Raw genomic sequence first — 72089 nt, 5'->3', positions numbered from 1 at the left:
ATATAAATGACAAACACACAAAAAGATGCTCAACATCATTAGTCATTAGTGAAATGCAAATCAAAAACATAATATAGGCTGGGCGTAGTGGCTCACACCTGTAATCCTAGCACTCTGGGAGGCCAAGACAGGAGGATTGCTTGAGCTCAGGAGTTTGATACTAGCTTCAGCAAGAGCAAGACCCTGTCTCTACTAAAAATAAAAAGAAATTGGCCAGGTAACTAAAAATAGAAAAAAATTAGTCAGGCATGGTGGCACATGCCTGTAGTCCCAGTCACTCGGGAGGTTGAGGCAGGGGGATCACTTGAGCCCAGGAGTTTGAGGTTGCTGTTGGCTAGGCTGACATTATGGCACTCTAGCCTGGGCAACATAGACTCTATCTCAAAAAACAATAAAAGAAAAAGAAAAAGAAAAAAATACACCAAGAAAAACCCACCATAATATAATACCACTTCACACCCACTGGGATGCTATCCCCCCACCTCTTCCTTGCCCCCAAAACAAGGAAGACAAGTTTGGAGAGGATGTGGAGAAATCTGAACTCTTGCACATTGCTGGTAAAATTGTGAAATGCTGCAGTTCACTGTATAAAATAGTTTGCGACTTTCTCAAAAAGTTGAAAATGGAATGACCATATGACTCTGCAGTTATACTATAAGTCATATCCCAAGACAATTGAAAGCATATGTTCACACGGAAAATGTGTACACAAATGTTTATAGCAGCATGTTTTATATGGCCAGAAAGTGTGAACAACACACATGTCCATCAAAACATGAAAGGATTAACAAATAGTGATACATCCATATGTTGCCATATTATTACACTATAAAAAGGTATGAGGTACTGATACATGCTAAAATATGTATGAACTTTGAAAACATTATGCTAATTGAAGGAGGTGAGATACAAAATACCACACATTGTACTGTATGATTTAATTTATATAAAGTATCTAGGATAGGCAAATACATAAAGACAGAAAATAGGTGAATGCTTGCCAGAAGATAAGGGGAGGGGTAAACTGGGAGTAAGTGTTCACAGGTGTGTGGTTTGCAAATGCATAAATACCAGAAATTTAACTGGGGCCCTGCCGGTGAATTTTTAACAGCTGACTCATTGAGGAAAACAGCTCTGGTTTCTAGTGTCCACTGAGTTTTATGGTGCAAACACTTCAACCATGGTCACATTCAAACTACCCACTGTGACACTGTTGAAAACTGACTTTACAAGCAAAGCATATGATCAGCTCTCATGTCTTTTTGTAGATTTTCAAAAAATTTTTCTTGAGAGTGATCTAGGATTAGAATCTCTAAAGTTTAGATTTATAGATAACTTAGAGAAAACTACCAGATCTTTTTCCAAAAAGTTACTTTTTGCAAAGTGCCATTTTACATCCTTGCCAACAATGTATGGGATTTCTGCTTGTTAGACGTTTTTGCCAGTATGTGATGTTGTCAGTTTTTAAAGTTTTAGGCATTCTGGTGATTATATAATAGTATTTCATGCTGCTTTTAATTTGCATTTCTTAGACAACTAATAAAGTTGAATATAATTTAAATGCACATTTGCTATTTGAATATCTTAATTTTTGAAAATCTTTTTAAAACTTTGCTCATTTATATAGGGTTATTTATGTTTTAATATGGTTTGTTTAGGAATCCTTCTTATGCCTATGCTATATGTTATAAGCCTTTTATCAAAATGTTTTGCAATATTTTTCTACCAATCTATGTCTTGCCTATTAATTTTTTATTGTGTCTTTTGATGAAGAATAGTTGTGATTTTTATAAAATTTGATTCATCAATTTTTCTTTCCTTAGTGTTTTTCAATTTGAAATAAATATTTCATAATCTGAAACTCAGAAGCATTTTCTGTTGATTTACAAATGCAAATAAGTTAATACTTGATATTTTACAGCTTCTGAATGTAATTTCTTCCTTAATTGATGCAGTAAAGAACAGATAACCTGTTTCTTACCTTTTTGTTTCACTGCTTTTTAAATTTCAAAATATTATGGAGTACAAGTGTTTTTGCTATATGGATGAATTGAATAATCCTGAAGTCAGGGCTTTTAGTGCACCCATCACCAAAATAGTGTACATTGTACATGATAGGCAAGTTTTTATCTCTCACCCTCCCCCTTTTTAATCTCCAATGTCCTTTACACAACCATATGACCATGTATACCCATTGTTTAGCTCCCACTTATTAGTGAGAATCTGTGGTATTTGTTTTTTCATTCCTGAGATACTTCACTTAAGATAATGTACTCCACTTCCATCCAAGTTGCTGCAAAAGGCATTGTTTCATTCCTGTTTATGGCTGTGTAGTACACCATGATATATATGAGGGATGTCTGGAATGTCTGGAAAGTATCCAGCCATCGTTAATGTAATTTTTCATATTACATGGCTGAATACTGTATGGACACCCCTTACATATACCATATTTTCTTTACCCCTTTTTCAATTGATGGATACTTAGATTGGCTATATATCTTTGCAATTGTGAATTGTGCTGTGATAAATATTTGAGTGCAGATGTCTTTTCCTTTGCATGGATAACCAGTAGTGGGATTGCTGAATCAAATAGGTCTACCTATATTTCTTTAAGGAATCTCCATGCTGTTTTCCACAGAGGTTGTACTAATTTACAGTCCCACCAACAATGTATAAGCATTCCTTTTTCACTACATCCATGCCAACATCTATTTTTTTATTTTTTACTAATGGTCATTCTGATAGAGATGAGGTGGTGTCTTATTATGGTTTAATTTGCAGTTCCTTGATGATTGGTGATATTGAGCATTTTTTCATGTGTTTGTTCACCATTTGTCTCTCTTTTGAAAAAAACTCTGTTCATGTCTTTTGCCAACTTTTTATTGGGGCTATTTGTTTTTTTCTTGCTGACTTGTTTGAGTTCTTTGTAGATTCTGGATAATAGTTCTTTACTGGATATATAGTTTGTAAATATTTTCCCTCGTTCTGCAGGTTGTCTATTTACTCTGTTGATTATTCTCCTTGCTGTGCAGAAACTTTTTCATTAACTCCCATTTATTTATTTTTGTTATTGTTGTATTTGTCATTTGGATGTTAGTTATGAATTCTATGCCTAGGCCAATATCTAGAAGAGTTTTTCTTATATTTTCTTCTAGAATTTTTATTGTTTCAAGTCTTACAGTTACATTTGCCTACTTTAAGTTATCAAAGAAGATATTTTCTTACATATTCCTCTAAAAGTATTATGGTTTTAGCTTTTATGTTTGGATCTTTAGTAGTTTTATATTTATGTCTACGATTTATTCTGAATTAATAGTTTTTTTCCCAATGATACTGAAGTATAATAGCAAATAAAAATTGTACACAATTAAGATGTATAGCTTGATGATTTGATAAACATATACATTGTGAAATCATTACCATAATCAAGCTAATTAGCACATCCATCACCTACCTTACTTAGTTAACATTTCTGTGTGTGTGTGTGTGTGTGTGTGTGTGTGTGTGTGTGTGGTGAAAACATGAGATATAATCTTTTAGCAAATTTCAGCTATACCATATAGTATTATTAACTATAGTCACCATGTTGTACATTAAATCCCCAATACATATTCATCTTATAATTGAAAGTTTGTACCCTTTGGCCAACAATTCCCCATTTACCCCTGACCCAGGCCCTGGAAACCCCCATCCTACTGTATGTTTTTATGAGTTCAACTTTTTTGCATTTCACATATAAGTGAGATCGTGTATGACTGGCTTACTTCACTTAGCATAGTGTCCTCCAGATTCATCTATATTATCGGAAATGACAGAATTTCCTTCCCTTCAAAGGCTGAATAGCATTCCAATGGGTGCATATATACATATATGTGTGAGTGATATATATATCATATATACATGTATATCACACATTATCTTTATCCATTCATCTGTGGATGAGCACTTAGGTTATTGCCATACTTGGCTATTGTGAATAATGCCACAGTGAACTTGGGAGTGCAAATGTCTCTTCCAAGTACTAGGTTTATTTCCTTTGGATATATACTCAGCAGTGGGATTCTTGATTATATGGTAGTTCTATTTTTAATATTTTAAGGAACTTCTGTACTGATTAATGCAATGGTTATACCAATTTGCATTCCTAACAACAGTGTATAAGGTATTCCTTTTCTCTATGCCCCCATCAACATTTGTTATCTCTTGTCTTTTTGATAATAGCCACCCTAACAAGTATGAGATGATACCTTATTGTGGTTTAAATAGGCATTTCTTTTATGATTATCAATATTGAGTACCTTTTATATACCCATTGGCCCTTTGTATGTCTTTTTTGAAACAATGTTTTTTCACATCCTTTGCTCATTTTTTAATTAGGTTATTTGTTCTCTTGTTATGGAGTTATGCAAGTTGAAAACAACCCAATAAACAGGTTTCAAATATTTTCTCCTATTCCATAGGTTGCCTTTTCTTTTTGTTGATTGTTTCTTTTGCTGTACAGAGCTTTTTAGTCTGATGTAATCCCACTGTTTACTTTTGCCTTTATTGCCTGTGCTTTTGGAGTCACATGCAAAGAAAGCAGTGCCAAGACCAATGTCAAGGGGATTTTCCCCTATGTATTATTCAAGGAATTTTACAGTTTCAGATTGTACATTCAATCTTTAATCCATTTTGAGTTACTTTTTATGAATAGTGGAAGATAAGCCCACTTTCATTCTTCTGCATATGGATATCCAGTTTTTCTAACATCATACTGAAGAGGCTATACCTTCCCCATTGTGTATTCTTGGTGCCATTGTCAAAAACTAGTTGGACATATAGTGTGATAGTGTGGGGTTTTTTTTCTGGGCTCTCTATTCTGTTCTATTGGTCTATATGTCTGGTTGTATAACAGACCATACATACTGCTTTGATTAGTATCCTGCAGTGGATTTTGAGATCAGGTAATGTGGTAACTCCAGCTTTCTTCTTTCTCAAGATTGCTTTGGCTATTCAAGGTCCTTTGGGATTGCATACATATTTAAGTACTGTTTTTTTCAGATTTCTGTGAAAAATACCATTAGAATTTTTAACAGGACAGTGAGCCTCGCTCTGGGAGAAGGGACAGCTGTGACTCCCACTGGATCCCTCTGGTGTCAGGATTGCTCCTGGACCTCAGCTGGGAGTGGCTAGAGCCATGTTATAGAGATGCTTAACTTATTAGTTCTAGTACTTGTTTTATATGTTTGTTAGGATTCTCTCCATAAACAACCATTTAATCTGAAAAGAGAGACAATATTACTTCTTCTTTTCAGTTTTGTATTTTATTTCTAAATTTTACCTTATTGCAATGGCTAAGATATCCAATACAATTTTGAATAGATTTGCTGAAAGTAGAAAAATTTGCCTTTTCTCCCATGTTATACAAATAGTGTGATATTAACAGGTTTTCCATAGATCTCCTTTATTATATTGAGGAATTTCCTTATAATCTGGGCTTTCTGACATATTAAAATGGATGTTACCTTTGTCAATTTTTATCTGCATCTATTGTAAAGATCATATGGTTTTTCTTCTATTCTGTTGGTTTGGTAAATTATATTGATTGATTTTCAAGTATTAAGGCAACCTTGCATCATTAAGGTACACTACTTGGTTAAAATGTCTTAATTTTTGATATGTTGATGATTTGATTTGCTAGTATTTTACAGTTCTTTTTTGTTCTTTTTGGAAGTGTCTGGTAGGTAGTTTTATTTTATTTATTTATTTTAAAAATTTATTTTAATAGGGGGGGGCGGAGCAAGATGGCGGACGAATAACACTGCCAGACAGAGGGTCTCTGCAGAAAAGACCGATTCTAGCAGAAACTAGAGGAAAGAAGCAAGAAGACGAGCATACAGCGGACAAGGGCCGGAAGGAGGGGTACCTGAGACCCCGGGAGACTCCACGGGAGGAGGCTGCGGAGGAGAACTGGAGGCTGAGACCACCGGAGCAGCCCGGAGACCAGCGGCAAGGGTAGGTGGATCTGTTGTTTCCCCTCCCCTGCATTCGGGACTGCTGGTGGGCTCCCCAGCAGGTGGAGAGACCTGCGGACACCAGCCCAGAGACTGCCGCCGCCTGCCAACGGTGAGCCTGTAGCAGACGTGGCACCAGGTTCCCAACTTCCTCCAGGCACCTCCGTGTGCACGGACCCGAGCCGCGCGGCAGGCGCCATATTGCCTCCTCCCCCCCTCCGCCGACCCTACCCGCGGCTGCCCAGAGAGACAATACAGCCACCAGCCGGAGGCACCTCCAGGGAACGGGACCTTCCCGTTTGGGACCCCGCCCGCCCTCCCAGGTGCTGCTGGCACCGTGTTCCCAGGAAAACGGTGCCGACTCAGAGGCTGAGAGACATAGACCCAGCTTGGGCTCCCTGTGGGTGAATTAGGACCGGAAACCCTCTCCCTGGTGGGAATACAGTTTGAACTCTGGGACCCAGAGGTCGGACCTGCAGACCAGATCCCCTGCACCGAGGGCTAGCATTGCCCGGGGCACAGAAGGGTTATACGTGAACAGCCTACTGAGGTCTGTGTGCCTCCAGGGGCGGATCGGCATCCTAGAGGGCAACCCTCCCCCCAGGAGGAGGCCGTGCGCCCAACCCAGGTGGCGTTCCTGTGCAGGGAACCTCCCCGCCGGCATCACAGTCCGGGGAGGCCTGGTAGCTTGTGGTCTGGCCTGCTGGCAGAGGCCCAGGAGTAGCTGCGGAGTTGGGGAGGGTGGAAAGAAGCGAGGCCTGCTGCAGACTGCGGGTCTCAGACAGCCCCACCCCCACACCCAGACTTTCTGGCTGAGTGGGACCATTCCAGCCCCGCCCTGACAGCAGAGAACAGAACTTTGACCCCTGCTAACGGCCTGAGGGCAGGCTTACCCAACCCAGCTCCGCCCAGAACGAGAGCTGATAACAGGACTCAAAATCAACACCATAGCCTGTTCCTCCAAGCAAACGCCACCTACTGACAGGGACGGCATCTTGCACAGCCTTTCCACGGCACCCACTGACTCAATATACAGGGAGTGGTCCAATTTCACCCACAGGCACCACCTAACGCCTCAGAAACTAAACAAGGTGTGTGAATACCCAACAATAACCTAAAGGAAAGAAACAACAACTGATCGACATGGGAAGAAATCAGCGAAAGAACTCAGGAAATATGAAGAACCAAACGGAAAACACACCCCCAAAGAGGAGCACCAGCCCCCTAGAAACGGACACCGACCAAAATCAGGCAACCAATATGACAGAAGAGGAATTTCGTATGTGGAACGTAAGAACACTCACCCAGCTGCAACAACAACTCAACAACCAGCACCAAGAAACCACAAAAAATCTCCAGGATATGAGAAAAGAAATAGACACATTGAAGAAAAGTGTAACCGAACTCCTGGAAATGAAGAATCAATTCAAGGAACTACAAAATACAGTGGAAAGTCTCAAGAACAGGGTAGATGAAGCAGAAGAAAGAATCTCAGAGCTTGAAGATAACACCCTCCAATTAAATAAATCAGTCTCAGAAATAGAGCAGAGAAACAAGAGAAAAGAGCAAAGCCTACAAGAGCTGTGGGATTATGTGAAGAAACCTAATGTGAGGGTCATAGGGTTACAGGAAGGGGAAGAAGACAACACTCAAGGGTTGGACAAGCTGTTTGAAGATATAATAGAGGAAAATTTCCCAGGCCTTGCTCAAAATCTTGATATACAAGTTCAAGAAGCTCAGAGGACCCCTGGGAGATTCAACGCAAACAGGAAGACGTCACGACATGCAGTCATCAGACTGACCAAAGTATCAACTAAAGAGGCCCTTCTAAGAGCTGTAAGACAAAAGAAGCAAGTAACATACAAGGGAAAGCCAATTCGAATAACATCAGACTTCTCTAATGAGACTTTACAAGCAAGGAGAGACTGGGGCCCCATCTCACTCTTTTGAAACAAAACAATGCCCAGCCTAGAATATTATTCCCTGCAAAACTAAGCTTCATATATGAAGGAGAAATAAAAACATTCTCAGACAAGCAAAGGCTCAGAGAATTCACCAAGACAAGACCAGCCCTACAAGAAGTACTTAAAACAGCGTTATGCACGGAACATCATAAAAATAACCCACGAATATAAAAACAACCAAAACCCAAAGATATTAAAGGCCAGATATTACAATGGATCAAGACAGAAATCATAGCAACAACATCCAACCCAACAGAATGATCAGTAATCTACCTTACCTATCAGTTCTCTCAATAAATGTGAATGGCTTAAACTCTCCACTCAAGAGACATAGGCTGGCTGAATGGATAAGAAAATACAGGCCAAGTATATGCTGTCTTCAGGAAACACATCTAACCTGCAAGGATGCATATAGACTAAAAATAAAAGGGTGGAGATCAATATTCCAAGCAAATAGACGCCAAAAGAAGGCTGGTGTGGCAGTTCTAATTTCAGACGATTTAGTTTTTAAACCAACAAAAGTAGTAAAAGACAAAGAGGGTCATTATATAATGGTGAAGGGCACAGTCCAACAAGAAGAGATAACAATTTTAAATATATATGCACCCAACTTAGGTGCACCCAGATTCATAAAGCAAACCTTACTGGATCTAAGCAAATGGATTAATAGCAACTCCATAATCGCCGGAGATTTCAACACCCCACTGACGGCACGAGACAGATCCTCCAAACAGAAAATTAATAAAGAAATAATGGACTTAAACAAAACTCTAGAACAATTGGGTCTGACAGACATCTACAGAACATTCTACCCAAAATCCACTGAATATACGTTCTTCTCATCAGCTCATGGGACATTCTCTAAGATTGACCATATCCTAGGACACAAAGAAAATCTCAAGAAATTTAAAAAAATAGAAATCATACCATGTACCTTCTCAGATCACAGTGGAATAAAACTAGAAATCAACCCTAACAGAAACTCACATTTCTACACAAAAACGTGGAAATTAAACAACCTCCTACTAAATGATTACTTCGTAAATGAAGAAATCAAGACAGAAATAAAAAACTTCTATGAAGAAAACGACAATGGAGAGACAAGTTATCAACTCCTCTGGGACACAGCTAAAGCAGTTCTGAGAGGAAAGTTTATCTCCATAAATGCCTATAACCAAAAGACAAGAAGATCACAAATAGACAATTTAATGAAACAACTCAAAGAGCTGGAAAAAGAAGAACAGACCAACCCCAAACCCAGCAGAAGAAGTGAAATCAACAAGATCAAATAAGAACTAAATGAAATTGAAAACAGGAAAGCTATTCAGGAGATTAATAAAACAAAAAGTTGGTTCTTTGAAAAAATAAACAAAATTGACACACCATTGGCTAAGCTAACGAAAAGCAGAAAAGAGAAATCTCTAATAAGCTCCATCAGGAATAAAAAAGGAGATATCACAACTGATCCCAAAGAGATACAAGATACAATTTATGAATACTACAAAAATCTTTATGCACACAAACTGGAAAATGTGGAGGAAATGGACAAATTTCTAGAAACACACAGCCTCCCTAGGCTCAACCAGGAAGAAATAGATTCCCTGAACAGACCAATCTCAACAGCTGAAATAGAAACAGCAATTTAAAATCTCCCTAAAAAGAAAAGTCCCGGTCCAGATGGCTTCACACCTGAATTTTACCATACTTACAAAGAAGAACTAGTACCTATCTTGCAGAAACTATTCCACAACATCGAGAAGAACGGAAACCTCCCCGACACCTTTTATGAAGCGAATATTACTCTGATACCAAAACCAGGAAAGGATGCAACAAAAAAAGAAAACTACAGACCAATATCCCTAATGAATATAGATGCAAAAATTTTCAACAAAATCTTAGCTAACCGAATCCAGACACTTATCAAAAAAATAATCCACCACGACCAAGTGGGCTTCATCCCAGGGATGCAGGGATCGTTCAACATACGTAAATCTATAAATGCAATTCACCACATCAACAGAAGCAAAAACAAAGACCACATGATTCTTTCAATAGATGCAGAAAAAGCTTTTGACAAAATTCAACACCCTTTCATGATACGAACACTTAAGAAAATAGGCATAGAAGGGACATACCTAAAAATGATACAAGCCATATATGACAGACCCATAGCCAACATCATACTGAATGGGGAAAAATTGAAATCATTCCCACTTAGAACTGGAACCAGACAAGGCTGCCCACTATCTCCACTTCTGTTCAACATAGTGCTGGAAGTCTTGGCTACAGCAATCACACAGGAAAATGGAATCAAAGGTATCCAAATAGGGGCAGAAGAGATCAAACTTTCACTGTTTGCTGATGATATGATATTGTATCTAGAAAACCCCAAGGATTCAACCAAGAAACTCCTGGAACTGATCAATGAATTTAGTAAAGTCTCAGGATACAAAATCAATACACAGAAATCAGAGGCATTCATATACGCCAACAACAATCTAATTGAGAACCAAATCAAAGACTCAATTCCCTTCACAATAGCAACAAAGAAATTAAAGTACCTAGGAATATATTTAACCAAAGAGGTAAAAGACCTCTACAGGGAGAACTATGAAACACTGAGGAAGGAAATAGCAGAGGATGTAAACAGATGGAAATCCATACCATGCTCATGGATCGGCAGACTCAATATCATCAAAATGTCTATACTACCCAAACTGATCTACAGATTCAATGCAATATCTATTAAAATCCCATCAGCATTCTTCACAGATATAGAAAAAATAATTTTACGCTTCGTATGGAACCAAAGAAGACCCCGAATATCAAGAGCAATTCTAGGCAACAAAAACAAAATGGGAGGCATTAATATGCCAGATATCAAACTATACTACAAAGCTGTAGTAATTAAAACAATATGGTATTGGCACAAAAACAGGAATATTGACCAGTGGAACAGATGTGAGAATCCTGATATAAAACCATCCTCATATAGCCATCTCATCTTTGACAAAGCAGACAAAAACATACGCTGGGGAAAAGAATCTCTCTTCAATAAATGGTGCTGGGAAAACTGGATAGCCACCTGTAGAAGGCTAAAACAGGACCCATACCTTTCACCTCTCACAAAAACCAACTCACGCTGGATAACAGACTTAAACCTAAGATATGAAACTATTAGAACTCTAGAGGAAAAAGTTGGAAACACTCTCCTAGACATCGGCCTGGGCAAACAGTTTATGAAGAAGTCCCCAAAGGCAATCACAGCAGCAACAAAAATAAATAAATGGGACATGATCAAGCTACAAAGCTTCTGCACAGCCAAAGAAATAGTCATGAAAGTAAACAGACAACCTACAGAATGGGAGAAAATTTTTGCATCCTATGCATCCGATAAGGGACTGATAACCAGAATATACTTAGAACTCACGAAAATTAGGAAGAAAAAATCAAATAACCCCATTAAAAAGTGGGCAAAAGACTTGAACAGAAATTTTTCTAAAGAAGACAGAAGAATGGCCAACAAACATATGAAGAAATGCTCAACATCTCTAATCATCAGGGAAATGCAAATCAAAACCACAATGAGATATCACTTAACCCCAGTGAGAATGGCCTTTATCAAAAAATCTCCAAACAATAAATGCTGGCGTGGTTGCGGAGAGAGAGGAACACTCCTACACTGCTGGTGGGACTGCAAACTAGTTCAACCTCTGTGGAAAGCAATATGGAGATACCTTAAAGCGATACAAGTGAATCTACCATTTGATCCAGCAATCCCATTGCTGGGCATCTACCCAAATGATCCAGTGACACTCTACAAAAAAGACACCTGCACTCGAATGTTTATAGCAGCACAATTCATAATTGCAAGGCTGTGGAAACAGCCCAAGTGCCCATCAATCCAAGAATGGATTAATAAAATGTGGTATATGTATACCATGGAGTACTATTCAGCTCTAAGAAACAATGGTGATATAGCACATCTTATATTTTCCTGGTTAGAGCTGGAACCCATACTACTAAGTGAAGTATCCCAAGAATGGAAAAACAAGCACCAGATATATTCTCCAGAAAACTGGTATTAACTGACTAGCACCTAAGTGGACACATAGGTACTACAGTAATAGGGTATTGGGCAGGTGGAAGGGGGGAGGGGGGAGGGGGGAGGGGGGTGGGTATATACATACATCATGAGTGAGATGTGCACCATCTGGGGGATGATCATGATGGAGACTCAGACTTTTGGGGGGAGGGGGGAAATGGGCATTTATTGAAACCTTAAAATCTGTACCCCCATAATATGCCAAAATAAAAAAAAATTTATTTTAATAGATTTAGGGGGTACAAATTGTTTGTTTTTTTTTTACAAGGATGAATTGCATAGTACTGAAGTCTGGGCTTTTAGTGTATTTTGTTGAGGATTGTTGTGGCTATACTCATGAGGAATGTTTGTCTATAGTTTTCTTTATTGTACTATTACTTACTACCATGGTCCCAAAAATGCATGGCTATACTGAATCTTAGCAATTTTTCTCTGAAGGTAAAAACTTTTCACTTAATATATGATTTTGTCTCAGTTCAATTATATTAAATATTTGAAGATACAACATTTCTTGCCTCAGAATGAATCCCTACTTTATCTGATACAAGAATCTGGCTGCTATTTCCAGAACACTGCCCATCAAGATATTGTCCTATTTACAGTTTCATAGATAAATCATAGGCACTTGTCCCATTAGAGAGAACTAGTCATTTCCACGTGAGATTTTCCCCAGGCACATGCCAGTTCCCCTTGTTCTACATCTACCCAGGAGCAGAAGTCAATAATGCAAAAAACTTGAGAGGAAGAAGATTAAGGCAGCAAGTTCTTATGGGACTGTTGCTTGTTTCTGCCTCACACCTTTTTCTATCCTTCTGCTAGTTATAGATGCCTTGACCCTAGAATTAGGGTAATGCTGGAAAGCACAACCATGTGCTCTACCCCATGAATGTGACGTATAAGTTGACAATCTAATGGACGGAAAATATTTTGAGTCTTTCGACAACACTTGAGAGAAAATAGAAAATTTATCTCCTTTTCCTTAAAGGTCTCTTCTAATGGAAGAAAGATTGGCCCTCCCTTATGTAATCTGTTGATGGGGCCAAAAACTTGTCCAGAAGGAATATCCTCACAGTGATATTTTACATGAACAGTCACCTAAAGCCCAGAGCAGATTTTGTCTATGCTGCTTGCCTTAATCCTTCCTAGGCAGTGGCAAGAGGAGCCATGCTCTCTTGATATTCGCTACCTTTGCAACTTTATGGAAGGAAGCTTTGAATTTTCCTTACTTCCCCAACCTTGAACACAATTCTCACAGAGGCAGTCCCTAATATTCTTGATTTAGGGCAATTCATAGCATCTCTTATCCAGCTTGAGTGGAATGAGAAATCAGGCAGGGGGCACGGGGTTAGGGAAAGAACTGCAGCCTTCTCCATCACAACCATCAAAAAATATAAAATTAATCCCAAACCCCACTTAGTGAGGATATAAAAATCTTCAAAATTTTAGGCCATCCACTAGTCGTGTGCCAGTTCTCATTGCCTTGCTGAGATACACGTATTCTAAGTGACACAGCACAATGAAGTGCGACATCAAAACCCATTAGGCTACTCAGCTGATTTGAGATATTCGCTTTGCTTCTAGATCAGCAGTTCTCAACTCCAACTGTTAGTCACTTGCAGAGCTTTGCAAAGAGCGCCATTGCCACGGTCCCATCCAGACTAACCAAGTGGAAATCAGCGATGTGCAAAACAGAGCCGCGATTGTCCTGCCCGCCTGGGAAGGCGCCGCACAGGCCGGGGCTGGCAGCCGGGCCTCCCGCACCCAGCAGCTCGCACGGCCTCCAGGGCAGGGGCGGGGCGGCGCGGAGTTCAAGGCCTGTCTTACCGCGTGGCCACCGAGGGAACGACAGGAAATGTTTCCAACTCTGCTCTTCTCGCTATGAGTTTCACTGACAACTAATCGGGTGTTCTTGACCTGCCTCGTTATCTTCCCGGGTATATTGATAATGTGGAACCTCGCCCATAAAGTTTAGTGTATGCCAGTAAAAAGCACGATGGCAGTTAAAATATAATTGGTCTTGGAGTAAAGCTGTGCAGTGCTCTTTGAGCCCATCTTTAATGTGTTATTTCATTTTCCTTATTGTTTAAATACTCTGACTTTGAAGAATACATAAGACAAGAGTGGCCTTTGAAATGAAATTATGAGTAAGAGCTTGCTTGTGAAGGAATTGAAAGTCATTACTCAGTGATTACAACACATAAAATGTATGGGTATTTTATAAATGTATAAAAGACAGTTCAGAGGTCCTTATATCTGTTATATTAACAAGTCAATTTAAAATGTTTTCTGTATTATTTTTTGTTAAAGTTACAGAATTGCGAGCTCTACATGTCATTCTATAAAGCTCTACAGACTACTTCAAGCTAGAAACAAGGTAGCAGGAAAGATTTATGAAAATCAAGTAAGAGAAAAGATTTACAAAAGATTCCTCCAGAATTGATTCATAAACTTATTTGCTAAAATGAATGATTTAATTCCAGCAAAAGATCTCAAGCTTCCAATCTTGGTATCTCTCTCATAAACTGAGAGATTTCCTGAGCATGGATCAACGTGGGGAACATGCTTAGTCCTGAAACAGTTACTGTAGCTAAGAGGATTTGTGCATGAACTGCCCAGGCCATAGTGTCCTGTTTCACCTGTAGTCTTGAGTTTGCAGCTTCACTCAAAACACATGTACTAAAAACAACAAGGCCTCATTCTTCAAAAGACCTCTGGGTTTCTGTTAAAAGAAAAATTGGGGGAAGTTACAGGAGATGCAAATACAACACATATTCATTTTATGCTATAGGAGTAGAAAAATATCATTTATGGAATGTTGCTAAATCCTTGCTCTACTCTTCTTTCACACTGGCCATGGTGTGTAATATAAACCTTATATCTTTAGTCTAAACAGTGGTCTTTGAGCCTCACTGTCTCTTCTTCTTTCTTATGTGTTCTCATGGGGACTTAGCTCATCCCTTTGTCTTAGAGGGGATCTACTGTCTCTTTTCTCTCTTCTTTTTTCTTGTGCAAATAGTGAAGCATCCTCCATACTTTCCTTTCAAATATGTGATTTATAAGTTATTGTTAATAGCACCAGACTATTTCAAAATCTTCCATTATTCCAGGAATATATACTCATTGTTACTGTGTAGGTCTTATGCATACAGAGAGAGTTTACTATTAATACTTACAAAAGGCCTGCTTTACACCAGTTGCTGCTTTAGTAAATGCTGAAGTAGAGGAGGGGAGGGGCCATGATGGTGGCCTTGAAGCAGCCTGCACAAGCCACTGTCACAAGAGGATCAGAAGTGGTGAGTAGATATTCACCTTTGGGTTAACTGTCTAAAAGCCAGAAGGGATTGGGGTCCCATTTTCAGTCTTCTTAAATAGAATAACCATCAGCCAAGAATTTTATATCCTGCAAAACTAAATTTTATAAATGAAGGTAACTAAACACTAAGGGAATTTGTCACCACTAGACCTGCCCTACAAGAAATGGTTTAAAGTGCTCTATACACAGAACAGAATAATCGATACCCACCAATGTAAAAATACCCCAAAATTAAAACTCACAGCTCTTGTAAAACAAGCAACTAGGCAACAACATGACGACCAGAACAGCATCTCACATATCAATAATAGCATTGAATGTAAACAGTCTAAATCCTCCACTTAAAAGATACAGATTGGAAGAATGGATAAAAAGCACAAGCCAAATATATTCAGTCTCCAATAAACCCATTTAACTCACAAAGATTCTCATAGACTCAAGATAACGGGGTGGAAAAAATATTCCACACTAATGGAAAACAAAAGCAAGCAGGAATAGCTATTCTTACATCAGATAAAATAGACTTTAAATCAACAACAGCAAAAAAAAAAAAAAAGAAAAACATCATCATTATATAAATATTTCATTTTTTGGGCAGTGGCTCAAACCAATTCCTTTTTTCTCATAGGTGTCAGGAATTTATGTAAGTCTATATTAGATTTTGGTTTCATTTATGAGACTTCCTTCTCCCTCCTCTCCTCTTCATGGAAGCATTTTCCTTCTTGGCAGTAACACATATTTTATTGATAAATTTTAAAGTACTACATAAGATATCCTCACATGATGATATTAGAGTGAGACACTAAAAAGTGTCTCTCAACAGGTTAAAATACACTAGGAAAAATTCCATCATTATTTATTGATTTAGGCTTTTGGAGGAACCCATGGCTGGAGTCACCCCAAAATCAGTGTCATGGGAATTCCCACAAGGGACTGCCCCAAACATTCCAGAATATGGGGCTGGCTGGGATTCCAAAGAAAGAAGAGCAAGCCAGCAGGGCGAGTGGGGTGGGGCTGCAGCTTTGTGGAAACGTTTTAAGTACACTTAGCTCTATCTCCTAGACTGACTGACGTGGAGTGCAGTTTAAAAACATCAGCAGGAAGCATACAACAGGAATTGTGTCCACTTTTTAACAGTATTACTGGGAATTCTACATCTTATGAGGATATTCACTCCTTCTGAGTTTCATCCACATTTCTCTCTATCACTCATTCAAAAGAATCTGTCCGGTCTACTCAGTCACAGCTACACTTTTACTTCTGTATTATGATGGATATTGATATTCTTTCTTGCAAGCACTAGAATCTTCTCCTTTTTGCTCTTGGGTTATGTCTAATTTCAATTCTGACAGAAAACATTTACTGTATGATTTTATAAGAGTTGCTTTTTTTCCAGGTTCAAAATCATAACTAGTGATTCCATTTCAGTGAAGGAGAATATTGTGGTATCAGACCAAATGGTTAATCTCTTCTTATACTTCAGCAATTGTTTAAAATTGTGTCTTTACTTCTTTAAAATACCTCCTAATATAATACTGTCTTTTCTACCAAGAACCTACACCTACATATATTTTATGCAGGAGAATTTTCTTCTCTAAATCTTCTACACTCGCACCATAGGCATTGTCACTTGTGGACTCCCGTGCTCTTTGGACACACTCCCTATTCACTGCTATCTTCTCCAGGTGGCGTGCAGACAGTGGCAGTGCAGGGCCACTCCCATGGTTAGGAGTTTTAGTGCTGTCGTGTGCATCAGAGTCTGGCTTTCCACTTACCAACATCTGGTGTGTCATGTAATAACTTCTAAATAATTTTAGATTAAACTTGCCAGAAATAGTTTCCACTTTGCAATTCTGATGGAATCACAGCTTCTCTAAGCTTGAATACTTTATAAATCACCTGCCCTTTTTAACTTTGCAATTCTTTTCACTATTCAACTTCATTGAATTCACTCTCTTGGTTTAGGCCCTCATTTATCTGGACTATTATATTCAAGACAGTCCTAAGAGAATGTGAAGTAGGTAAATTTCTGAGCCCATGCATAACTGAAAACATTATTTCCCCAACATATTATGAATGTAAATAGAATATAAATATATTCTAGCTAAATAGTAAACTCTTGACCACCTCAGAAATTAGAAGACATCACCCCACTGGTTTCTATGGTAATGCCACTGAAGGGAAAGGAGATGCCAGTTTGATTCATGTCGTTTTATACATGACCTTTCCATAGAGATGTATTTGGGGAGTGCTTCATTTCACTGAACTCACAGCTGAAGCCACCCCAAGACAGTGGCAGGGAAGCTCCCATAAGGGAGTGCCCCAAACCATGCCGGGATAGGGCCAGTTAGGGTTCCAGAGACAGAAGCACTGAAGGCCGGGTGGTGGGTCTGGCGTTTGTTAGAGAAGCTCGCGCGTAGAGTGCTGCAGCATGTCCTCGCCTCGGACCGCTGGAGGGAAGGGGGGCTCTTCCTAGGTGTGTCCATAGCGAGGGGTCAGGGTGTGCCGTTTATTATTTAAGGAATTTAGCTCAGGGCCATGGCCAGTTTCTTTCAGTGTTTTGGCAACAGCCGAGATCCCTTTGTCAGTGCCTGGGGATGAGTGTTCAAGGCCCTGGCTTGGGTTCAAGCCTGCTGGGAAAACCCTGCAGCTGGCTGGTCACAGAGGGTGAGTGTAGTCTGTGATCTTTGGTTGGTGGCAGGGCACCCTACAGTGAGAATTTCTCCCCATCCCATTACTCTGGACATCCATTGAGTCATTTCAACCTGAAGACTCCTAACTTTCCGCATCTCTGGAAGATTCTCTTCTTTTGGTTCTTGGATAGTTCTTCTCTTAGATTTTTTTTTTAATTTATTGTCTCCATTTTTCAATCCAGTCTATTTTAAGTTTTAAATAATCATGTAACTAAATAAATGTGCTAATTTAAAGAGGCGTGAACCCCATCATGAATGTCTACTTACACATATTTTTAAATAATATTTTATTGTAGAATAGTTTTAGATGTATAGAAAAGTTGCAAAGATAGTACAGAGTTCTGGGGCACCCCACGCTGAGCTTCCCCTATTGTTAACATCTTACATTTGTACGGTACCATTATCAAATCTAATAAACCAATGCTGATGCATTATTGTCAACTAAGGTCCATACTTTATTCAAATGTCCTTAGTTTTTACCTAATGTTCTTTTTCTCTTCCAGGATCCCACTCAGGATATCATATTCCATTTAGTTGTCATGTCAAGATTGGCTACATTTACATGTGAGTTACTCAAACTTTCCTTGTTTTCAAGGACTTTGACAGTTTTGAGGAGTTCTGTTAAAATACTTTATAAAATGCCATTCAATTTGGACTTGTCTTGATTTTTTTATTAGTTAGACATGACTTATATGTTTTGGGGTCAATGTCCCCAAATGTATAGGGCCCTTCTCATCACACTGTATCAAGGATACGTATGATCAATATGATTTATCACTGTTGAGGTTGACCTTGGTCACCTGGCTGAGGCAGTGTTTGTCAGATTTCTCCACTATAAAGTTACCTCCCTGCCATTTCATACTGTCTTCTTTGGAAGGAAGTCACCATGCACAGCCCACACTTAAGGGGTGGGGATTTTTTCTCCACCTGCTTGAGGGGACAGTGTCTATACAAATTATTTCTAATTCTTCTATAAAGGTGACTTGTTTATTTTCTCCGTTTGTTAATTTCATTTGTTTATATCAGTATGGGTTCGTGGATATTTATTTTGTATTTTGTATTATCATTCAATGCTAATTAATTTATTTGCTCAAATTGTTCCAGTTTAGGCCATCAGGAAGGTCTTGCATTTGGCTTCTATGTCTCATTGTGTGTGTTTTCTTGTTCTTGTTATTGCTTTGTCCTTGCTGTTGTTATTGTTTTGAGAACTTTCTTGCTTTCTGGTACTGCATGATGCTTCAGGCTGTCTTGACTATTTTCTGTCCAGCCCTAAAGTCAGCCATTTCTCTAAGAAGCTTTGGTTCCTTTTATTGGAGAATGGGCTCTGAGTGTGTTTTTTACTATTGGGGTGTCATTGCTTCTGGGCCATCTCATCTGGCATAGCAAGGAGATAAATGTGCATATGTATAATAACTAAGGAACACACACATATCTATAAATATTCTATATGTAACTACTAAGATAAACATGAGTTCATACTGATGGCTACAGCTGCAATCCCGTAAGTCATGGTTCATTCTAGCTACTCCCCTTGCTCGTCTAAAACCTCTCACTCCAGTAGTGAGACGCCTGCTCCCACAATCCACCATCCACTTATTTAGCTGTTTCATTTCAGTATAAATGTATAGTGGTTCCAGAATTGTGAACCTATGGCCCTGTAGGTAACAACTTTTTCAACTAAAGTACAGTGCTATGTGCAGTTCCTTTTGTTTTCAGTCTTACAGACGCAACTTATTTTCAAAGTTACTTAGGTCATGCTATATGAATGAGCCAAAGATGACTGTTGTATATCAGCCCCTAGGTTATTTATTTCTTCTCATCATGCTGAGATCCATTGGCTCAAAAACATGTCAGTGCTAAATTTAAATTTTTACACATCTAATTGTCTTAAATGTAGCTCAAACAAGCGGATTTTTGGGCATTTAGAATCTGCATGCTTGGCATATTCCATGTGACTGCACCCGACATATGCTATCCAGAAATAAGATAAATCACAAGACTATGTAAAAGTAAAAATAAAGAGCCCAGGCTACTGCTGCCCTTCAGACTTTCAAACCTGGAGACTACCCATCATGCTTTTCAGCAATATCATCTGTACACATCCCTTGCCTTCTTCCCCGTCTGGATGGTGGCCCCCATGCGTCTGGATAGGCTTGTGCTTTCAGGGACTTCTGCCACCTGCAAACCCGTCAAAGCATTGCTCAGATAATGCTCACGTGTGCTACCGTTACCTCATGCAGGGCTTTTCCCTTGATCAGGTCCAGAGGTTTTGAACTCATTCCCTACAGGTCAGCACCCTTTTCCTTCTGTAGTGGGGTTGTTTTATACCTTTGTAGAGCAGTTAGAGTCCTTTGAAAGAGTCTGCATTCCATTCAGGAATTCCTCTACTTCTAAACTTATTTTAAAAATCTGCATCCATACAGGCTCACTCTTTGTGCTGTAAAGTAAATTAGATTATATTGATCGACAGTGCAGCTCAGGCTATCTGTGCACTCACTGATATTTTGCTGCTTGATCTATCAGTTACTGATGGAGGAGTGTGGTAGGCAGAATAATGGCTCCCCCCAAATGCCCACATCCCAATCCCTGGAACCTGTAAAATATGTAGTATAACATGGAAAATAGGGATTAGGTTAGTAGATAGAATTAAGGTTGCTGATCAGGTGACCATAGATTAGGGAGATAATCATGAATTATCTGAGTGGCCCCAAATAACATCAAGTATTTTTTAAAGTGCCTAAAAGAGGGAAGCAGGACAAAGGTTGAAGTAATGAAATGTGAGAAGGCTCAACCTGCCATTTTGGGCTTGAAGATAGAGGAAGGGGACCACGAGTCAACGAGTGTGAGCAGCCGCTAGAAGCCAGAAAAGTCAAAGAAACAGATCCTACCTAGAGCCTCCAGAAAGAAGCACAGCCCTGTCAAGACCTTGGTGTTAGCCCGGTCAGACCTATGTCAGACTTCTAACCTATAGACTGTAAGAGAACACTTTGTATGGTTTTGAGCCACTAAATTTGTGATTTGTTATAGCAGTAATATACAGCTAATACAAGGGGTGTTTAAATATCCAAATAAAATAGCTGATTTGTGTATTTCTCTCTTTAGTTCTGCCAGTTTTTGCCTTATGTATTCTAACACTGTTGTTACGTGCATGCACAGTTAGGATCATTATGTTTTCTTGAAAAAATAACTTCTTTACCGTATGTATTGTTCTCCATTATCATAGACAATCTTCCTTGTTGTGAATTCTGCTTTGTCTGAAATCAATATCATTCCTTTAGTTTTCTTTTGATTAGTGTTAGCATGGTATATCTTTGTCCATCTTCTTACTTTTAACTATCTGAGTCTTTATAGTTTAAAGTGGGTTTCTTATCAACAATGTATAATTGGATCTTATCTTTTTTATCCATACTGAAAATCTATGATTTTTGACTATTGTGTTTATACCATTTGCATTTAAAGTGCTTTCTTTACATAGTCAAATAAATATCTACCACTTTTTTAACTGTTTTCTATTCATTGCATTTGTTCTTTGTTTCTCCTTCCTCTTCCCCTACCATGTTCTGCCTTCTCTGGTTTTAATAAAATACATCATTTTTTTGCACATCATGTACACTTCCTTTTAAAATTTTTAGCAATTTACCTGGACTTTACTATATATTTTTTAAAATAATGTAAACTCATCTTCAAATAACACTATACCACTTTATGTATAATGAGACGTCCCTTATCACAGGGTATTCCACTTCCTCTCTTCTGTGCTTCGTGAGATTGCTGTCATTTATTTCACCTTTCCATATGCTATAATCCCCAAACTGTTGTTATTATTGCTTTGAACAGTTACCTTTACATCCATTAGTAATACTAAAAATGAAAACTCTTTTTTACTTTCATTTGTTTCTCTGTCTTTCTTTCTTTATGGAGATCTAAGTTTCTGATATGTACAGTTTTTCTTCTGCCAGAATAACTTTCTTTTGCATGTCTTTCAGGGCAGGTTTTCTGGCAACGAATTCCTTCAGTTTTTGTTTGCCGGAAAAAGTGTTTAGTTCTCTTTCATATTTTTTATTGAGGTAAAATTCACATAATATAAAATAACCATTTTAAAGTACAAAATTCAGTGGATTTTAGTACATTCACAATGTTGTGCAACCATTACCTCTCCCTAGTTTCAAAACATTTCAGTCGTCCCAAACGAGACTCCATGCTCCTGAAGCAGTCAGGCCCCATCACCACCTCTCCCCAGCCCCTGGCAACCGCTCGTCTGCTTTCTGTCTCTGTGGATTTACCTACTCTGCATACATTTCAATGGCATCATAAAATACGTGACCTTTTATGCCTGGCTTCCTTACTTAGCACATTGTTTTCATTGGATATATAATTTATCCTGCTTAGGTGTGTTATTTTGGTATTAATTTTTTTTATGCTCTCTCAGTTTTCTGGATCTGTGCTTTAGTGTCTGTCAATAGTTTGGGAATGTTATTAGCCATTATTGCTTCAATTATTTATTCTACTGCCTCTCTTACTTCTCTTTCTGGTATTTCAGTCACACACATTATATTTTTACATATTTTCCTACAGTAAAGAATTCTGTTCTGTTTTTGTCATTTTATTTCTTTTGTGTTCAAATTTGGGCAGTTTCTGTTGACCTATCTTCAGGTTCACTCATTATTTCCTTGGCCATTTCAATGTTGCTGATGAGTCTACAAAAGGCATTCTTCAATTCCACTACTTTTTTTATTTCTAGTATTTCCCTTAGATTTCTTTCTCTTATCTTTATTTCTTTCCTTCCTTTCCTTTCTTTGTCTCTCTGCTTACATTTCCCATCTGATCTTGTATGTCATTTACTTTTTTCTTTAGCACCCTTAACATGTTAACATAATTATGTTAAATTTCCTGTCTGATAATTGCAACATATGTGTCATATCCAAGTTTGATTCTGATGCTTGTTTTGTCTCTTCAGACTGTATTTTTTTCTTGCCTTTTAGCATGCCTTGGAATTTTTTGTTGAAAGCCAGACATGTTGAATGAGGTAATAGGAACTGAAGCAACTAGTCCTTTAGTCCTTTAGTGGGAGGATTTATGATAATCTGATAGGTGTTAGTCTGTGTTTAATATTTACTGTAGCAATAGGCAATAGAGGCTTTAACTTCTTCTACTGTCCTTGTTTTGGTCTCCATTCCTGATTTTGGAGTGCTTTGGGTAAAGTCTGCATTTTGCAGCTCTCTCAACTATAATTCACTGTTCTTGCACTGAAAACTTTTTGGTATGACACTAAGTTCTGGGAGGAGGAGCATCCTGTAATCTTTGCATTAAGTTTCAGCCTATTGGTTGGCTTATATATTGGGACTTATATCTCTTCTTGAGTTTGTTTCTCATTTAATTTCACTGTGAACAGATAAGATACATTCTATTAATATAATATAAATCTTTTAAAATATATTAAGATATATTTTGTGACATAGATTATTGTCTATCTTGATAAATATTCTGTGTGCATTTGAAAAATCAATGAGCTTTCTTTTCTTGTTTAGTGTAGTGTTTTATAAATTAAGTCTTGTTGGTGGATAGTTTTGCTCAAGCCTTCTATAACCTTGTGGTCTACTTATTTCATTAATTATCAAGAAAGGAATACTGAAATTTCTGACTATATTTGTGGATTTGTCTACTTCTATTTCCAATTTTGTCAGATTTTCATTTATGAATGTTGAAGGTCTGTTATATAACATTCATTATTATTATATTTAGTATTTCTGTGTTCTCTTAATAAATTTATCCCTTTATAATTATAGAATGATCTTCCTTATCCCTGATAATATCTTTGTTCAGAAATCTACTTTGTTTGGTTCTACTTTGTTTGTTTGTTTTTTAATTTTTTCATATTATGGGGGTACAAATATTATTAGGGTTACATATATTGCTCCTGCCATTCCTCCTCACACCCTCCCCCACCATCTTACCAAAACATCAAGCATGTTCTACTCTCAGGTGGTGTGCATCGCACCTATTTGGAGGGGAAGAATTTATACTTTGTTTGTTTTGATGTTTATTTGTCTAGCTGTCCAGCTCTTTCAATTAATGTTTATATTGAATATATTTTCCATACTTTTACTTTTAATTGAATCTTTATCTTTAAAATATATTTCTTGCAGGCAGCATATATTTAGGTATTACTTTTCTTAACCAATCTGACAATCTGTCTTTGCACTGAATGTAATTTTGTATGGTTAGGTTCAAGTCTATCATCTGTTTTCTGTTCATCCCATATGTGCTTTGTTCCTTTTTTCTGCCTTTATTTTGATTAATTGAATATTTTTTATTTTAAAAAAGTTTAATAAATTTAGAGGTACAAGTTGAATTCTGTTAGATGTATATATTGTACAGTGGTAGAGTCTGGGTTTTTGTGTACCAATCACCCAAGTAGTGTATATTATACTACATAGGTAATTTTTAACCCTTGCCCTCTCCTACTCTCCCTCCTTGTGAGTCTCCAATGTCCATTATGCCACTCTGTGTGCTCTTGTGTAGCCATATTTTAGCTTCCACTAATAAATAAGAACAGGCTGCATTTACTTTTCTGTTCCCAAATTATTTCACTTAGGATATTGGCCTCCAGTTCCATACAAGTTGCTGCAAAAGACATATTTCATTCTTTTTATCACTAAGTTATATATATATATATATATATATATATATATATATATATATATATATATATATCTCACATTTTCTTGATCCATTCATCAGTTGATGGGCATTTAGGGTGATTACATATCTTTGCGATTGTGAATTGTGCTACAATAAACATACAAGTACAGGTATTTTTTTGATATAATGATTTCTTTTCCTCTGGGTAGATACCCAGTAGTGGGACTGTAGGATCAAATGGTAGATCTACTTTTAGTTCTTAGAGAAATCTCCATGAGGTTGTATTCATTTACATTTACATTTACAACCTCTATGGTCTCCATAGAGGTTGTATTCATTTACATTCTCATCAACAGTGTATAAGTGTTCTCTTTTCACTGCAACTGCCCTAACATCTATTGTTTTTTTACTTTTTAGTAATGGCCATTCTAAATGAAGAAAGATGGCAATTTATTGTGGTTTTAATTTACATTTCCCTATTGATTAGTAATGCTGAGAAATTTTTTCATATATTAGTTCATCTTTTTTATATCTTCTTTTGAAAAATGCCTGTTCATGTTATTGTCCACTTTTTAATGAGGTTATTTGTTTTTCCCTTGATGAGTTGTTGGAGTTCTTTGTAGATTCTGGATGTTAGTCCTTTGTCAGACACATAGTTTACAAATATTTTCTCCCATTCTTTAAGTTGTCAGTTTGATCTTTTATTTATTTCTTTTGCCGTGCAGAGCTTTATAGGTTGGTCAAGTCCCATTGGTCTATTCAGGAGTTTTATCTTTTCCTTGTTTAATCTCTGGAGGTTGTTTATTTTCAGGAATTTATCTATCTCCTCCAGGTTTTTAGTTTGTGAGCAGATAGTTGTTCATAATAGCCTCTGATGATCTTTTGTATTTCTGTTATATCAGTTGTTTTGTCTCCTTTTTCATTTCTAATTGTATTTATTTGGATCTTCTCTCTGCTTTTCTTGGTTAGTTTAACTAGCAGTTTTATCAATTTTGTTTATCTTTTTGAAGAACCACTTTTCAACTCATTGACCCTTTGAATATTTTTAGTCTCTGTTTCATTTAGTTCTCCTCTGATCTTTTTCATTTCTCTTCTTCTGCTAACTTTGGGTTTGGTTTATTCTTGTTTTTCTAGTTTCTTGAGGTGCAATGATAGGTTGTTAATTTGTGATCTTTCTACTTTTGTGATGGAGGCATTTAATGCTATAAACTTCCCTCTCAGCACTCCTTTTACTGTTCCCACAGATTTGAGGATGTTGTGTTTTCATTTTCATTCATCTCAAAAATTTTTTTGAATTCCATCTTTATTTTTTTGTTGATCCTGTGATCACTCAGGAGCATGTTGTTTAATTTCTGTGTGTGTATAGTTTCTGAAGTTCCTCTTTGAATTAATGTCCAGCTTCATTCCACTATGGTCTGAAAAGATACTTGATATGATTTCAATTCTTAAAAATCTGTTAATACTTGTTTTGTAGCCTAAAATGTGATCTATCTTGAGAATGTTCCATGTGCTGATGGAAAGAATGTATATTCTGTAGTTGTTGGGTGGAATGTTCTGTAAATGTCTGTTAAATCCATTTGGTGTAACGTCCAGTATAAATTATATGTTTCTTTATCAATTTTCTGTCTTGATGATATGTCTAGTCCTGGGAGTGGGGTGTTAAATTTCCTCACTATTATTGTGTTGCTGACTATCTATTTCTTTAGGTATAGTATCTGTTACGTGAACCTAGGAGCTCTGATATTCAGTGCATGTATATTTAGAATCATTATATCCTCTTGCTGAATTCATCCCTTTATGATTATATAATGAGTTTATCTTTTTAAGCTTTTTTAAAAATTTATTGTAATTCAGGATATTATGGGAGTACAAACATTTTGGTTACATGAAATGCATTTGCCTCACTTAAGCCAAGGCCACAAGTGAGTCCTTTCCCTATACAGTGTGCCCAGTTTTCATTAGCTGTGGGTTTACTCACCCCACCCGCTCTACCCCCCAGCTCCCATCCCTCAACCTGACTGACACTCAGTGAGTATTACTAACATGTGAGCACCTTTGCATTGATTAATTAGTACCAGTTTGATAGCAAGTACATGTGGTGCATGTTTTTCCATCCTTGTGATACCTCACAAACTTTTTTTAATTTAAAGTCTGATTTATCTGATATAAGTATACCTCCTCCTGTTCTCTTTTGGTTTCCATTTGCATGGGATATCTTTTTCTACCCCTTTACTTTCCAGTCTATATGTGTCTTTATGGGTAGTCTATATGTGTCTTTATGGATAAGATGAGTTTCTTATAAGCAGTATATAGTTAATGATGGTATTTTATCCATTCTACCAGTCTATATCTTTTAAGTGAAGCATTGAATCTACTTATGTTCAAAGTTAATATTAATATATGAGGCTTTGTTTTTGTCATATTGTTAGTTGATTTCTAGTTGTTTTTTTTTATTATTTCGGCATATTATGGGGGTACATATTTTAAGGTTTCAATAAATGCCCATTTCCCCCCCTCCCCCCACAAGTCTGAGTCTCCATCATGACCATCGCCCAGATGGTGCACATCTCACTCATTATGTATGTATATACCCGCCCCCCTCCCCCCTCCCACCTGCCCAATACCCTATTACTGTAGTACCTATGTGACCACTTACATGCTGCTCAGTTAATACCAATTTGCTGGTGAGTATATGTGGTGCTTGTTTTTCCATTCTTGGGAAACTTCACTTAATAGTATGGGTTCCAGCTCTAACCAGGAAAATATAAGATGTGCTATGTCACCATTGTTTCTTAGAGCTGAATAGTACTCCATGGAATACATATACCACATTTTATTAATCCATTCTTGGATTGATGGACACTTGGGCTGTTTCCACAGCCTTGCAATTATGAATTGTGCTGCTATAAACATTCGAGTGCAGGTGTCTTTTTTGTAGAGTGTCATTGGATCTTTTGAGTAGGTGCCCAGCAATGGGATTGCTGGATCAAATGGTAGAATCACTTGTATCGCTTTAAGATATCTCCATATTGCTTTCCACAGAGGTTGAACTAGTTTGCTCCTACACCAGCAGTGTAGGAGTGTTCCTCTCTCTCCGCATCCACGCCAGCATTTATTGTTTGGAGATTTTTTGATAAAGGCCATTCTCACTGGGGTTAAGTGATATCTCATTGTGTTTTGTTTTGTTTTTTTGTGAATAGTAATTATAATTAACCCTTTCTAAAAGAAAAGGTATATGTAATAGTACATAACAGAGTAACAATTTAACTCAAGTGGTCTTTTTTGCTTTTTTACTCAAAGCATAAAGCGGACAATACACCCAATTAACATGCAACTTTTTTAAAAAAGTTAATGTACAAAGTAAATATGGAAATTCACCAGTAAAATCTTATTTGTCTTTTTACCCCCAAACTACTTTGACATTATTCTTCCATTTCACAATCAACAAGGTCCTAATACTTTGTCACCTGACCAACACCTTGCATTTCTGGAGCTTGACATTTCAGTTGATTACAGACATAGAACACTGTTACAGGTATAATGAAGTAGCATATCTACAAAGCAACTGATTGCCCTGCTTACCAATGGAGAGTTTCCCACTCCAATCTGCCTACTCACTGCCCTCCTCAGCACAAACATAAATATCCTCCAGTCATTCACGAAGCTATCTTGTCAAGAAGGCCATGAAGCATGACTTCCCTAGATACCTAACACATCAGCACTGACCATATACAAAAGCACCCAAATGCACTAAGATCCTCACTTCTTCAGATATTCCTTGTGTGTGACATTTCCTAGCATACAGAGAAACAAAAATTTGTAAAATGATAGCGATAAGACAAAACTTCTACCTCTTCTTGCATGCAAAGCTTGAGGCAAAACATTTTATCACATGGGAAATTCCAATACAACACACCTAAAAATTTTCAAAAAGTTTTCTTATCTGTTTATCAATATGCACAGAGCTCAGTCGGTGGGGTGGAGGGATATTATACAGAGAGACTAGTTGCAACACATTTTTATCTAGGCTTCTCTAGGAAAATATGATAAACAAGAAAGATTAATATCTGCAAAAAGAATTTTTCATATTTAAAATCAATATTAGTAAAATATACTTTAAGCACAAATTAAAATGATTAGTGTATGTTTTTCTCATCTCTAGCAATCCAAAGAGCCCTCATTAGACATAGCTGCCTCGTCAATGCTGTATGTTGGACATTAACCTAAAAAATATCTTTAAAAGTGCTTTGCAGGTATCACCTCATCTCATGGAACCACAGAGGGACATAATATAGGAAAAGGCTACTTCAATCTAAAAGACTAGTTTCAAGCAAAAATAATGAGAGGAATTTCATATATCATCAATGGAAGAAGTTTACGGGAAGGGAACAGTATACATTACAATACTTTCAAATCACATACACGTTTCACTTTCCATGCAAAATTTATAATACGAACACAATGTAATTATACATAACTGAAAACACAATCAAGCTTTGCCCCAGAATTTACAGTCACACTCTATGGTCAGTTAAAAACAAATTGGAACAATATAAAATGTAGTAAGATTTCTATCAAATATTTTGATTTGTAAGTAGGATCTAAACAAAGAGTGATTTGGGCACATACATACATATACACAAATGAAATGGCTCAACATTTAAATAACACTCAAAATTATTAACCACTAACTATGAGACTCAAGAGACTACTCTTATACAAATGACAAACTTTTACTGAGCATTTCAAACATATAATTTTCTGTTAAAACTGTTTTAAAAAACAGTAACAGAGTTCAGTTTTCTAGTTTCTGTATCAACCAACTAATGCCAGGGTCATGACATATCTGTATTAGGAAAGAGAAAAAGTAGTTTTGTTTGTGCTTCATTACACTATGATTTGTTGAGGGTTAGGTGGGCATCTTCGATTTCAAGGCTTTTTATTCAAATAAAGTACAAATTGTGATTTAGGAACCCTTCAGGCTGTGTCATCAGTAAGACAAGCACATGCAATACCATAGAAAATACATATAATTTATTAGATGGACTTAAAAACACAAATCAATTTTTAGGCACTTTTTAGTACAGTCTATGGGAATTTTCTACCAAAAAGCAGCATCTCTAGCAAGCTATAAAGATTTAAACTTTAGTTTTTAGAATATACAAAGACTAGACAATTGATAAGAAGTATTGCATAACTGATCCAACTGTATCCTGTTACATTTCTTCACAATTCTACATGATTTTAAGGTTAAATAGAAGCAGTCAATTTTTAGCATCCAAAATTTTAAATTCCAGCTTTTTTTACTCTACTATCATGATCTTAAAATAACCTATCATATACTCTTTGAGGGAGATGATATAGAAGTTTTATTTTTGTATAACTAGAGCTTTAAAGATGTTATTTTCTATGTTATATCTGCAGCTACACAATCAATGCATGACAGCTGGTTATTTTTGTGTCTTTTAAAGCCCATTTCAACAGGATTATTATATAAAATAGGCTATTCATCACTAATTACTTTAGATACCTAATGTTTATCTTTGATCTTTAAGTAAACATGAGGGAAAAAAATGGAATATGGGCAATAGTTTTAAAGATGTCCTTAGGTTAAATATTACATATAAATTTGGTTTGGTATCTTTTTCCAATTCAGACTGTTTGAACTGGTATTCTCTGAAACATAACCATTCTTGCTAATGGGAAGATAATACACATATAACTTAATCCTCTCCATGCCTAATTAGTAGCTCAAGGAGCTAGCAGAATCTAGATATTTCTCTTACCTTTATGAATCTACTTCTTACCATATGGAGCTAAACTAAGAAGCATTAAAATGTTAAATAAAGTATAATTTACAGAACTCTACTACTGGCATCTATATACTATATATACTGCAAGCTGTTCTTTTGACGAACTCAACAACTCTGACACTGCTCTTTAATGAGCAAAGTCCAAATCTGTAAATCAAGCCAGTAGTGAGAAAATAGCAAGAGAAGCTACTTAGAAACTAGAGAAGCTAGTTAGAAACTAGTGATTTGGGGAACAATGGTTATAGGCAAAGTTTAGAATACCTCCAGGAGTAACATATCTTCACTGATAGTGATTAAAGGTACAGGAGAATAAGGGGTAGCTGAAGTATAGGGACATCTATCCTGAAGTAGTTAAGTTCCAGATTATATTTGGATTGTGGGAGGGGTCGTAGTTAACCCATGTGAAGAAATCTCGTCTCTATCCAGTCTTGAAAAAGGGATTGATGCCGGGATATACAACTGGGCAACTGAGAGAAGACGACTCCAGAGTTTACAGGCAACCTATGATGTGGTGCTATCCCTATATACAAAGTAGTGCATACTAATGATACATTGCCCAACAGAAAATCAGAAAATTTTCTACAGTTTTTTCTATTTACACTAATATAAACAGCTTTTGAGGTTGACTGTACTGTATGTGGTTGCTGCAGTCACACCAAGAAATGTAAAGTGCCTATAATGAGAGGGGACAATAGAGTCCGATTTCTAGGCATCTTAATACTATACACTCACGCAAAAAGGAAAAGAAAATCTCAGGGACTTCATGCCTTTCCTCAAGCTCTGTGCACTTCTCTGTGACTCACTATAACTACCTACTAGGCACTTCTTAAAGGCCAGAAAACAGAAACTCCCTTCCCTCTTTTTCATGCCACACTTCTAAAATCACTTTCACTACCTGCATTAAAAATGCCAGCCAGCAGTGCTAAAGCACTTTTTTATTCTTAAGGCAAATGTCATATAAGAAAATGATCCCCTACTGCCTCCCCACTAACCCCCAATCCACCCGCTTCCATTGTATTCTTTGCCCATTATGAGAGCCAAGATATGCTGGAAAGATAAACAGTATTGAAAATTTCAAAAAAGAATCCTCAATATAATGTATAAGATGTACTTTATAAATGTTATTATGACAAAATTAAACATGTTTAAATGCTTACAGTATATGATATCAAAAGAAGTTTTATGACTTTCAAAATTAGTATCAAAAACAGGATATTTAAATTTAGCCACATGTGTACATAAGTATGAATTTTTGTTCTTTCAAAGCTGAGCATACTAACCCTAATAAGATGTTTGCTTACATCCAAAAGTAGCATATTAAAAATCCAAAAGCATTGCCCTTTGCTTCATTCCACTTAAACTACATACAAATTGCCAATATGACTATTCATGAGACTCTCCATCTTATTTGAAAGTAATACTGTTAAAAATGATTTTGATATTCTCACAGATAAATTTAAATCTTTTTCCCAGCTGTAATTTAGGTTTTATGTACAGGTACACAGATACCACCTTATTTTTAATGCTTAGCTTAGAAGGGTAGAAAACAAAACCATGTCTTATAATGTGGTATAAGATTTCATGCATTCTCATGATGTCATGTCAATAATCTAATACACTAAACCAACTGTAACAATGCAGTGCATGCTTTAAACATCCAATTAAGAATAAATTTTAGCCAACACCTTTATGTCATGTTAAACTGATATGGCAGCAGTCTAAGGGACTAAGCACATGATTATCCAAATTAAAAATAAAAAGAACAAAAGGAGTAGATTTTCTGGGCTACTTCAAAAAATATTTGTTTCTGATGAAACCATAAAATATATTTGGGTTTCTAAGGAGATTTTTAATGAACATCAAGTAATTTCTTATATAGTGATTTGAAAAAAGTATGAGAATATATAAGAAAGCTTAGCAATACAGGATTTACTTTTGTAAAGAGCATGTTGACAAATATTAAATGTTTTGTTTGTATTTTGAACAATATAAAACACAAAACATCCAATATTAAATACTGATTTCCCATGAACTGACACTGAATATTTTATATTTTATAGAAGGGAACTTTCAAAGTTTTGTCATTATTCCTCCCCAACATCTTCATGAAATTTAAAAGGTTGGTATTAAAAGTAAGGTTTCTTTTTTCTTAAATATTCTAAAACATGCCAGTTTGGATTAGCTTTTAGACCTTCAAGGCATGAAAGATATACAGATACAGTACTCAAGGATATGTTTTAACACATTTAGGATAAAGTTGTTTACAGTTGTGACAGAAATACCTTTGACTTTCAGATATTGGAAAAAAAATACCCTAAGCAAACATAAAAGGTATTTTGGGTCAAGTTACTTCTTAGTGCAAATAATACATTGCACAAATCAATTTTTATACCAAATTCTTAAAAGCATTTAAAAATATCTGCATTCTATAATTGCCAAACAATGTATTTATGTGGTAGAAGAAGATACAAGAACAGAAACAAAAAATCTCAAACTATCCCAAGTTCTAAAATAAATAGTAAGAATTTGCAAATTAAGAAATTAATAATGTTGTTTGGAAAATATATCTTATTTTTACTCTCAAATTCACTTTGACTATTTGACATATAATTTAATGCTTAAAAAGACTATAGCTAAATTATTTAGTGGTATTTGTAGAATGTTACTTCTCTAGGTAGACATGTTTCACAGTTTTTGATTAATGCTGAGAATTCATTTGATAATTTTAATCACAATTTATGATTAACTGATTAATGGATTAATAACTTATTCAGTAATTTAGAAGTCATAAGGACCAATAAAAGGAATAATCTGATAATTGCACATTGTGTCATTCTGCCCATTCGTAATACTAAGTCAAGAATTTGATAAGATACTCCACTCAGTTGAATTATATTTCCATGTGTGTGACTGATCAACAACAACAACAAAAAAAAACAGGCACACAGTGTCAAGCTTTTTCCTTTTCCTTTTTTTTTTAAGAGCAGCTCAATGATTTGGGGGGTTGGTTAATACAATACAGAGAACATAAGGGAAGAGTACAAAATGGCACTTAACACCCATGCCAGTATTTATCTCATTATGGTTATAACTAAGGATATTATTATTTTTTGTATTTGCTTTTCTTTAGAACATAAATCAAAGCCATTAACTTGAACGTGAGGTATATACACAATACATACACAACCTTATACAAAATACTTTCATAAGTAACATTACATTTAAAAATATTGGAAACTGAATATCTGTTCTGATTTGTATTTTGACTTAATGGAACAAGAGAACATTCAACTAGGGAGGGTTATACTGATAATAAATCTCTTAGTTCAAAATGTCTTCCTCTCCCTTTTACTTACCATTGGCTACACAATGTCCTGAGAGGATTCATTATGAGAAAAATTTCAATCACAGCTTTAATAACTTACTTTGGAAGGAACTAATGAGAAAGCAAATTGGAAGGTGAGTCTTCATCTTTGATTTCAAATAAGTGGTCTTAATTTTTCTTCTTATAGAAAAAGTTTAAATCAGTTTATTATAAATATATCTAAACCATTAATTTTTGCAGCTTTCAGGTAAAGTCCAGCACTTCGTTTATACAAAGTCTATGAGAAGAGGTCAGTAGAGATCATCTAATTTTAAGTCGTGACATCATCCATTCAAGTCCTTGGCACAGTCCTTCGCCAGTAAGAGCACAGCATGCCTGGATATGCCACTGGTGATCTTTGATAGAAGTTAGCTTCAAAAACTGGGAGATTTCTGCTACAGTCATACATTCTTTAACATCTTGTTTATTAGCAAAAATCAGCAATCCAGCTTTCCTTAGGTCCTCATGTGCTAACATTTTATAGGGTTCTTCTCTAGTTACAGAAATCCTTTCTCTGTCTGCACTGTCCACAACAACTATTACAAACTCCATGTTAGTACAGTAAGTGTTCCAGGAAGAACGAAGAGATTCTTGGCCACCAATATCCCACATTAGGAAACGTGTATTATTAACCACTATCTCTTCTACATTACTTCCTATCGTAGGGGATGTATGCACAACTTCATTCATAGAAAATTGGTAAAGTATAGTAGTTTTCCCTGCATTATCCAGCCCAACAATGATAACTTTGTGCTCCTGTTGATTGAACAGTCTCCATATCCTGGTGAAGAGAATTCCCATTCTCGGGCAGGGGACCCCCCCTCCAGCCGCCCGGGCCACCTGGCCTCCCCTGGCTCAGGCTGAGGGGGAGGAGAGAGACTCTCTGGAGCCTCCCCCTCTGCTGCTACTCCCGCGCTGGCCGCCGGCCCGCTTCCAGGGAACCCGAGGGAGGCCAAAGCCCAGGCCGCCCGGCCGCAGGCCAGGCCCCGCCGGTGCCGCCACAGCACTCGCCTGGCTCCCGGACATCGCCCCCCAGCTTTGTCTGCCCTCATTGTGGTATTGATTTTCATTTCCCTGATGATTAGAGATGTTGAGCATTTTTTCATATGTTTGTTGGCCATTCTTCTGTCTTCTTTAGAAAAGTTTCTGTTCAAGTCCTTCACCCACTTTTTAATGGGGTTATTTGATTTTTCTTGCTGATTTTCGTGAGTTCTATGTATATTCTAGTTATCAGTCCTTTATCGGATGCATAGGATGCAAAAATTTTCTCCCATTCTGTAGGTTGTCTGTTTACTTTCATGACTATTTCTTTGGCTGTGCAGAAGCTTTGTAGTTTGATCATGTCCCATTTATTTATTTTTGTTGCTGCTGTGATTGCCTTTGGGGACTTCTTCATAAACTCTTTGCCCAGGCCAATGTCTAGGAGAGTGTTTCCAACATTTTCCTCTAGAATTCTAATAGTTTCATACCTTAGGTTTAAGTCTGTTATCCAGCGTGAGTTGGTTTATGTGAGAGATGAAAGGTGTGGGTCCTGTTTTAGCCTTCTACAGGTGGCTATCCAGTTTTCCCAGCACCATTTATTGAAAAGGGATTCTTTTCCCCAGCGTATATTTTTGTCTGCTTTGTCAAAGATTAGATGGCTATATGAGGATGGTTTTATATCAGGATTCTCACATCTGTTCCACTGGTCAATATTCCTATTTTTGTGCCAATACCATATTGATTTAATTACTACAGCTTTGTAGTATAGTTTGATATCTGGCATATTAATGCCTCCCATTTTGTTTTTGTTGCCTAGAATTGCTCTTGATATTCGGGGTCTTCTTTGGTTCCATATGAAGCATAAAAATATTTTTTCTATATCTGTGAAGAATGCTGATGGGATTTTAATAGGTATTGCATTGAATCTGTAGATCAGTTTGGGTAGTATAGACATTTTGATGATATTGAGTCTGCCGATCCACGAGCATGGTATGGATTTCCATCTGTTTACATCCTCTGCTATTTCCTTCCTCAGTGTTTCATAGTTCTCCCTGTAGAGGTCTTTTACGTCCTTGGTTAAGTATATTCCTAGGTACTTTAATTTCTTTGTTGCTATTGTGAAGGGAATTGTGTCTTTGATTTGGTTCTCAATTAGATTGTTATTGGCGTATATGAATGCCTCTAATTTCTGTGTATTGATTTTGTATCCTGAGACTTTACAAAATTCATTGATCAGTTCCAGGAGTTTCTTGGTTGATTCTTTGGGGTTTTCTAGATACAATATCATATCATCAGCAAACAGTGAAAGTTTGATCTCTTCTGCCCCTATTTGGATACCTTTGATTCCATTTTCCTGTCTGATTGCTGTAGCCAAGACATCCAGCACTATGTTGAACAGAAGTGGAGATAGTGGGCAGCCTTGTCTGGTTCCAGTTCTAAGTGGGAATGATTTCAATTTTTCCCCATTCAGTATGATGTTGGCTATGGGTCTGTCATATATGGCTTGTATCATTTTTAGGTATGTCCCTTCTATGCCTATTTTCTTAAGTGTTCATATCATGAAAGGGTGTTGAATTTTGTCAAAAGCTTTTTCTGCATCTATTGAAAGAATCATGTGGTCTTTGTTTTTGCTTCTGTTTATGTGGTGAATTGCATTTATAGATTTACGTATGTTGAACCATCCCTGCATCCCTGGGATGAAGCCCACTTGGTCGTGGTGGATTATTTTTTTGATAAGTGTCTGGATTCGGTTAGCTAAGATTTTGTTGAAAATTTTTGCATCTATATTCATTAGGGATATTGGTCTGTAGTTTTCTTTTTTTGTTGCATCCTTTCCTGGTTTTGGTATCAGAGTAATATTCACTTCATAAAAGGTGTCGGAGAGGTTTCCGTTCTTTTCGATGTTGTGGAATAGTTTCTGCAAGATAGGTACTAGTTCTTCTTTGTAAGTATGGTAAAATTCAGGTGTGAAGCCATCTGGACCGGGACTTTTCTTTTTAGGGAGATTTTTAATTGCTGTGTCTATTTCAGCTGTTGAGATTGGTCTGTTCAGGGAATCTATTTCTTCCTGGTTGAGCCTAGGGAGGCTGTGTGTTTCTAGAAATTTGTCCATTTCCTCCACATTTTCCAGTTTGTGTGCATAAAGATTTTTGTAGTATTCATAAATTGTATCTTGTATCTCTTTGGGATCAGTTGTGATATCTCCTTTTTTATTCCTGATGGAGTTTATTAGAGATTTCTCTTTTCTGCTTTTCGTTAGCTTAGCCAATGGTGTGTCAATTTTGTTTATTTTTTCAAAGAACCAACTTTTTGTTTTATTAATCTCCTGAATAGCTTTCCTGTTTTCAATTTCGTTTAGTTCTGATTTGATCTTGTTGATTTCACTTCTTCTGCTGGGTTTGGGGTTGGTCTGTTCTTCTTTTTCCAGCTCTTTGAGTCGTTTCATTAGAATGTCTATTTGTGATCTTCTTGTCTTTTGGTTATAGGCATTTATGGAGATAAACTTTCCTCTCAGAACTGCTTTAGCTGTGTCCCAGAGGAGTTGATAACTTGTCTCTCCATTGTCGTTTTCTTCATAGAATTTTTTTTATTTCCGTCTTGATTTCTTCATTTTTGAAGTAATCATTTAGTAGGAGGTTGTTTAATTTCCACGTTTTTGTGTAGAAATGTGAGATTCTGTTAGGGTTGATTTCCAGTTTTATTCCACTGTGATCTGAGAAGGTACATGGTATGATTTCTATTTTTTTAAATTTCTTGAGATTTACTTTGTGTCCTAGATTATGGTCAATCATAGAGAATGTCCTGTGAGCTGATGAGAAGAACGTATATTCAGGTGATTTTGGGTAAAATGTTCTGTAAATGTCAGTCAGACCCAATTGTTCTAGAGTTTTGTTTACGTCCATTATTTCTTTATTAATTTTCTGTTTGGAGGATCTGTCTCGTGCCATCACTGGGGTGTTGAAATCTCCGGCGATTATGGAGTTGCTATTAATCCATTTGCTTAGATCCAGTAAGGTTTGCTTTATGAATCTGGGTGCACCTAAGTTGGGTGCATATATATTTAAAATTGTTATCTCTTCTTGTTGAACTGTGCCCTTCAACATTATATAATGACCCTCTTTGTCTTTCACTACTTTTGTTGGTTTAAAGACTAAATCGTCTGAAATTAGAACTGCCACACCAGCCATCTTTTGGCTTCTATTTGCTTGGAATATTGATCTCCACCCTTTTATTTTTAGTCTATATGCCTCCTTGCAGGTTAGATGTGTTTCCTGAAGACAGCATATACTTGGCCTGTATTTTCTTATCCATTCAGCCAGCCTATGTCTCTTGAGTGGAGAGTTTAAGCCATTCACATTTATTGAGAGAACTGATAAGTAAGGTAGATTACTGTTCATTCTGTTGGGCTGGATTTGTAGCTATGATTTCTGTCTTGATCCATTGTAATATCTGGCCTTTAATATCTTTGTGTTTTGGTTGTTTTTATATTCGTGGGTTATTATTATGATGTTCCGTGCATAACGCTGTTTTAAGTACTTCTTGTAGGGCTGGTCTTGTCTTGGTGAATTCTCTGAGCCTTTGCTTGTCTGAGAATGTTTTTATTTCTCCTTCATATATGAAGCTTAGTTTTGCAGGGAATAATATTCTAGGCTGGGCATTGTTTTGTTTCAAAAGAGTGAGAATGGGGCCCCAGTCTCTCCTTGCTTGTAAAGTCTTATTAGAGAAGTCTGATGTTATTCGAATTGGCTTTCCCTTGTATGTTACTCGCTTCTTTTGTCTTACAGCTCTTAGAAGGACCTCTTTAGTTGAATCTTTGGTCAGTCTGATGACTGCATGTCGTGATGTCTTCCTGTTTGCATTGAATCTCCCAGGGGTCCTCTGAGCTTCTTGAACTTGTATATCAAGATTTTGAGCAAGGCCTGGGAAATTTTCCTCTATTATATCTTCAAACAGCTTGTCCAACCCTTGAGTCTTGTCTTCTTCCCCTTCTGATAAGCCTATGACCCTCACATTAGGTTTCTTCACATAATCCCACAGCTCTTGTAGGCTTTGCTCTTTTCTCTTGTTTCTCTGCTCTATTTCTGTGACTGATTTATTTAATTGGAGGGTGTTATCTTCAACCTCTGAGATTCTTTCTTCTCTTTAATCTACCCTGTTCTTGAGACTTTCCACTGTATTTTGTAGTTCCTTGAATTGATTCTTCATTTCCAGGAGTTCGGTTACACTTTTCTTCATTGTGTCTATTTCTTTTTCCAGATCCTGGAGGCTTTTTGAGGTTTCTTTGTGTTGGTTATTGAGTTGTTGTTGCAGCTTGGTGAGTGTTCTTATGATCCACACACGAAATTCCTCTTCTGTCATATTGGTTGCCTGATTTTGGTTGGTGTCCGTTTCTAGGGGGCTGGTGCTCCTCTTTGGGGGTGTGTTTTCCATTTGGTTCTTCATATTTCCTGAGTTCTTTCGCTGATTTCTTCCCATGTCGATCAGTTGTTGTTTCTTTCCTTTTGGTTATTGTTTGGGTATTCACACCCCTTGTTTAGTTTCTGAGGCGTTAGGTCGTGTCTGTGGGTGAGATTGGACCACTCCCTGTATATTGAGTCAGTGGGTGCCGTGGAAAGGCTGTGCAAGATGCCGTCCCTGTCAGTAGGTGGCATTTGCTTAGAGGAACAGGCTATGCTGTTGATTTTGTGTCCTGTTATCACCTCTTGTTCTGGGCGGAGCTGGGTTGGGTAAGCCTGCCCTCAGGCAGTTAGCAGGGGTCAAAGTTCTGTTCTCTGCTTCCAGGAAAAGCTGTCAGGGTGGGGCTGGAATGGTCCCGCTCAGCCAGAAAGTCTGTGTGTGGGGGTGGGGCTGTCTGAGACCCGCAGTCTGGAGCGGGCCTCGCTTCTTTCCACCCTCCCCAACTCCGCAGCTACTCCTGGGCCTCTGCCAGCAGGCCAGACCACAAGCCACCAGGCCTCCCCAGACTGTGATGCCGGCGGGGAGGTTCCCTGCACAGGAACTCCACCTGGGCTGGGTGCACGGCCTCCTCCTGGGAGGAGGGTTGCCCTCTAGGATGCTGATCCGCCCCTGGAGGCACACAGACCTCAGTAGGCTGTTCACGTATAACCCTTCTGTGCCCCGGGCAATGCTAGCCCTCGGTGCAGGGGATCTGGTCTGAAGGTCCGACCTCTGGGTCCCAGAATTCAAACTGTATCCCCACCAGGGAGAGGAGTTCAGGTCCGAAATCACCCACAGGGAGCCCAATCTGGGTCTATGTCTCTCAGCCTCTGAGTCGGCACCGTTCTCCTGGGAACACCGTGCCAGCAGCACCTGGGAGAGCTGGCGGGCAGGGAGCTCACAGTCTGAGTTCCCCTGAGTCAGGTGTAGGGTCCCAAAAGGGAAGGTCCCATTCCCTGGAGGTTCCTCTGGCTGGTGGCTGTATTGTCTCTCTGGGCAGCCTCGGGTAGGGTCCGCGGAGGGGAGGAGGAGGCAATATGGTGCCTACCGCGTGGCTCGGGTCTGCGCACATGGAGGTGCCCGGAGGAAGTTGGGAACCCAGTGTCACGTCCGCCACAGGCTCACCGCTGGCTGGCGGCGGCAGTCTCTGGGCTGGTGTCCGCAGTTCTCTCCACCCGCTGAGGAGTCCACCAGCAGTCCCAAATGCAGGGGAGGGAAAACAGCAAATCCACTTACCCTTGCCACTGGTCTCCGGGCTGCTCCAGTGGTCTCCGCCTCCAGTTCTCCTCCGCAGCCTCCTCCCGTGGAGTCTCCCAGGGTCTCAGGTACCCCTCCTTCCAGCCCTCGTCCGCTGTATGCTCATCTTCTTGCTTCTTTTTTCTAATTTCTGCTAGAATCTGTCTTTTCTGCAGAGACACTCTGTCTGGTGGTGTTATTCGTCCGCCATCTTGCTCCACCCCCCCTTTCGATTTCTAGTTGTTTTATAAATTCTTTGTTTCTTTTTCTCTTTTTGTCTTTGTGGTTTGCTGAATGTCTGTCATGTTGCCATTTAATTATATTTCTCCTTTTTATGATCATTTTATAAGGCTTGTGAATTTTATATTTTCATGTATTTTTGTGATGGTGAATATTGACTTTTTGTTTCCATGTTTAGAATTCCTTTGAGCATTTTCTATAGAGACAGTCTATTGGTAATTAATTCTCAGCATTTGCTTGTCTGAGAAAGAGTTTATTTCCCCTTCATGTTGTTTATTCTGGCAGAATATAAAATTCTTGGCTGGCGGAGGTTTTTCTTGTTTTTTTTTTTTCTTTTTGAAGAACTTTGAAAATCATATTGTCTTCTGGTCTGTAATGTTTTTGCTGAGCAGTATGATGTTAGTCTGATGGGGTTTTCCTTATAGGAGACTAGTTGCTTTTCTCTTGCTAATTTTAAGATTCTCACTTTCACTTCACATTTAGTCATTCTGATTATCACATGGTGAAGTCCTTTTTGCAATGTATTTGTTTGAGTATTGTTGGGTCTTCCATGTCTGAATGTCTAACTCTCTTGCTAGTTCTGGGGAAAAAAAATTCATTGATTATTTTCTTAACTAGATCTTCTAAACTTTTTTATCTCTCTTCCCCCTCAGAAATACCAATTGCTTTGTGTAGTCTCAGACATCTTTGAAGGCTTTACTCATTCTTTCTTTTTATTTTTCCATTATTTTTGTGTGACTGGATTATTTAAAAAAAAAAAACAACCTCTCTTTAAGTTCTGAGATTCTTTCTTATGTTTGGTCTAATCTGTTCTTGAAGCCTTTGAATATATTTTGTATTTCCTTCAATGAATCTGTCAGCTCCAGAATTTCTGTTTATTTTTTTATTTTTAGATATCTATCTTCTTGGTAAATTTCTTATTCACATCTTGAATTTATTTTCTGATTTCTTTGTATTAATTTTCAGATTTGTCTTGCCTTTCATTGAGCTTATTTAGAATCAATATTTGGAATTCTTTATCTGGCATTATGAGAAATTCTTTTTGATTGGGATCTGTTATTGGAAAGTTGTTGTGATCCTTTGGTGGTGTCATATTTCATTTTTCTAAAAAAAATGTTGTCTGTGTCCTTCCATGGATAGCATCTGATGTAGCCAACTCTTGTTCTGAATTTTTGGAACTGCTTTTGAAGGCAAGAATTTTTTTCCTGAAGATGTATATATGTTGTTGGTTGAGTAGGTCACTTTGGCTTTGATTTTAGGTGCCTGCAGCAATGTGATCTTTGTATAATCTTTTAGCTAGTGCACAGGGTCAGTGGTATCTGTGATTTCCTTGGTGTCTTAAGGAACAGTTATTTGTTGAGGCTAGGGTAAAGTTTTGCTAGGGAATAGAATGCCACATAATCTGTTTTTGGATCCCAGTCGTGGAAGCAGAGGACTCACTATGCCTGATTTTAGGCCCCAGGTCAGCTTACACTAGCAATGGTGTTAGTGTGTCGTGAGGGCCAATTCTTGGGCCTTCAGATGGCTTGCTCAAAAGCTAGTAGTTGGAGCAGAGGATCAGGTGTATGGGTTCTCAGGCCCTGGAGCAGCTGGTGTGATATGGGAGGTGGCAGTAGCAGTGGTGGGACTACCTACTGGGACCCCAGTAGTCCATGATGACGTTACTGTTAGCCGTAATGAACTAGGCAGGCTAGGCACCAGTCCCACAACTGCTTGTAACAGGGCAATGGGTATTGTTCTAAGTGTGTTTAGGAGAGTTTGGTCTCCCCTATCCCTTCCTGACTGGATGGCAGCTACAGCCATATCACCTTGAACTCAGCCCAAGGGCGGGTATGGTCCAGCATTAAACTCGCAAAATGGTGCTAGTGGAGGGTTTGCAATCAAAGAGGGCAGGGCCCCTGTTAGGCAAGCACCATAAGCAAGAGACTGTGGGGAGTGTGGTCTGCTTGCATTTCAGTCTCACAGGAGCCTATAGCAATGCAAAGGGAATTGTCCCAGGTGAGTGCAGGAGAGCGTGGGTTGGGTGGGGATGCATCTTCATCAGCCCAAACTCAGCTTGAGGGGAGGGCACTGTCCAGCTTTAAACTCCCAAAATAGTGCCTTTAGCCTGTGACCACAGGAAGCGGCGTCCTCCTGCAGGCAGGCTGCTCTAGCAGGAGACTGTGGGGAGTGCAGTTCCCTCAAGACCTGGTCCCACAGCAGCTCATGCAGGATGGTGGGCACCATCCCAGATGTGCGCTGGAAGCCGTCTGCCTGCTCTCCCTCTCTTTTCTACTTCTCTCTCTCTCTCTCTCTCTCTCTCTCTCTCTCTCCCCCTCTCCCCTTAAAAGGATAAAATATACTTTTTAATTTTTATATCTTAATCTCTGGGTGAGGAATCTTTTTCCACCCATACCATGAGCACCTCCTGGGCCTTCCATCCTAATATTTTTAATTTATTGATTTTTCTTTTCATTATGAGTATATTTTCCTGTTTCTTTGCATGCCTGGTAATTTTTGACTGAATGTCAAAATGCCTTGCTGAGCTTTCTGGAATGAAGTTAAGATACTTGCAAACAACTTAAGCCTTTTGCTTAAAAGACCTTGCTTTGAATATTTGTTCATCAAAACTGGATCTGTTTTTAGTCTAGTGCTAATTATTTCCAACTACTGAGACAAGATTCTTTTGAGTACCTAATGTCCACTGAATTTACAGAGTTTTCCAGACTTTCCAATAGAAGCATACTTTATTCCTACCCCTGTTTTAGCACTGGGTACTGTTTCCTCTAATTATTTTATTTCAGTATAATAGATTTGATTGGAGAGGGAAGAAGAGAGGTCTTTTCTTCTTTTTGTTGGAGACACACTTAGAATTCCCAAGAATATAAAAGTCATTTCTTTTATTAATATCTTAAGCAAAGAAATAAAATTTCCCTTTCTCCCTCCAATAAAATAAATATCTCAATATGCTTTGCAGCATTCTGGTTCCCCCAGGTCTTCCTCATGTTGACACTATCACATTTGTTGAAATTGGATTGTCATTGATTTCTTTTTATTTCCTAAAATTGCCTTTGTATTTAAGATACAGCTTAGCTTGTTATCAAATTAGAATTTATTTTCTCCTTTAACATTTGACAATAGCACTCTTTTGTAATTTTTATTCAGGGTTGCTGTTGAAAATGTGAGGTTTATTTCATTTTTATTCCTCTGAACATTGCTTTAGCAGTGCTACTCAAAGTGTAGTCCAAAGACCAGTACCTATACATAAATTGTTTCTTACCAGTTCTTTATTAAACAAGAACAGAAATAGAGTAGGTGTTACAAAACTTTTAGAGCAAATTGACAGAATTAGGTTTAACCTTTACTTATGTTGAACCTAATAATAAAATAATTCCCACTTGTAATTGCATATCCTTTTTATTCCTATCATTTTCCAGTATCTTATTTTAGAAAATTACTAGTCTGTAATATATTGGATATAAAGCAAATAACAACATTTATAACAATAACCACAAAACAAAACAAAAACTGTGATTCTTCTCTACAGATTGTTTGAAAAACACTGCTTGGTGTAATCAGAAACTCTGGCCAGGGAGACCCATAGCGTCTTAGGCTAAGAGATCTCATAATCAGTGGTGCTTGAGATCACCAATCAAGGAACAAAGTCCCGGAGTTTACAGAGAACAGACTACTGTGTTCATGGTATAAGGCCTTCCACTAAGTCACTTAATATTGTGCAGATGGGAGAGCTCCATGGCTTTACGCTTGAAGTAAGGGTTGATTGATCCAGAGAGTCTGGCCTGGGTGAAGGAAAAGATGTGGGAACCATCAGCCATGTCATAGAAAGAAATGTTACTGTCCTCATAATCCAAGAAAATCATAATCTTCTGTGGACACTTTTCTGTTGGAAGAGGCTCTTCCAGGGCAATGTTTTGGGAGCAAAAGGCGAGAGCCCTATATTCACATCCCTTCTTCTCTAAGACTCTGAATATCTCTGGTGGTTCTTTGGACGATTCATTCCCATCTATGTGCTCATAAGTACCTAGAGTCCACTCATCAGTGTCCCCGATGTCCACCTCCCAGTAATATTTCCCCGATGTGAAGTCCTTCTTATCAAGTGTGATAAGGTTGTCATCTCCTTGCTTATTACTGAGAGGTAGATCCTGTGTTTCCTCTCTGCAGTTCTCGTTCCTCTCTGGGTCAGAATTATGCTGGTGAAACATTTCATGATTTAGAGTCACAACAGCTAGAAGAAAAAAACAGGGCCACTATTGTATATTTCAGAGAGCTGTTATACAGGTGCGACCTTAAAGAAAGGCAAAATGTGGAGCCAGTGGTAAAACAACACCCCCCTCTCGGTGTGTGGTGGGGGGTTGCAGGTGCTCTTACGTGGAGTCTGTGCCACTTGTCTCATTTTCCCTCATCTCTGCTACACCTGTGTCTTAGTAGAGTGCCTCTGTGAGCCAGGACTTGCAGCTTTTACTTGAGAATATTGTTCTTCCCATGTTCTCTATAAATCAGAACCATGTTCTTCAATTCGTACTAGGTCTCATATGCCTCCTTGAAAACAGCAGTGGAGTACTCTTGCCATCGTGAGCACTTTGTATTTAGTTAGGGGCCTCCTCACCTGAGGAGCTATGTTAGTTTCTGTTTCAGAACCAGGGTGGCCTCACAGGCAAGAAAGCTGCGCAGTGTGTGAAGACAGAGGCACAGCCCGAGCGGCCAATCCTAGCGGGAAGGTTCAGTTCAGGCGTACATTAAATGATCTTCATGTTCCTCCCTCCCTTCACTAGAATAATGGTGTCTCTGTCTTTTCAACTAGGGATGGTATTAGAAAGGAAAAATAAGATATCAGGAGACAGGCTGGAAGGGAGCCAAAGATAAACAAAAACACTCACCGGGCTGGAAATGTTCCTTCCTCCAGTCTAGAAAAGAGCAACACAAATTGAGACTGGAATGGAAACACACCCAGGGAATGAAAAGGAAAAGTCACTTCCTTCTCAGGCTCATTACTTTCTTCTCCCGACTCTCCTCACTTCCTTCGGTAAGCCTCTCAAACTCTGGGTAACATGTGGAAACTTCAGGCCAAGCAGCATGCTTTCTGTGCTGCGTCTCCAGTTAGGAACTGTGCCCTCATTCAGTCTGATACTGGAGAATAAGCTTCTCCGGCCTGAGCCAGGTTTGGAGCACACCTGGGCCAGGTGCCTGGTGCTCAAGCTGCCCTTGCACTGTGCCCTCGAGACCTGTGGGGCCGCCTCTGAGGATGAAAGCCATAAAAGCCTTTTATTCTATTTTATTGTGGTTTCTTCCCAGCCTAAGACCTCCTTAGAGTAGGGCTTAAGCTTATGGCTGAGGCCTTTGCACTGTTATTTTACACTGTCCCCTGTTACTTTGGCCCCAGTAACGGGATGTTTTATATTCTTCTCCAGAGTGAGATTCCTCATGGGGAGTAGGACAGCATTTTCTTCCTTCTGAGGCAACTTCTCTCATAATGGGCCTGGTGGTTGTATTTAGAGATGGGATAGTCTCCTCGAGTCTTGGGACAATACACAGATAAGGACCTATCCTTAATTTTGATGGGAGCCACACTGGTCCCTCATTGAACTGACCTCCAGTAAGAAATTTAATAATTGGTAGCGTTGAAACTGAAACTCATGTGTCCTAATCATTAGGACTTTGTTTTCTCCTTTAGAATCACGGGAACACGTTTAGCAGCTCGTGAAAGAAAACTGTCGATAGAAACTGCTTAAGCAGCTCACTCCCAGGAGGGCTGCTCTGAACCCCCCCGCCGGAGGCCGCGCAGGGCGGCTCCTTGCCTCCTTCCCGCATGGACGTTCAGTTCCGCAAGGTCGGCGATAACAGCTTACGATACCAGCATCTCACACAGTGTCTGCCTCATAAAAATTGCCCAAGTACATGTTCAAGGAATGGCCTAGCATGTTTATGAAGTCCAACTTTATATCACACATGCACACACATTTGTCAACCCACATAATACACAGACATAGATATTAGAAGGACATTAAAAATAGCCAATCTTCTCTACCACCAGATAAATATATTTTTACATATGATGTTAAAATATTTTGAAAGATTGTTTTTCAATACTTAAAATCTATATCCTTGTATATGAACCTTTATTTTCTTTATTTTGAGCCAGTAGAATAAAATATGTAAAATCATAGTTAATATTTTTCCAAATATGACGTATATTATCTGCTCTTTTAAACTTTGTCCTATAGAAATGCTGACATAACAGAGTATTCTTTATTCTTCCTAGATCTCATAAAAATCAATGAGTTCTGTTCCTTCCTTCTCCAAAATAGATGGCTTAACAGTTCATATTGAGTCTACCACACTCAGGTTGTAGAATTTACCAGTTAGAGGTTATTTCTCCTTCATGCTTAGTTCTGGAAAACAATGGATTATTTGAGCCTTCAAGTACAAAATACCAGACATTGATATGAAATCAATGTTTACAACTTGCAAGTGGACAGGTGTGTGTGTGTGTGTGTGTGTGTGTGTGTGTGTGTGTGTATGTCTGTACTTTTTACACTCATAATACCAGAAGCACTTGGAAAGATTTAAAGCCAGAGAGTTCCTTACCGGGATATATCAGGGCCTTCTTCCAATCTAAAACAGAACAAATCCAGGTAAGACAAGGTGAGACAATAACCCGTGGCCTTATATTCTTTTCCTTTACTCTTATTTTTTTTCATGAGTTATCATGAAATCTTTGGTCTTTTCCTCTAAAGAGCGGAGCTGAGAACATGCTGGGCATTGGGACATCACACGGTGTCGAAACAGAGACCCTTACCTTCATGGTACAACGCCTTCCGCCGTTCTGAAAGAAACAGCGTTCAATGAGAGATCCAGACAGGTATGAAGGGGACAAACAAATTCCACACTGGTCATAAGAAGAAGCAAGACTCACCAAGCTCTGCCTTGAGTTTCGCTGAAAGAAGAGGAGATATAAAACCCATCAAATTGAGTTTTAGCTGACCCTGAGTTTAGGGAGTAGCTAAAGGAATTAAGTTTGGCCTTCTCTTATGGGTCCCCTAGTTAAGTAGATGAGAAAGATTAGCAATGTGTACATCCTACCAAAAATGACAAATGCTAAGAAAAGTTAAGTGGGAACTGCCACCAGGTCACAGAGGGTGAAATGTCCATGCTTTGTGAGAGTTTAAGATTTCTTGGGTGTTTCTGAAGCTTATTCTTGGAGGATGAGTAGGAAGAGAATTTAGTGGAAGACATCTCCACAAGGAGAAACAGCAGTTGCTACAGAGAGGCATGAAAGAGCATGGTGTGGACTGAGGGCCTCCCTTTCGGGGCTTTATGAGCGACCACTGCCCACAGGTCTTCCTGCTTCCCACGTGCGTTTCTCCTCTCCACAGGACTGCCGGCTCTGTGGAATGCTAGTGCCCTGTGTCTCCCTTGGGTCCTTTGGCACCTTCTATTTCTCCACCCACCTTACACTACTGGTATCTCCAGCTTCCCCACGAACCTCTGATCTGCCCTGCTGCCCAATTTACCTTTGGTCTTCAGGGCCATTTCCTTTTTGTTCTTCATTTCATCTCTTTCATGACATTCTTTTTTCTTTTCCTTTATTTCTCTCTTTTTGGCTTGGTGTTCTCTCCAGCCAATGCAGCTGAGCCCAGTGAGGAGCAGCCCCAGCACCGGGAGAGCCCCAGCCAGGGCTGCCTTCCATGGAGACACGCTGGGGAAGAAGGGCTCTGGCAGGGCGCGTGGAGACACAGTCAGAGCCCAGCTGCGGGAGGCTCTGCCCTCAGTCCAAGGCTCCCAGCAGCCCTCCTTCCCCATGCCGCCCTTGCCAACCCCTTGGCCTGTGCGCCCCACTGACCCGGGAGGAAGATGGCTGACACTTTCTCCTGGCCAGAGAGGGGGTTCTGGATGGAGCAGGTCACGTTGCCCACGGAGCTGTCCTTGACCACAAGAGAGGCCTCCACACGAAAGAGCCCATCTCCATCTTGGGTCTGAGACTCAGGGAGGGATGGCAGCGTCACTCCCTCTGTGTCCCTCCACTGCACCCTGGGTTTGGGGAACCAGCCACCCGAGCAGCACAGCACTCTGATCCCACCTTCCTCGGGTCCTGTCATGCGAACGTGAGGCGCAGAGCCCAACCCTAAGGAGAGAGGGCGAGCGCCTGAGGCCGCTGGTCCTGGGGCTCAGAGACCTGGGGCTGAAGGCCAGACTGCCATCCGTTGGATGAGTACACCCGGGCTCCGAGGTCAGCGTCGGGCTGACCTGGGCTCAGTGTAGAAACCTCCTACTGCCTTTGCAAGCACCGCCACTGTACGTGGACTGAGAGAGCTGTGGGGTCATTCCAGGGAGAGAAAACAATGGAGCAGTTAAAACTAGAAAAGGAGTTTAATTCTATTAATTTTCTTTTCTGATTGGGTAAAAATTAGTGTTTGAGAATGTCATTATTTATCTGAACAAATAATACTATTGAATTTTCTGAGGTTCTTTACGATGTCAAAACATCTTCAGGAATTTAAAGTCTTGGTATTTAAAGCAAATAGAGCAGGCAGTCTCATCCTCACCGCAGAGTTCAGGGCACTGACATCTGCAACCGAAAGGAGCACAGCGACACCTGGAAGACCACGCGAGGGCCAGGGCAGGAGCAGGGCCCTTGCCTTCTCTGTGCTTTGCATCGCGACTGATGCTCGGGGCCGGGCAACGTACCTACGACATGCAGCTGCACAGCAGCCTCCTGGAACAGGTCACCATCTTGTAAGCGACACCGGTACTGGCCGTGGTCCGAGGCCCGCACTTGTCGTATGTGCAGGACCACGTCCCCCTTGCCGAGGGAGGCCACGGCCAGCTCGGCCCTGCCGCGGAACTCCAGCATCTGCTCCCCGCCTGGGTCCTGCCCGTTCTGGAACACCAGCACAGCGGGGGACAGCCGCTCGCGGTACCACCGGATGTGCATGTGGGCTGCGCTCTGCTCCGGGGACAGCTGGCAGGGCAGAGCGGCATCTGCCCCAAGCAGCACCACAATGGGCTCCGCTGGCCCCTTCACAGAAAACCCGGGCACTGTGTGAAAATCAGACAGATTGCGGCAATGAGTGAGGGACGATGAGGGGAAACCATCTGCTTTTCCTTATTCAGGGACCGAAACGTTTGTTTTATTTGCGTTATTTTCCAAAAAAGTAATGTATATCTTGAAATTAAAAAATACATAGGTGTGTATGCGTGTGTGTACAGATGTATAAGGTCTCCTATATCTTCTTCAGCTGTGTCCCCCCACCCCGGCCAACAAACTATATTCATTTTTCCAGAAGTAATAGCTTTACAGTTAGGCATTTAAAAAGACACACATTTCTCTATGGATTTCCAAACAGTACATATATGTAAGTTATGTAAAATCTATGTAAAAAGAGATTGAGAGTTACATGTGGCGAAGTGACGTACTAAGCAGTCATCTCTGGGGCAGTGGAAAGCACCTCTCCCATCCCTGTCTCCGGCCCTGCTCCTCGGAGGTGAGTGCACACCGTGGCCTTGAGATGAAGGTTTGGGGCAGGGATGGGGGATAGCAGTGCTTTATCCAGGGTGAAAAGTAGAACTATAGGGTGAGCTAGGCCTTTTGTTTGTTTTTAAATAAGTGTGAAGGCTTGGAATTAATTTTTTCATAAAAATTATGCCCCTGCGAGGGGTGTGGGCCTTGAAGGCCTGTGGCTGCACGTGTGGGGAGTTGGGGCAGCCCTTAGCAGACAGGGGGGTTGGATTTCCCAGGGGAGGGAGGGACGGTGCTGCAGGCCACAATAGGGACTTTGTCTGCAGTATAAAATATGCTCCCTCATCAAGTCACTCACAGCCATCGCTTGAGAATCATATTACTGCAGAAATCCACGAAGACTAAAAGGTGACTGGTGACCTTGGACAAAGCTTGAATTGGTAGAGGCCCCGGACACTGTGGGTGCGGTGAGTGGTCAGGACTTAAGGGTCCTCAAGTATGGTGACTCTGGGGGAGAAGAGTTCATAAAGGGATGGCTGTGTTGGTGCCCAGGAGGTCTGAGTGCAAAACACAAAGGTGCATGAGCCTAGAGGAAGTAGCATGGGCCAGCCTGTCCCAGAGAGTGTGGGTCAGGCCATCCTGGGCAAGGAGCATGACTTTGGCCATTGTGCTAGACCAAGACCATGGTGCTGTCATCTTTTCCATTTCTGTATATAACCCGGGCCACCATCGTAACTCAAAGGGTATATGTATGTCCTTCCCTGCCTGGTACTGAGATGGTGACCATACATGTTATATAAGCAATTTAATTTTTAAAAAGGCATTTGACATTATGTGTAGCTACAATGTAGTAGAAAAAATCATTGTTTCACAAATATGAGATCATTATATATCAATTTCTGCAACAATGGACATCCAACCATTTTAGTATATATGGTCAGCTATTCCTAATTGTTTTTAGCACTGCCTACACTGTCATGTTCAAGATTTTACTGTATTGGTGAATATTTACATTGTTTCCAACTTGTTATTACTATAAACAGTCCTGCAATAAACATTATATAATATATACAAGTGCTGTCTGGAAAGTATCCAGCCATTGTTAAAATTACTTTTCATAATGCATGGCTGGGTACTTTCCAGACAGCCCTGGTATATGTGTGTGTGTCCAAATGGCAGAGCTTTTCTCTAGGAGACAGTCTCATAGAATTGCTGAGTCAACATGTATGGACATTAAAAATTTTGATACTCATCACCTATTCGACATTAAGTTAAAGAGATTATAACACAGAAAGGTGATTTTTGTGATTCCCCTATCCAGTTTCTCTCCAACCGTGAAGTCTGAAAACTTCATCCAGAGGGGCCCTTTTCTTTTATGAAAGACAGACTCGTGTCCCAGAGAGAATAAGTGATGTGTCCACGATCAGAACCAAATAGAGCTCAGGAATCCCGAGTCCAAATTCTTTGTCCTCAGACTTAGGTTTTCTTGGCAGTGTCAACATTACCGAGTATATTGTAACAGTGACATCAAAAGTGAGCAGGCTAAAATCACCTACACTCAATAAGGGTTTAGATAAATGCCACCGCTCTGAGCTTTGTGAGGTCTCCTCAAGGGGCACAGGGCACGGATGTGAGGGACTTTTCTTGGCTGATGTGTGACCGAGCGTTTTCCGTTATATGAGAGGAGACGTGGAAACACGGCAACAAAGCACAAGCACGAGGCAGAACGCTGACCTGCTGAGCCCTGAGCAGCCCGGAGGAGGAGAAAGGGGAGCAGGAGGCCAGCTGGAGACAAACCCTCCATCCTCCCCAGGGCAGGTGGGGACATTCACTGCGACAGCGACGGCGTCAGGGTGGTCTGCAGGAGAAGGTGGGAAATCCTCTGTTCAAAGATTGAACTGTATACGCAGGGTTTTGGCTGTTTGTCCTCACAGACTTTAAGACCAAAACCATCAACTCCCATCCCCTCCCCAACGGATTTTCCTTCCTTCTCTTCTTCTGAAAACCAGCTGTTCCCAGCGGTGTAGGAAGCTGAAATGGTTCCCTTGTGCTCTGCGTCTTTCTCATCTGGGGATTCACCTTCTCGTCAGGGCTCTCTGGGGACTGGGAACCCTGAGTTCAGTGCTGAGAAACGAAGTCGGGTGCAGACCCAGGGCACGCCCTCAGCCACTCTATGTCTAGTTTTCTGACATTCACTTGTTTACCACAGGTAGCTCTTGTGGCTTCACTCCCAAAAGAAAGGACCCTTTTCTTACCACGGTCCCCAGAGTGCAAGCCCCTCTCTTCTCCGCAGCCACCTCCCAGCCACCCTGCACATCACCACCCATTTCTCTCTCACCACCTCGGCTCAGCTGCTGGGTTCCTGGCAGTTCCAGGTCTCCGCGCGCACCTGCAGGGCTGGCTCCAGACACGATTTGCACCTGGCTGTGCTTGTGCTCAGCGGCTACAGGTGCTGGGGCCAGCAGGTTTCCAACCCTTCACTGCATTGGGAAAATATCAGCAGGAAGAAGGACCAGCAGGGCTGCCAGGATACCGTGGCTTTCCAATGCCTCTCCTAGAGAGAGTCTAGGGAGAAAATCACAGCCTGCCTCCAGCTCTTCAGTTACTTTGAAAGTGGAAGTAATAAAGGTCACCCCAAGAGACTTTGGACAAGGCTGAGTTATACAATGATAGAAATTCTGATTTGTGCTTTTGTTGAAAATGCTCAGTGTAGCTCCCTTTTCCCACTTGCGAAAGGCTGAAACTATATTACTGGGGGGAGGAAATCATCTTCCTGTATGCTATTCAGGCCTGCGGGTCATCCCAAGGTTCAACTCACTAAGTTAACTGATTTAGAGAATCCAACCAAGAGAAGCATACTTTTCCCATCACACCATAATTGACACTGGAGGGTGTGTGCAGATCTGTGCCAGGGAAAATCAGAGCTCAGCAATGCAAGGCTCTGTGCCCCGAGACCCGTGGGGCTCCCAACAGTATAACAGAAATAAGAGCACAATTGTAGAGTGCCAGACATGGAATGTGCTCAGAAGGAGTTTTTTTTTTAATTTTATTTTACATTCTTCCCAGATTTAATTCGTATTTCTTCATGTCACATGTGGTTTCCAGATAATCAGGGACACAAATAGCAATTGCATAAATATTAGCATTGAGCCACTAACAATCTGGCAAAGGGATACCAAGATCCTAAATAAATATTCTCTAAACCTAGTGAAGTGCATTTGGCTTTTTTTTTTTTTTGGCATATTATAGGGGTACAGATTTTAAGGTTTCAATAAATGCCCATTTCCCCACCTCCTCCCAAAAGTCTGAGTCTCCATCATGACCATCCCCCAGATGGTGCACATCTCACTCATTATGTATGTATATACCCGCCCCCCTCCCCCCTCCCCCCTCCCCAATACCCTATTACTGTAGTACCTATGTGTCCACTTAGGTGCTACTCAGTTAATACCAGTTTGCTGGAGAATATATCTGGTGCTTGTTTTTCCATTCGTGGGATACTTCACTTAGTAGTATGGGTTCCAGCTCTAACCAGGAAAATATAAGATGTGCTATATCACCATTGTTTCTTAGAGCTGAATAGTACTCCATGGAATACATATACCACATTTTATTAATCCATTCTTGGATTGATGGGCACTTGGGCTGTTTCCACAGCCTTGCAATTATGAATTGTGCTGCTATAAACATTCGAGTGCAGGTGTCTTTTTTGTAGAGTGTCACTGGATCATTTGGGTAGATGCCCAGCAATGGGATTGCTGGATCAAATGGTAGATTCACTTGTATCGCTTTAAGGTATCTCCATATTGCTTTCCACAGAGGTTGAACTAGTTTGCAGTCCCACCAGCAGTGTAGGAGTGTTCCTCTCTCTCCGCAACCACGCCAGCATTTATTGTTTGGAGATTTTTTGATAAAGGCCATTCTCACTGGGGTTAAGTGATATCTCATTGTGGTTTTGATTTGCATTTCCCTGATGATTAGAGATGTTGAACATTTCTTCATATGTTTCCTGGCCATTCTTCTGTCTTCTTTAGAAAAATTTCTGTTCAAGTCCTTTGCCCACTTTTTAATGGGGTTATTTGATTTTTTCTTCCTAATTTTCGTGAGTTCTAAGTATATTCTGGTTATCAGTCCCTTATCGGATGCATAGGATGCAAAAATTTTCTCCCATTCTGTAGGTTGTCTGTTTACTTTCATGACTATTTCTTTGGCTGTGCAGAAGCTTTGTAGCTTGATCATGTCCCATTTATTTATTTTTGTTGCTGCTGTGATTGCCTTTGGGGACTTCTTCATAAACTCTTTGCCCAGGCCGATGTCTAGGAGAGTGTTTCCAACTTCTTCCTCTAGAGTTCTAATAGTTTCATATCTTAGGTTTAAGTCTGTTATCCAGCGTGAGTTGGTTTTTGTGAGAGGTGAAAGGTGTGGGTCCTGTTTTAGCCTTCTACAGGTGGCTATCCAGTTTTCCCAGCACCATTTATTGAAGAGAGATTCTTTTCCCCAGCGTATGTTTTTGTCTGCTTTGTCAAAGATGAGATGGCTATATGAGGATGGTTTTATATCAGGATTCTCACATCTGTTCCACTGGTCAATATTCCTGTTTTTGTGCCAATACCATATTGTTTTAATTACTACAGCTTTGTAGCATAGTTTGATATCTGGCATATTAATGCCTCCCATTTTGTTTTTGTTGCCTAGAATTGCTCTTGATATTCGGGGTCTTCTTTGGTTCCATACGAAGCGTAAAATTATTTTTTCTATATCTGTGAAGAATGCTGATGGGATTTTAATAGGTATTGCATTGAATCTGTAGATCAGTTTGGGTAGTATAGACATTTTGATGATATTGAGTCTGCCGATCCACGAGCATGGTATGGATTTCCATCTGTTTACATCCTCTGCTATTTCCTTCCTCAGTGTTTCATAGTTCTCCCTGTAGAGGTCTTTTACCTCTTTGGTTAAGTATATTCCTAGGTACTTTAATTTCTTTGTTGCTATTGTGAAGGGAATTGAGTCTTTGATTTGGTTTTCAATTAGATTGTTGTTGGCGTATATGAATGCCTCTAATTTCTGTGTATTGATTTTGTATCCTGAGACTTTACAAAATTCATTGATCAGTTCCAGGAGTTTCTTGGTTGAATCCTTGGGGTTTTCTAGATACAATATCATATCATCAGCAAACAGTGAAAGTTTGATCTCTTCTGCCCCTATTTGGATACCTTTGATTCCATTTTCCTGTCTGATTACTGTAGCCAAGACTTCCAGCACTATGTTGAACAGAAGTGGAGATAGTGGGCAGCCTTGTCTGGTTCCAGTTCTAAGTGGGAATGATTTCAATCTTTCCCCATTCAGTATGATGTTGGCTATGGGTCTGTCATATACGGCTTGTATCATTTTTAGGTATGTCCCTTCTATGCCTATTTTCTTAAGTGTTCGTATCATGAAAGGGTGTTGAATTTTGTCAAAAGCTTTTTCTGCATCTATTGAAAGAATCATGTGGTCCTTGTTTATGTGGTGAATTGCATTTATAGATTTACGTATGTTGAACCATCCCTGCATCCCTGGGATGAAGCCCACTTGGTCGTGGTGGATTATTTTTTTGATAAGTGTCTGGATTCGGTTAGCTAAGATTTTGTTGAAAATTTTTGCATCTATATTCATTAGGGATATTGGTCTGTAGTTTTCTTTTTTTGTTGCATCCTTTCCTGGTTTTGGTATCAGAGTAATATTCGCTTCATAAAAGGTGTCGGGGAGGTTTCCGTTCTTCTCGATGTTGTGGAATAGTTTCTGCAAGATAGGTACTAGTTCTTCTTTGTAAGTATGGTAAAATTCAGGTGTGAAGCCATCTGGACCGGGACTTTACTTTTTAGGGAGATTTTTAATTGCTGTGTCTATTTCAGCTGTTGAGATTGGTCTGTTCAGGGAATCTATTTCTTCCTGGTTGAGCCTAGGGAGGCTGTGTGTTTCTAGAAATTTGTCCATTTCCTCCACATTTTCCAGTTTGTGTGCATAAAGATTTTTGTAGTATTCATAAATTGTATCTTGTATCTCTTTGGGATCAGTTGTGATATCTCCTTTTTTATTCCTGATGGAGTTTATTAGAGATTTCTCTTTTCTGCTTTTCGTTAGCTTAGCCAATGGTGTGTCAATTTTGTTTATTTTTTCAAAGAACCAACTTTTTGTTTTATTAATCTCCTGAATAGCTTTCCTGTTTTCAATTTCGTTTAGTTCTGATTTGATCTTGTTGATTTCACTTCTTCTGCTGGGTTTGGGGTTGGTCTGTTCTTCTTTTTCCAGCTCTTTGAGTCGTTTCATTAGATTGTCTATTTGTGATCTTCTTGTCTTTTGGTTATAGGCATTTATGGAGATAAACTTTCCTCTCAGAACTGCTTTAGCTGTGTCCCAGAGGAGTTGATAACTTGTCTCTCCATTGTCGTTTTCTTCATAGAATTTTTTTATTTCCGTCTTGATTTCTTCATTTATGAAGTAATCATTTAGTAGAAGGTTGTTTGATTTCCACGTTTTTGTGTAGAAATGTGAGTTTCTGTTAGGGTTGATTTCCAGTTTTATTCCACTGTGATCTGAGAAGGTACATGGTATGATTTCTATTTTTTTAAATTTCTTGAGATTTTCTTTGTGTCCTAGGATATGGTCAATCTTAGAGAATGTCCCGTGAGCTGATGGGAAGAACGTATATTCAGTGGATTTTGGGTAGAATGTTCTGTAGATGTCTGTCAGACCCAATTGTTCTAGAGTTTTGTTTAAGTCCATTATTTCTTTATTAATTTTCTGTTTGGAGGATCTGTCTCGTGCCGTCAGTGGGGTGTTGAAATCTCCCGCAATTATGGAGTTGCTATTAATCCATTTGCTTAGCTCCAGTAAGGTTTGCTTTATGAATCTGGGTGCACCTAAGTTGGGTGCATATATATTTAAAATTGTTATCTCTTCTTGTTGGACTGTGCCCTTCACCATTATATAATGACCCTCTTTGTCTTTTACTACTTTTGTTGGTTTAAAAACTAAATCGCCTGAAATTAGAACTGCCACACCAGCCTTCTTTTGGCTTCTATTTGCTTGGAATATTGATCTCCACCCTTTTATTTTAAGTCTATATGCATCCTTGCAGGTTAGATGTGTTTCCTGAAGACAGCATATACTTGGCCTATATTTTCTTATCCATTCAGCCAGCCTATGTCTCTTGAGTGGAGAGTTTAAGCCATTCACATTTATTGAGAGAACTGATAGGTAAGGTAGATTACTGATCATTCTGTTGGGTTGGATGTTGTTGCTTTGATTTCTGTCTTGAGCCATTGTAATATCTGGCCTTTAATATCTTTGGGTTTTGGTTGTTTTTATATTCATGGGTTATTATTATGATGTTCCGTGCATAACGCTGTTTTAAGTACTTCTTGTAGGGCTGGTCTTGTCTTGGTGAATTCTCTGAGCCTTTGCTTGTCTGAGAATGTTTTTATTTCTCCTTCATATACAAAGCTTAGTTTTGCAGGGAATAATATTCTAGGCTGGGCATTGTTTTGTTTCAAAAGAGTGAGAATGGGGCCCCAGTCTCTCCTTGCTTGTAAAGTCTCATTAGAGAAGTCTGATGGTATTCGAATTGGCTTTCCCTTGTATGTTACTTGCTTCTTTTGTCTTACAGCTCTTAGAAGGGCCTCTTTAGTTGATACTTTGGTTAGTCTGATGACTGCATGTCGTGATGTCTTCCTGTTTGCGTTGAATCTCCCAGGGGTCCTCTGAGCTTCTTGAACTTGTATATCAAGATTTTGAGCAAGGCCTGGGAAATTTTCCTCTATTATATCTTCAAACAGCTTGTCCAACCCTTGAGTCTTGTCTTCTTCCCCTTCTTGTAACCCTATGACCCTCACATTAGGTTTCTTCACATAATCCCACAGCTCTTGAAGGCTTTGCTCTTTTCTCTTGTTTCTCTGCTCTATTTCTGTGACTGATTTATTTAATTGGAGGGTGTTATCTTCAAGCTCTGAGATTCTTTCTTCTGCTTCATCTACGCTGTTCTTGAGACTTTCCACTGTATTTTGTAGTTCCTTGAATTGATTCTTCATTTCCAGGAGTTCGGTTACACTTTTCTTCAATGTGTCTATTTCTTTTCTCATATCCTGGAGACTTTTTGTGGTTTCTTGGTGTTGGTTATTGAGTTGTTGTTCCAGCTGGGTGAGTGTTCTTATGTTCCACATACGAAATTCCTCTTCTGTCATATTGGTTGCCTGATTTTGGTTGGTGTCCGTTTCTAGGGGGCTGGTGCTCCTCTTTGGGGGTGTGTTTTCCGTTTGGTTCTTCATATTTCCTGAGTTCTTTCGCTGATTTTTTCCCATATCGATCAGTTGTTGTTTCTTTCCTTAGGTTATTGTTTGCGTTTCACACACCTTGTTTAGTTTCTGAGGCGTTAGGTGGTGCCTGTGGGTGAAATTGGACCGCTCCCTGTATATTGAGTCAGTGGGTGCCGTGGAAAGGCTGTGCAAGATGCCGTCCCTGTCAGTAGGTGGCGTTTGCTTGGAGGAACTGGCTATGGTGTTGATTTTGAATCCTGTTATCAGCTCTCATTCTGGGCGGAGCTGGGTTGGGTAAGCCTGCCCTCAGGCTGTCAGCAGGGGTCAATGTTCTGTTCTCTGCTTCCAGGGAAAGCTGTCAGGGCGGGGCTGGGTTGGTCCCGCTCAGCCAGAAAGTCTGGGTGTGGGGGTGGGGCTGTCTGAGACCCGCAGTCTGCAGCAGGCCTCGCTTCTTTCCACCCTCCCGAACTCCGCAGCTACTCCTGGGCCTCTGCCAGCAGGCCAGACCACAAGCCACCAGGCCTCCCCGGACTGTGATGCCGGCGGGGAGGTTCCCTGCATAGGAACTCCACCTGGGTTGGGCGCACGGCCTCCTCCTGGGAGGAAGGTTGCCCTCTAGGATGCTGATCCGCCCCTGGAGGCACACAGACCTCAGTAGGCTGTTCACGTATAACCCTTCTGTGCCCCGGCAATGCTAGCCCTCGGTGCAGGGGATCTGGTCTGCAGGTCCGACCTCTGGGTTCCAGAGTTCAAACTGTATTCCCACCAGGGAGAGGATTTCCGGTCCTAATTCACCCACAGGGAGCCCAAGCTGGGTCTATGTCTCTCAGCCTCTGAGTCGGCACCGTTTTCCTGGGAACACGGTGCCAGCAGCACCTGGGAGGGCTGGGGGGGTCCCAAACGGGAAGGTCCCGTTCCCTGGAGGTGCCTCCGGCTGGTGGCTGTATTGTCTCTCTGGGCAGCCGCGGGTAGGGTCGGCGGAGGGGAGGAGGAGGCAATATGACGCCTGCCGCGCGGCTCGGGTCTGTGCACACGGAGGTGCCCGGAGGAAGTTGGGAATCTGGTGCCACATCTGCTACAGGCTCATCGTTGGCAGGCTGCGGCAGTCTCTGGGCTGGTGTCCGCTGGTCTCTCCACCCGCTGGGGAGCCCACCAGCAGTCCCAAATGCAGGGGACGGGAAACAGCGATTCCACCTACCCTTGCCGCTGGTCTCCAGGCTGCTCCGGTGGTCTCAGCCTCCAGTTCTCCTCCGCAGCCTCCTCCCGTGGAGTCTCCCGGGGTCTCAGGTACCCCTCCTTCTGGCCCTTGTCCGCTGTATGCTCGTCTTCTTGCTTCTTTCCTCTATTTTCTGCTAGAATCTGTCTTTTCTGCAGAGACCCTCTGTCTGGCGGTGTTATTCGTCCGCCATCTTGCTCCGCCCCTCGCATTTGGCTTTTTAAGAAATTAAATTGATTTCGATATAATTTCCATGCAATGGAATGCATGGTTTCAAAATGCACATTTCAAAGAAGTTTCACAAATGCTTATACTAATGTAACCACCACTGCCTAGGTCAAAACTTAGAGCATTTCCAACTATTGAAAATTTCCCTCATGTTCATGTCAGTCAGTCCATCCCAGGATTAACAATCAGTATTCTAATATAAATCATGATAGCTTAATCTTGCCTAATCTAAAATGTCAAAAAAAGTGTTTATTACCACTGATATGTACCCTTAAAAATGGTAATGATGGTAAATTATATATGTATATTTTACTTCAAGAAAAAAATTTTATAAAAATAAAAATTAAACTTCAACAAAAAAAGAATCATACAGAATGTATGCTTTGTGTTTGTATTCTTTAAAGAAACAAAATGTTTTTTGAGATTCAACCCCTTTGTGTGTAGCAGTACTTTATTTTCATTGGTGCACAATGTTGTGTTTTATGAATATCCACTCTGCGGCAGGCAGCTCCCTGCGGGGCTGCGCCCTCCACGGGCCTCCTCACTCAGCCTTGCCCCTCCCCGGCGCCCGGCGCGCCGCTCTGCCTTCCTTGGGCGCCGACATCCACCTAATAGTTTAGGCCTGAAATACTGGGGAATAGGAAGGAAAAAAGGAAGGAGAAAACGGAAAGTTTGAAGACACTGTTTGCTTTGTTTTCTGTGTGTGTATTCTAGTCCAAAATGTAAATAGGTTAATATAGATTTCCAATAAAGCTGAAAAAATAAATTTGAAATTCATATACATATATTAGATATTTTCCCCAATAACAGTGAATTGTTCGAGTAAAGTGGAGTAATCTGTGGAGAACATTTTGAGGAAAATACACGGAGTACATATGTAATGTACCCAGTGTTTGTGTGTTTAAGAGAGAAAGATATAGAAGTCAGAGAGAAGAAAAGATATCTATAAAAACTTACTGATGTCAAAAAACATTTTTTAAATAGCATGAGCAATATGATCCTATTTGTTTAAGAAATATGGAAGGATAAACATAAAAAATGATACAGTACTTATTTCTGAGTGGTGCAAATGTGGGTGTGTCTACCTATAATTTTTGCTTATCTATAATTTTCAGACTTCTCTAACATGAGAAAGTAAAGAATAATCTGTATAAAATATTTTAAAATGGAAATATGAAGTATGACAGGAAGGATTCATTTGTAGGGAATACAGGACTGGGGAAGCAATCAGCATTCTCTCATATAAAAAACTGGCTTAAATTAGAAACCAAATGGAAGAGTCAAATACCCGAGTAGATGCCACTGAAGATCAAAATATTGAGCTAAAAAGATGGAGTTTCTAGATTCTCCCAGAATATGGTATATTAAATCAAAGAGATAAAATTTGGGAAACATGACTTAAGCACAATAGATCCAGAACCGCAACATTCACATAACAGGATTTCCAGAATAGAAAGAAGGAAATTAGGAGTAAGAATCAGGTCCCTGGATTCAAAGGGCAACTTCATAAAAAGCTGGATTATTGAACCGAAAAAATAAGTCATTTACACATGTATTCTCATAAAGTTTTGGAGCTCCCTGGATAAACAAATAAACAAAACTTCCAAGCTTCCAGAGTCCAGGAAATGTGTTATGAACAAAAGAAAAATAATTAGATTCCATCATACATCTGTCATTCAATATTCATTGCAGGAAAATAACTGAACCTAGTCTTTATATCTCTGAGTGGAGACTGGAATTATCTGAACAACAAAACTAACACTTACGTGTGAGGTTTGCAAAAGAAAGAAAAGTCCGGACAAGCAAGGAATCAGGAGTTTTCCCATCACAGAGATTTCTCTTATATAGAGTAAAGGTTTCAATTTTGAATGCAGGGGCCTGGAGGGGCAGAGGGTGTAGACGCTGCTGGGGTGCAGCCCTTGCTCGGTCTGCGGCCTGGCGGGCACTGCGCTCGATTTGCAGTGGGCGGAAGGAGGGTAGGAGAGCTGAAATGTGTCCTGCCCGCCCAGCGCTCCGTCTAATGGAATGAGGGACCTCTGAGTCACCGAGCTCTTTTTGCCGGTGGGTCCCATTCTTGCCTTTGCCCAGCTATGGCCAGGGCCGCCCTGCGTCACGCTGTTCCCTGCCCTGAGGGGGGGCGCCTGGACTGTCTCTGCCAACAGACCCCTCCCCACGCTGCCTCTGCAGGGGCCGTGTGGGGCTGGCGTGAGAGTGTTCTATGTTCTCTATACCCGAGTTCTCTTAGTCTCTGGATACAAGGATTAAATCACTCCGTCACTTCTCACATATACCTGGATTAATTCTAAATCTTCTATTAATATTTTGATATAATGATTTATTTGCCCATACAGTAATCACTTTAAAATAGAGAGAAGGACCAGGTGGAATTGTTTTGCTAGCACCTTCTCACGCATGCAGGCCTCGGCTTCACGAGGAATGCGCGTTCTGATGCCCGAGACCTGATTAAGGCTCCACTTCCATGATTTCCCAGCACTCTTCTTCCTTCTTGATAAAATTTACTGCCATTCCAATTAAAAAATAAAAATAAAAAAATTAAATAAAATTTCAAAAATCGTCTTAATGTGAGATTACCTTGGTGATGGCAAGCCCCGTGAGGCGGAGATCCTCTGTCCGGCTCCTGCCCCCGCCGGTCCGCGCCGTGCGGGGGTGTCTGCGGGCCCTCGCAGTGCGGGGGGGTGTCTGCGGGCCCGAGCAGTGCGTGTGGGTGTCTGCGGGACCCGCGCCGTGCGTGTGGGTGTCTGCGGGCCCGCGCCGTGCGTGTGGGTGTCTGCGGGACCCGCGCCGTGCGGGGGGGTGTCTGCGGGGCCCGCGCCGTGCGGGGGGTGTCTGCGGGACCCGCGCCGTGCGGGGGGGTGTCTGCGGGGCCCGCGCCGTGCGGGGGGTGTCTGCGGGCCCCGCGCCGGCCCCGGCGGGTCGTGCGGCGTTCTTTCCGCTTGTGGCGCGTTCCCACGCGTGCGTCTCGCCCTTGGCCCGGGCCGGCGGGCGTGCGGGGCCGGGGCAGGCGGGGCGGGCAAGCGGCGGCTGGAAAGACGGCACCTGGAGGAAGAGCGGCTGTGAGAAGCCGCCCTCTCGGCCGGACGGCGGGTCGCGCGCGTTTCAGAACCGCGTCGGCTTGGAAGGCGCCGCCGCGGAGGCGATGGGCGGCCCGCGAGCGCGGGCGCGGCGGGATGCAGGGTTCTGGTGCGTTGTGGGGGTGCAGGCTGGGGGTGCAGGCTGGGGGTGCAGGCTGGGGGTGCAGGCTGGGGATGCAGGCTGGGGGTGCAGGCTGGGGGTGCAGGCTGGGGGTGCAGGCTGGGGGTGCAGGTTGGGGGTGCAGGCTGGGGGTGCAGGCTGGGGGTGCAGGCTGGGGATGCAGGCTGGGGGTGCAGGCTGGGGTGAGCAGGACAGACAGGCAGGTGAGCTCGGCATCCTGGACGCCGGAATTGACCCAAATGCTCTTGATCCATCGGTGCATTTACTGTGCTGCTCTTTAAAATCGGACCACGTCTATACATATCTGCTATGAAAACAGGTAAGGCACTTCTCACTCACGCCTCTCCCCATGCTCTGGACGGAAGCGCCCGGACTACCAGAACGGCCGTTTCCCCGCGCCCGCGCCCGCGGTTTCCGACCCGGCGGCTGGGTGGGCGGCCGGCTCTCGGTGGCGCCGATCGGAGACCGGGTGGTGAGGGTCCAGACGCGGTGGATTGATCTTGCGGGGAAAACGCTATCAGCAGAGGGTGGAGGTGAGAAAATAACGAATGTTGAGTGCCTACGTGAGGCAGAAGTAGACAAAACCGGTAGATACCCGAGTGGCTTTGGGGAAACGAAAGGGCCCTGAAGGCAGGGGCCGGGTGAGAGGCAAGACGGACCGAGGGGACCTGCACGGGACAGAGCCGACCGCCCTGGCTCCTGCCATTACTGGTGCTGTTTATTTACACTTACAATAAAATTATAAGCTCACGATCAGACGCAAGCAATAAAAAAGCATAAATGTAAACGGATAATCCTCCCTTTCCGTTCAGTATTTATTTTTTCTTCTAGTGTAACATTTAATACCAGATTGTTCTCTGCCCTTCTATATTTCTTTCTTTATACAACCATGTACAAATGAAGCAGATCTTAATCTCCGATAGTAAACTAGTTCAAAAACATTTATGTTAACTTATTTTAAAATGGTATTAAATCTGTCTTTGATTCCTCAGCCAATCAGGCGGTGAGGACTGTCTTAGCTATTACTGAGCTGCCTACCCCTCTTTCCCTGAATACTGATTGTGCAAAGGGCCTTGGAGCCCAGTGCAGCCCGCAGCCTGCGGGGGTCAGCAACTCCTTGCACTTGGGGCCTTCGGCGGCCGGCCTGGGGTGCTCATCGGCCTAGGCTGTTGCCTCACCCCGCCGCTGCCTCCGGGAAGCTTGTCGGGAATATGGTTCAAGACTTTTGATACAACTCTTCAAGAAGAATCTGAAGACCTATGTGTCTCCCACCTTTAAATTTTGCAAGACCTCCACCTCTATCAGTTTCTTTCTGTCCTCACGGACAGCAGCTCACAGACATTTTTCCCACTCGTATTATGCAATTGCTCTATTTAACGTATGCATTTGACAATATAGAAAGAAAGGTCTTCTTCATACAGTTCCTACCTTAAGCCAAACAAATATGCCTGAAGATGAAATATTATAATTGGAATTGGGAGATGGAAAAACTTAGAGGAAAACTCAAGTAGCAGTTAAACCAAGTTAACACTATCAAAATGTCAAGTAATATCCTGCTCCTTAACACATACTGATATTTTCACTTAAAATATCTCCCACCATGTTCTTTCTGCAGCTTGCCTCTTTCTCCTTAACAGTATGTAATAGACAAAGTACAAAAGATTGCATTCTTTTATGATTGCAAATTTTCTATTATATAACATTTTTTAAATTAGAGACTGAGTCTCGCTTTTTCACCCAGGCTAGAGTGCAGTGGTAGGATCATAGCTCACTGCAACCCCATGCTTGGGTCAAGTGATCCTCCTGCCTCAGCCTCTAGTATTACAGGTGTAAGTCACTGCACCCAGCTCAAGCACCTAGATTTAAACATGAATTTTATTACTCTCATAAGTCAATATGAAGATAATGACTCAAAACGAAGATCAATAACCTCTGAGTATATCGTTTTGCTTAAAATAACAGTTTCCAAGAACCTATCAAAAACGTTAAGTGAAGACTTACTGTATGTGTATTTCATCATTTTTGTCATGCTATGAAATTGAAAATTGTCAATGTTCATTAAAAAGTAAATATTGGCTGGGATCGGTGGTTCACCCCTATAATTCCAGCACTTTGGGAAGCAGAGGCGGGATTATTGGTTGAGGCCAGGAATTCAAGATGGGCCTGGGCAACATAGCAAGACCCCAACTCTACAAAAGAATAAAAAAACTAGCAAGGCCTGGTGGCGCATGCCTGTAGTCCCAGCTACTCTGGAAGCTGAGGCAGGAGGATCTCTTGAGCCCAGGAGTTGGAGGTTGCAGTGAGATATGATGACCTCACAGCACTATAGTTTGGGTAACAGAAAAAAAATGAAAGAAAAAGAAATTTTATCTATCTTCTTTATATATAATTTCCTTCTTTATGTTGGAAGAGGCCAAATTCATTAGATCTTGAAGGAAAGGGTGACAGACTTTCTCAGTCATGTTACTGTGAGCCCACTTTAGTATCCTCTCAGTAAGAGGTCAAATTTTCACAGTCTAGAACGAACCCCCTGGGAGCATAGCATTTTTCAGTATCTTTCCCAAGTCAGCTCATTGACTCATGTGTGTAAAGGCAAGTTGACCTTTAGAAGCAGTTGGTTAATTATATATCCACACTTATCTTCCATTCAGGTAACCTTTGCCAAGCACAGCCGCTTCTGTGCTCAGGAATGGGCATCCCTTCCTGTTCTTTCTCAACACAGGTATTGCTTTTGTCTACTTGTTTTGAATTGGGACTTTAGTGGCTATATGCTCTGGGAGGTGAAAGGTGTTTGGTCTGGTGGCAGTTCCGGCTTCCTCAGCTTTGATCTGCTCCACTTTGCTCAGGACCAGCTGTGCCACACAGGGATTTGCTTTGCTTAGGAGAGTTGGCGGCTCCCTGGGCAGCTCTGAGAAGATACACTGTCTTTCAGGTTGCGTTCTGCTTTCCAGAAGTGCGTCGTCCCCGGCAGGGCAGGGTCTGGTAGCAAACATCAGCCGTGTTATACTTGTTAGCCAAAAAATGATGATGTAGCTGAGAATTCTAATCTAGTTCCTGCAGCCGAGGAACTGGAGTAGGACTGAGCCAGACATAAGGGAGTTCGTACCGTATGACATCAAGTCCAAAAATCAAAATAGCATGTAGTCTTAGAATTCAAGAGACTCATTATTTTCAAAGACAGGGTAGAAAGGGGTGAGGGTAAAAAGTAAAAACACTTGACTCCAGGATTAACTTTACCCAGCTGCCTTCCTCTTTTAGATAATGTCTACTTGGAAGAAGAAAAATAAGTTGGAAAAAGCTACAAGGGGAGATTCTTTAAGGAACTGACTACCGGAAGTCTCATTTTAATTTCAGAAAGACAGCCTTCCTTGAGATTCCAATAAACAGAATAAATTGGTATAGATATTGACAGATGTTTTTCAGAAAGAATTCAACATCGGCAAATTTCACCCTGCCCCTTCTCTCTCATCCCTCGGGGCCTAACTGCAGATGTGCCTGGGGAGAGAGTGCGCCACAGGCCTTGGTGTGCGTCTCAGGGTCAGCCTCAAGTCTGCTGTGATGTTTGAACTACAGATACTCTCTTCTCCCGCCAAAAGCCATGGTGCTTCATCCATCTGCACACACTGGTGCTACTGCATAACTTCAGGCATTTCAGGGCAAAAAGTGGCCAGGTCTCAGATGAATGATTTTCTTCTCCAGAACTGGGTTCTGGCCTTCACATCCTTATGGCGGGTCCAGGAGATAGAGGAGTAAGCCTGACATGCGCAGGAAGGAGATGGTTTCCCCAGCCTGAGGCCCAGTGGAAAGATGCCAGGGGAGAGAAGATAGCATCTCTCTCTGAGGATGAGACCCAAGATGGTGACCGCTGTTCCAGCAGGGGCATCCCTCACTGTGAGAGACCGCTCAAAGAGAAACGTGCCGGCTCCACGAAGAACGCTTTCTTTGGACAAGAACGGATGGAAACTATTTCTATCCCAGGTCAGTGGTGTTGATCATTTTGGGGACAGGAGAATAAGGAGAGAAACTTGGGACCTGAGATGGGATAGGCGTGGTTGGTGCATGTTTTTGATGAGGTTTTGGGGGCCCTCTGTCAGAGCCCTTCTTCCCTGGGACTTCTCTCTCCTTGAAGGTAGCATTTGCTGTGACTTTCCCCGTACTTGTGGTTTGCATGAGTGCTGTTGTGTTTTTGGCCTGGAAAGAACAACAGGAAAAGAAGAGAGTATGGAAGGCCAAAGAAGAAAAGGAAAAGGTGAAGCCAGAGGTAAATCTATGAATCAGACGTGGTGGGGGTTGTGAATTTGTGGGTGTGTTAGCATGGCTGTGTGCATGGATGGCGCCTGTTGGAACACAGAAACATGTAGAAGACCAAGTTAGAAATCTGAGACTTCCCACAAGACCCAGGGCCCAGGGTCCCTATGAGAAAAATGCTATAATAGAATCCAATGGAAAAAGAAAGTTTACTGGTATAAACATGGAGTTAGGAAAAAAATAATCATAGTAATTCTCAATTAAAGTGAATGTTTTGATCTATTTATATGGAAGTGGCATTCAGGATCTGGGATTGTAATATAGACTAGAAAATAAATTTGGGGCATTTTGCTTTTTTTTATTTTTTTGAAAATCTGTTTTGTTATTTTCTTTCCTTTTTAGAATCACTCATGAAGGAGCTTGGCAAGTTCTTCCTTTTCTTTGCCATTATATTAATAGAAGAAGCAGAGTCCTTGCTCCGTGCAGTGTGTTTGGCGTCACACAGGCTGTTTGTTACTCCTTTTCAGCCAGAAGGAAGGAATTATATGATCAGGGCGAGTTGCGCTGACATTGTGGTTGGGCCAGCCCCCTCATCTGCACCTGTTCTGATCGTCTCTTCTTGGCGAGAGAGGGATCCGTGCCCTAAATGAAGGAAGGTGGCCAAACATGTGACACCCGACACTGGACAGGTGGGACAGCAGCAGCTTATGAGTCACACAGACTCACGGCCGGGGGACGGGCTGTGCGCCATGCAGATCGCAGGGCTGCCCTTGGGCGCGGAGCAAACCGGCAAGGACACAGGAGGCTTCCCCGTGACAAGAGGATGAGGGGCCCCTGTCTTCTGCGGAAAACGTGGTTGGCTTGAGTGACGTTCCAGGCTGGCAGGGAGATGAGGCCCTGGTCGAGGACGGCGTGGGAATCAGCTGGCTTGCCTGGGGGGAATTAGCTGGGTGGGGAGTTTCCCTGCTTGGTGGGAGCATATCTGGTGAGAACAGGGGAACCCACAGGGAGGCATTTGGAGCCTGGTGAGGCACCAGGACATCAAGGCAGCACATGGATTTTAGGCTTAACAACACCCCCCACAGTTCAAGCCTATTGTCTCCTTCTCCCAAAAGGACCAGCCCCTCAGATTGGTGGAATGTGAAAACTGGGGTAGGAAGAACAGGAGATGTAAAAGAAAACCAATGCACCATTAACAGATGTCGAGCAAAGAAATAGAGCACTGTCATAAACCTTCAGACTCATAGAGTCACACTCATTTTATATTCTGAAGTGAAGATCTTATTAATGAGAGAATCTAATTCCTTTGTTTTATTTCAGACTGGAGAAATGCAAAGTTATATGCTGATGAGTAACTCCAATTTGTCTTACGGCTTCAGTTGCCCCAGGACTTCATGAGGCATTATCTGGGCATTTTCCAGAGAGGTGCCATTTTCTGGAGGTTTTATAATATTTTGAATCTGGGAGCCCAGAAAGACACAGGGAGCAGGGGGTGGGGAGTATTTCACTAGTTCATGAGACATGTTCTTGGCATATTTTTCCATGTGATTATTTTCTTCTTCTTGTTTTTAGACTGGACAAAGGAGCAGTTTGAAGCAGGTGAGTGATCTTATTGTTTTGCCTCACATAACCTCTTCTCTACAGTTGAGAAACTCCTGCATTTGTGCATGCAACAGTGCAGCATGAGACGGAGAAGAGCTTCGTGTAGCTCATTGAAGTAGAAAATAGTTCCTGACCATTTTAGAGTCTTTCCAGAATTGTGGGTTGTCAATTTCTAGTGATGTTACTTTACTCTGAATATCCCTGCACCTACTAACATTTCCTTATTAATTGAATCCTCCAAAAAATTAAATATATTATAATTCTCATATGCAAATCCTAGTGAGAAAACTGCAATTATTGAGGGAGTTTGATTTGACAGGAAGCAGATTAATTACTACTATTAATAGTATTGGTACTATTGCTACTGTTACTGCTGGTATTAGTGTTACCATAACTATTGGAAGCTTAAATTAACCAAGTAGACAAGACATAGTATTCGATTCTCTACACGCTGTCTCCTTCATTTTTCGCCATAGCCTGCGCTGAGCATCGTGATTGTGTGCCTCACCATGAGAGCTGAGTGTGCCCGAGCATCGTGACTGTGTGCCTCACCATGAGAGCTGAGTGTGCCCGAGCATCGTGACTGTGTGCCTCACCATGAGAGCTGAGTGTGCCCGAGAGAAGCAAAGCAACTTCACCAAGGTCACAGCTACCAAGGACAGAGCGACCTTCAAGATTCAGAGCTCTCTGACCGCAGAGACCAGGCTTTCCATGGGCAGAAATATAATAAGGTGTATGAGAAGTGGGTGACTCAGCTATTGCATGAGCCCACAGAAAATGATGCTGAAAAGGCTCAAACGAAAGTGGGCCCTCCATGAGTGGAGAATTGACAGGACGCAATTATTGAGAGTGAGCAGTAAAGTAACAGGCATGTGAAGGAGAACAGAGAGACTTCATCCTGAAATACATGACCCTGGGGATTTTCAGGGGTGACAGCCATGATGGCTAGATAGTCTCAGCCTATCGGGAACCGATGGTCACCTGGGGTCCTACCCACCCCTGGGATCCTATGATTTACACATCATGTGCCTTCTAGGATAGAATGTAAGTTGCTTTACCTACTCTTCCATTTTCCTCTCTCTTATTTTCTTCCATTCTGCTTTTCCAGTGGTTGCATCTTTCCTAAGGCCTAGCCGTCTCCATTGTGGACCGGCCTCTTTTTTCTCCCACACCTGCAGTGGCTGCTTCTCCGGATCCAGACACGGCTCATCCCAAGCTCATCGTACTGAGAGTAGAAGACATGCTTCTTCAACAGGGAACGTCCCTCGGAACTGTGATGCCCAACCCGCCAAGGACCAGGAGAATCTGGAACCTTCCTCAGCGTTCTGGGTCAGAATTGCTCTACCACAGGGAGACAGTACTGGGAGGTAGAAGTAAATATGGGGACAGACGTTGGGCCAGGAACGAGATGGGCTCTGGGTGTTTGCTCAGATACAGTGAAGAGAGAGAGGTGGTTTGGAGAAAGTCCAGAGAAGGACTTCTGGGTGGTGGCACACAGGAAGGGAAGTCACGGCTCTCACCTCCCAGTGCTGTTGTTGCGGCAGCTCCCCACAGGACAGGCGTTTTCCTGGGCTGGGGGGCTGGGACTGTGTCCTTTTACAACAGCGGGGGTGGATCCCACCTCTATTCCTTCACTGCAATCACCTTCTGTGGAAGGTCCAACCTTATGTTAGTCTTCAGGGGGCTGGCACATCTGTGCCCACATGCATAGCTTCCGGTCACAGCGAAAATTGTCCTGATTGTCTCCAGTGACCTCTTAACTCCTTTAAGTAGTTGTGAAACAAGCGAACTCTCTATCACACCGTGAGAAGCAAAGGTTTGCGTCCCTAGGCACCTCTGCTGCCTCCACTCCAGCGTCCTGTGAGCGTGTTCTCCAGGTAGAGAGTAGTGAAGGGACTTCCATTTCAGTGGGTTTGATTCCAGGCTTTTCCACAGGCAGAGAGGCAGAAAGAGAAATGAGACAACTGGAAAATGCCAGGGGAATTTCCTTACTCTTACCATTAGGGAAATCTTTGTGGGCAATAACAGTTTGTCACAGAAAACTCTAAACAATCACCTGCATCTCTTTTCTGTTTTCTTCTTGAGTTGTGTTGAGTAGATATTTTAAAACCAACATTTAAAGAGAAAATCTCTCTCTCTCCTTCCTTCCTTCCTTCCTTCCTTCCTTCCTTCCTTCCTTCCTTCCTTCCTTCCTTCCTTCCTTCCTTCCTTTTTTGTTGTTGTTGTTGTTGTTATCAAGTGTGGAGGACGGGTGGGACTGAAAGGGAGGGTCACAGTCGAGTGAATTCTCACTACATGTTACCACTGTTGGTGGGAGATACACAGAAATCTATTCAAGTTTTTTGAAAGTTAATAGCTCAGGTTGTTCATTCTTCAGGCTCTGGTGTCTCATCGACTCTTCATCTTGGACTTTGTGTAGGGAGGGAGAAGTCCGATGTGCAGCTGTAAACCACTGGGGCAGAGAAGTCCAAGCCTTCCGGGAGGAAAGAGCCTTTTTCTTTAATAATGTCTCACTGGTGAGCAAGTCCAGAACTGTGTCCTGTGTGAGAATGGCAAATGAAAACGGGATTGACATTGAAGTTTATGCTTTCAGAGAGAAAACAATTGAGTAGGAATGAAGAAGCCCCTGTAGCCTTCACGGAGAAAGAGTCATTGCTAACACTAGCATTATGTTTTTTCTGTCTATGTTTCTCCCGCTGCTGAGGATTTCCCCCATCTTCACTGCACCTCAGCCTTCTCCAGCCGCTTATCACCAAGTTTATGCCTGCAAGGACACAGAGTACGAGCTTCTTCTGTTAAATGAACCCTCTCTCCCTGGCGGTGGAATTAGCTCTTCTGCACTACTGGCAGATCCTTAAACCACAATTCCCTTTAACGCCCTCTCTTGGAAGGTGTACCTCCTTGGTGAAACTGCCCTGGCGCACGGTCACTAAGTGCCAAAACTAGTAGTTGAACCCAGGAAGAATCAACCCGGAGCCCAGAACCTTAACTTTACAGACACTAACGGGAAGACCTACATAATTTAAGCAAGAATGATAAAGGCA

The 72089-nt window shown here is 40.8% G+C and overlaps 1 protein-coding gene and 2 pseudogenes across 1 annotated transcript; all 3 read right to left on the bottom strand.

Moving 5' to 3' along the window:
• Positions 1–33799: 33799 nt before the first annotated feature.
• LOC142870905 (ADP-ribosylation factor-like protein 5A pseudogene) lies at positions 33800–34854 on the bottom strand (annotated as a pseudogene).
• A 9216-nt stretch (positions 34855–44070) lies between these two features.
• Positions 44071–48903, bottom strand: LOC105858076 (butyrophilin-like protein 1). Its single transcript, XM_076002753.1, has 7 exons — positions 48625–48903; positions 48296–48496; positions 47698–47718; positions 47581–47607; positions 47370–47396; positions 45662–45688; positions 44071–45009 (listed from the first exon to the last, which is right to left on the bottom strand). Exons 1-7 carry the CDS (start codon positions 48878–48880, stop codon positions 44486–44488), a joined length of 1083 nt encoding a protein of 360 aa, XP_075858868.1. The 5' UTR covers positions 48881–48903; the 3' UTR covers positions 44071–44485.
• A 432-nt stretch (positions 48904–49335) lies between these two features.
• Positions 49336–52079, bottom strand: LOC142871024 (butyrophilin-like protein 1 pseudogene; annotated as a pseudogene).
• Positions 52080–72089: the final 20010 nt, after the last annotated feature.

Source organism: Microcebus murinus, chromosome 5, assembly GCF_040939455.1.
Source record: "Microcebus murinus isolate Inina chromosome 5, M.murinus_Inina_mat1.0, whole genome shotgun sequence".
NCBI classification, from domain to species: domain Eukaryota; kingdom Metazoa; phylum Chordata; class Mammalia; order Primates; family Cheirogaleidae; genus Microcebus; species Microcebus murinus.
Note: the sequence above shows the minus strand (reverse complement) of the source record. Positions and strands in the feature narration are given on the sequence as shown.

Coding starts and splice junctions, on each gene's coding strand:
- LOC105858076 (XM_076002753.1), bottom strand. CDS start 48,880: ATGACAGGACCCGAGGAAGGTGGGATCAGAGTGCTGTGCTGCTCGGGT. Junction 47,719..48,295: donor AATGGCCCTGAAGACCAAAG/GTAAATTGGGCA, acceptor CTCTTCTTTCAG/CGAAACTCAAGGCAGAGCTT. Junction 47,608..47,697: donor GAAACTCAAGGCAGAGCTTG/GTGAGTCTTGCT, acceptor TGTTTCTTTCAG/AACGGCGGAAGGCGTTGTAC.